Below are 51,665 nucleotides of genomic sequence, written 5' to 3'. Positions count from 1 at the left end.
CTCCTAATTAAACCCTTTGTTCTCCTCTGCTCAACTCTAAATTTCTCCCAGTCCTCATGTTTGCTGCTTTTTCTGGCCAATTTATATGCCCCTTCCTTGGATCTAACACTATCCTTAATTTCCCTTGTTAGCCACGGTTGAGCCACCTTCCCTGTTTTCTTTTTACTCCAGACAAGGATGTACAATTGTTGAAGTTCATCCATATGATCTATAAATGTTTGCCATTGCCTATCCACTGTCAACACTTTAAGTATCGTTTGCCAGTCTAATCTAGCCAATTCACGCCTCATGTGGGATCCAATGCAGGGAGACAGAGGGAAACAAAAAGGAGGCAAAAGCAAAAGACAGAAAGGAGATGAGGAAAAGTGGAGGGCAGAGAAACCCAAGGCAAAGAACAAAAAGGGCCGCTGTACAGCAAAATTCTAAAAGGACAAAGGGTGTTAAAAAAAACAAGCCTGAAGGCTTTGTGTTTTAATGCAAGGAGTATCCGCAATAAGGTGGATGAATTAACTGTGCAAATAGATGTTAACAAATATGATGTGATTGGGATTACGGAGACGTGGCTCCAGGATGATCAGGGCTGGGAACTCAACAACCAGGGGTATTCAACATTCAGGAAAGATAGAATAAAAGGAAAAGGAGGTGGGGTAGCATTGCTGGTTAAGGAGCAAATTAAGGCAATAGTTCGGAAGGACATTAGCTTGGATGATGTGGAATCTATATGGGTAGAGCTGCAGAATACCAAAGGGCAAAAAATGTTAGTGGGAGTTGTGTACAGACCTCCAAACAGTAGCAGTGATGTTGGGGAGGGCATCAAACATGAAATTAGGGGTGCGTGCAATAAAGGTGCAGCAGTTATAATGGGTGACTTTAATATGCACATAGATTGGGTTAACCAAACTGGAAGCAATACGGTGGAGGAGGATTTCCTGGAGTGCATAAGGGATGGTTTTTTAGACCAATATGTCGAGGAACCAACTAGGGGGGAGGCCATCTTAGACTGGGTGTTGTGTAATGAGAGAGGATTAATTAGCAATCTCGTTGTGCGAGGCCCCTTGGGGAAGAGTGACCATAATATGGTGGAATTCTGCATTAGGATGGAGAATGAAACAGTTAATTCAGAGACCATGGTCCAGAACTTAAAGAAGGGTAACTTTGAAGGTATGAGGCGTGAATTGGCTAGGATAGATTGGCGAATGATACTGAATGGGTTGACTGTGGATGGGCAATGGCAGACATTTAGAGACCGCATGGATGAACTACAACAATTGTACATTCCTGTCTGGCGTAAAAATAAAAAAGGGAAGGTGGCTCAACCGTGGCTATCAAGGGAAATCAGGGATATCATTAAAGCCAAGGAAGTGGCATACAAATTGGCCAGAAATAGCAGCGAACCCGGGGACTGGGAGAAATTTAGAACTCAGCAGAGGAGGACAAAGGGTTTGATTAGGGCAGGGAAAATGGAGTACGAGAAGAAGCTTGCAGGGAACATTAAGACAGATTGCAAAAGTTTCTATAGATATGTAAAGAGAAAAAGGTTAGTAAAGACAAACGTAGGTCCCCTGCAGTCAGAATCAGGGGAAGTCATAACGGGGAACAAAGAAATGGCGGACCAATTGAACAAGTACTTTGGTTCGGTATTCACTGAGGAGGACACAAACAACCTTCCGGATATAAAAGGGGTCGGAGGGTCTAGTAAGGAGGAGGAACTGAGGGAAATCCTTATTAGTCGGGAAATTGTGTTGGGGAAATTGATGGGATTGAAGGCCGATAAATCCCCAGGGCCTGATGGACTGCATCCCAGAGTACTTAAGGAGGTGGCCTTGGAAATAGTGGATGCATTGACAGTCATTTTCCAACATTCCATTGACTCTGGATCAGTTCCTATGGAGTGGAGGGTAGCCAATGTAACCCCACTTTTTAAAAAAGGAGGGAGAGAGAAAACAGGGAATTATAGACCGGTCAGCCTGACATCGGTAGTGGGTAAAATGATGGAATCAATTATTAAGGATGTCATAGCAGTGCATTTGGAAAGAGGTAATATGATAGGTCCAAGTCAGCATGGATTTGTGAAAGGGAAATCATGCTTGACAAATCTTCTGGAATTTTTTGAGGATGTTTCCAGTAGAGTGGACAAGGGAGAACCAGTTGATGTGGTATATTTGGACTTTCAGAAGGCTTTCGACAAGGTCCCACACAAGAGATTAATGTGCAAAGTTAAAGCACATGGGATTGGGGGTAGTGTGCTGACATGGATTGAGAACTGGTTGTCAGACAGGAAGCAAAGAGTAGGAGTAAATGGGGACTTTTCAGAATGGCAGGCAGTGACTAGTGGGGTACCGCAAGGTTCTGTGCTGGGGCCCCAGCTGTTTACACTGTACATTAATGATTTAGACGAGGGGATTAAATGTAGTATCTCCAAATTTGCGGATGACACTAAGTTGGGTGGCAGTGTGAGCTGCGAGGAGGATGCTATGAGGCTGCAGAGCGACTTAGATAGGTTAGGTGAGTGGGCAAATGCATGGCAGATGAAGTATAATGTGGATAAATGTGAGGTTATCCACTTTGGTGGTAAAAACAGAGAGACAGACTATTATCTGAATGGTGACAGATTAGGAAAAGGGGAGGTGCAAAGAGACCTGGGTGTCATGGTACATCAGTCATTGAAGGTTGGCATGCAGGTACAGCAGGCGGTTAAGAAAGCAAATGGCATGTTGGCCTTCATAGCGAGGGGATTTGAGTACAGGGACAGGGAGGTGTTGCTACAATTGTACAGGGCCTTGGTGAGGCCACACCTGGAGTATTGTGTACAGTTTTGGTCTCCTAACCTGAGGAAGGACATTCTTGCTATTGAGGGAGTGCAGCGAAGGTTCACCAGACTGATTCCCGGGATGGCGGGACTGACCTATCAAGAAAGACTGGATCAACTGGGCTTGTATTCACTGGAGTTCAGAAGAATGAAAGGGGACCTCATAGAAACGTTTAAAATTCTGACGGGGTTAGACAGGTTAGATGCAGGAAGAATGTTCCCAATGTTGGGGAAGTCCAGAACCAGGGGACACAGTCTAAGGATAAGGGGGAAGCCATTTAGGACCGAGATGAGGAGAAATTTCTTCACCCAGAGAGTGGTGAACCTGTGGAATTCTCTACCACAGAAAGTTGTTGAGGCCAATTCACTAAATATATTCAAAAAGGAGTTAGATGAAGTCCTTACTACGAGGGGAATCAAGGGGTATGGTGAGAAAGCAGGAATGGGGTACTGAAGTTGCAAGTTCAGCCATGAACTCATTGAATGGCGGTGCAGGCTAGAAGGGCCGAATGGCCTACTCCTGCACCTATTTTCGATGTCTATGTTTCTATGTTCAGGACCCTAGTTTCTGAATTAACTGTGTCACTCTCCATCTTAAAAAATAATTCTACCATATTATGCTCACTCTTCCTCAAGGGGTCTTGCACAACAAGATTGCTAATTAGTCCCTTCTCATTACACATCACCCAGTCTAGGATGGCCAGCTGTCTAGTTGGTTCCTCGACATATTGGTCAAGAAAACCATCCCTAATACACTCCAGGAAATCCTCCACCACCGCATTGCTACCAGTTAGGTTAGCCCAATCTATATGTAAATTAAAGTCGCCCATGATAACTGCTGTACCTTTATTGCACACATCCCTTATTTCTTGTTTGATGCTGTCCCCAACCTCACTACTATTATTTGGTGGTCTGTACACAACTCCCACCAGCGTTTTCTGCCCTTTGGTATTCCGTAGCTCCACCCATACTGATTCCACATCATCCAAGCCAATGTCCTTCCTTACTATTGCATTAATTTCCTCTTTAAGCAGCAACGTCCTCCCCCCGCCTCCTTTTCCTTTCTATCTATCCTTCCTAAATGTTGAATACCCCTGGATGTTGAGTTCCCAGCCTTGGTCACCCTGGAGCCAAGTCTCCGTGATGCCAATTACATCATATCCATGAACTGCTATCTGCGCAGTTAATTCATCCACCTTATTCCGAATACTCCTCGCATTGAGGCACAGAGCCTTCAGACTTGTCTTTTTAACACACTATGCCCCTTTAGAATTTTGCTGTAATGTGGCCCTTTTTGTTTTTTGCCTTGGGTTTCTCTGCCCTCCACTTTCTATTCTCCTTTCTATCTTTTGCCTCTGTCTCCCTTTTATTTTCCTCTGCCTCCCTGCATAGGTTCCCATCCCCCTGCCATATTAGTTTAACTCCTTCCCAACAGCACTAGCAAACACTTCCCCTTGGACATTGGTTCCGGTCCTGCCCAGGTGCAGACCGTCCGGTTTGTACTGGTCCCACCTCCCCCAGAACCGGTTCCAATGCCGCAAGAATTTGAATCCCTCCCTTCTGCACCACCTCTCGAGCCACGTATTCATCTGAGCTGTCCTTCGATTCCTACTCTGACCAGCACGTGGTACTGGTAGCAATCCTTTTGAGGTCCTACTTTTTAATTTAGCTCCTAGCTCCCTAAATTCTTCTTGTAGGATCTCATCCCGTTTTTTATCTATATCGTTGGTACCTATATGCACCACGACAACTGGCTGTTCACCCTCCCTTTTCAGAATGTCCTGCACCCGCTCCGAGACATCCTTGACTCTTACACCAGGGAGGCAACATACCATCCTGGAGTCTCTGCTGCGGCCGCAGAAACGCCTATCTATTCCCCTTACAATTGAATCCCCTATCACTATCGCTCTCCCACTCTTTTTCCTGCCCTCCTGTGCAGCAGAGCGGTGCCATGAACTTGGCTGCTGCTGGCTTCCCCTGATGAGTCATCCCCCTCAACAGTACCCGAAGCGGTGTATCTGTTTTACAGGGAACCTCTGCACTGCGTTCTTTGCACTGCTCTTCCTGTTGGTCACCCGTTCTCTATCTGGCTGTGTACCCTTTACCTGCGGTGTGACCAACTTGCTATTCATATCATTCTCAGCAGCGTGGATGCTCCAGAGTTATCCACCCGCAGCTCCAGTGCCGCAATGCGGTCTGTCAGGATCTGTAGGCGGATGCACTTCCCGCACACGTAGTCGTCAGGGACACCTGAAGCGTCCCTGAGTTCCCACATAGTTCAGGAGGAGCATAACACGTGTCCGAGCTCTCCTACGATGACTTAACCCTTGGATTAACTTAATTGGGCAACAACAATGTTAAAAGGTTACTTACTGATAAAGAAAGAAAAAGAAAAACTACTTACCAATCACCAGCCAATCACTTACCCCCTTGGCTGTGACATCACCTTTCGATTTATTTCTACTTCTTTTTTGCCTTCTCCCTGTAGCTGCTCAAGCCATGCCTCTCCACGCACCACCCGAGCCTCTCGCCGACTCACCACAATCTCCCGTGGAAGGCCGAGGCTGGTCACACACAAGATTGTGTTGACAATGAACAATAACACAGACAGTCACTGATGTGCATTAATGAAAAAATAAGGGTATTGAAACCAGACATGATAGATGCAATGAGACGCATATTTAACTCGAGCCAACCAATCTTTAAACTTGTAGCTGAAAGTTGCTGAGTTGTTATTGCATTGAATTACACAGATTATACAATACAGAAACACGCCATTCGGGCCAACCAGTCCCTGCCAGCGTTAATGCTCTACTTGAGCCGATTATGATTAAACACTTTTTCAATTACATTAAATGTTAGAGTTCTACTCTGGTTAAATTTGTGCCTGGCTTGCTATTTTCATGAAGGTCTCAACAGGACGGCATTAACTTCCAATAAAATGGATATTTTCGGAAGGCTAAATCAACTACATGGTACAATGTCTGTAAGCTTGTAATATTTGTAGCTCCACACTATGGATGTGGACATAATGTGTACTGCAATTGCACAGTTAATAATTAAACAGAACCAGGCAGATTTCCGGAGGCTTCCGACAGAGCTGCCTGCCATGTTAGGAGCTGTGTGTTCTTTTCCTCTGTGAATATATCACATTTGGCGACGAGGATGGGATTTTTCGGATGATTTAAAGCTTAAATTTTGTTGGGGAAGGATTCAGCCAGCCGACAGAGAGACTTTGGAAGTTTCTGTCTTTGGAAAAAAGCTACAAAATCCGAGGTAAAATACAGCACACGGTGCGAACAGCTAGAGATTAAAATGACAGGTGTAATCGGACATTTGGGGGAATATAGACACGACCAGGAACATTTTAAAGCATATGTGGATCGGCTAGAAATGTATTTCACTGCAAATAACATAATCGAAGTTCCAGACAATGCAGTCCAGAACCGGGTTGTGTTGGAACGCAAGAAAGCGATCTTCCGATCGGAGGTGGGTCCGGCATTATACGAAACCCTTGTAAATCTGCTTGTGCCTGACGAGCCAAAGGACACAACACTTAAAGAGATTTTAACGAAGCTGGAGCAGCACTATAACCCCAAACCATTACAAATTGCTGAAAGCTATCATTTCGTGATTCGGAATCAAAAGGCTGATGAAAGTATCAGTGATTACATCGTAGCATTAAAAAAGCTATCGAGGCACTGTAATTTTGGAAACTTTCAAAACCGCGCATTACAGGATCGTTTTGTTTGTGGGGTGAAAAATGATGCGATCAGAAGGAAGTTATTGACAACGGATGACTTGACTTTTGAGATTGCTTGTCAGACAGCGAGGTCGATGGGCATGGCCGAACAATATTCCCGAGAATTAAATAATAATTACGGTCGTCAGTCAACCGAGGTAAATCACCTGCAGGTTCAAAGTAAAAGATGGTGAGAGCCCAAAGTCTCAGAAACTGGAAATTCTAACAGAGCGTCGAAGTCGTGCTTTAGGTGCCTGGGACAACACATTGCTCAAAGTTGTCCATACGTGAAGGAAGAGTGTTTCTTCTGCAGAAAGACTGGGCATCTTGCGAAGGCATGCCGACTGAAGGGTAAACCAGCTTTTAAAGCTATGAGTCCAGCATTCAAACTATGAATAGAAATCCCAAGAGACTATATAGCATGGAAGAACAACAACAGGAAGAGGAGATGTTAGAGTTACATGTCATCAGGAGCACGAGGTTAACGGACAGCGATTCGGAAAGCATCAAAATCCACATAGATGTTGCGGGATTCAAAATACCAATGGAAATTGACACGGGTGCCTTCATGAGTGTAGTACCGGAGTTGCTGTACCTCAACAAATTGCTTGAGTTCCAACTGGAGAAATCCAAGATAGAGCTGTGAGGCTACTCAGGAGAGAAAATTCCTGTGGTAGGTCGTATCACCACACTGGTGAAATATAAAGATCAATTTGAGAACTTGTCTCTAACAGTAATGAAAGGAGACAAGTCTGCCTTACTAGGAAGAAATTGGGTGAGCTCACTGAAGCTGGACTGGAGTAGGATTTTCTGCGTGGAAGCGAGATTTTCATCAACGGATGAGGTTATCAAGAAGTATCAGAAGGTGTTCTGCGAAACGGGCAGTCTGATCCAAGGCTTCAAGGCGAGAGTCAGGGTACAGAAGGACGCTTGATCGGTTTACTACAAGCAATGTTCCGTACCATATGCACTCAAGGAGAAAGTTGAGCAAGAACTCAAAAGCCTAGAGACTGAGAACATTATTTGTAAGATAGATCGATGTAATTGGGCTACATCCATTGTTGTTGTACCTAAGTCCGATGATAAGGTAAAATTGCGTGCTGATTATAAAGTAACCGTAAACCAGGTTCTAGAGGGTAATGTCCCCAATACATTGCCGAATATCGAAGATTTGTTCACAACACTGACAGGTGGTCAGATCTTCTCAAAACTGAATCTTACGAATGCCTCCTTACAGCTTGAACTAGATGAGTCGAATTCATATTTGACTATAAATACTCATCTAGGCCTATATCAATTTAATAGGCTACCGTTTGGCGTGTCTTCTGCCTCTGCCATATTCCAAGGGGTGATGAACCAGATTTTGCAAGGTATTGAAGGGATAGCATGTTATTTGGATGACATACTAATTGCAACACCAAATAGGCAAATTCATAATAACATATTGAATGAAGTCCTCAAACGGCTAGAGAAGCACAGTCTGCTCGTACGTGTGAGATATTTAAAAACTTAATAGAATACTTAGGGTACAGAGTAGACAAAGATGGTTTACATCCGACCAAGGAAAAACTGGATGCAATCAGAAATGCACCCACTCCCAGGAATGTCACTGAACTTTGTTCATTCTTGGGTCTTTTGAACTATTATGGGAAGTTCCTACCAAATTTGGCTACAGTATTACATCCACTGAATGAACTTTTGAAAAAACAGGTCCATTGGAAGTAGTCAAAAGAATGCAATACAGCATTCAAGGAGTGCAAAAGAAAATTGGTAGAGAGCACCATCCTAGTTCACTATGACATATCTAAGGAGATTAAACTAGCATGTGATGCCTCTCCGTATGGAGTTGGGGCAGTAATCTCTCATGTATCACGTAGTGGGGAGGACAGACCAATTGCTTTTGCTTCACGCACTCTCAGTGCCAGTGAGAGTAATTATGCACAAATTGAAAGGGAGCTTTGGCATTAATTTTTGGGGTCAAGAAGTTTCACAAATACTTGTATGGTCGTAAGTTTACCATTGTTATGGACCATAAGCCCTGAACAGCAATCCTCCATCCAAAGTCCCCAGTTCCAACATTAGCTGCCACTGCCTGAATGCAGAGATGGGCTTTGATTTTGTCACCATATACATATGATATTGAATACAGACAATCAGCTGATCACAGTAATGCTGATGCAATGTCTAGATTGCCTTCCCCATCACAAGTTATACCCGATAGGGAAGAAGTGTTTTATTTTTCATACATTGATGAACTGCCAGTCACAGCTGAAGAGATTGGTAGAGCAACCAAACATGACCCAGTGATGTCAAAGGTGTATGAGTATATTGCAAATGGATGGCCAAACCAGGTAACAGACAAAGATACACATCCATTCTTCATTCGTAGGAATGAATTATCAGTCGATAAAGATTGTATCATGTGGGGTGCAAGAGTGGTTATACCAAATAAATTCAGGTCCAAATTATTAGGAGACCTCCATGACCAGCACCTGGGAGTGTGCTTGACCAAGAGTTTTTCACGCAGTTATTTATGATGGCCAGGTCTTGATAAAGATATAGAGTCCATCGTGAGTCAGTGTACGACATGTCAATCGTTAAGCAAGCAACCACCACCAGTACCATTACAGCCATGGAAATGGCCTCCCAGGGTGTGGCAAAGGCTACATATTGATTTTGCTGAGTTAGAATGACAACAATTGTTCATTGTGATTGATAGCCATTTGAAGTAGGTTGAGGTGTTTCCAATGTGGAAAATAACAACAAGTAAAACATTGAACCTTTTGCGAAAATTATTTTCTTCATTTGGCCTCCCTGAAGAGATTATTTTAGATAATGGACCACAATTTCATTCAGAAGAATTTGCACAATTCACGAGCAAAAATGGTCTGAAACATACCAAGGTTCCACCATACCATCCTGCTTCGAATGGTGCAGCAGAGCGCACTGTACAAATTGTAAAACGTGCCCTCATAAAACAAATGTTAGATCCAAATCCAAGGAAATGACAGTTGTTATTGGATCACAAATTGGCTAATTTTTTGATTACATATCGAAATACTCCTCATACAACTACTGGTAGAACACCAGCAGAGTTGTTTCTCAAACGACAGCCACGAACCAGATTCTCATTGTTAAAACCAAATTTGGCACAGTCCATAGAAGAGACACAATTAAGACAGAAAGAGAATCATGATCGAGGTAGAGTAAAAGAGAGAAGTGTGAAATTAAACCAGAAGATGAGAGTGAAGAACCATCATATGGTAACCTTAACGTGGTTACCAGGAATAGTGGTGAAGATATGTGGTCCTCGCACATATTTAGTAAAGATGTTTGATAATGGATAGGTTAGGTTTGTTTATGTTGATCATATTTTACCTACAGACATGGAAGGAGTTGAAGGTGGGAATGATTCAATTATTTCTGATTCATCAGATAGTTTTGATACACCAGTAGCAAATTCTAAATCCAATGTACTGGAAACAAATCCAGGAGAGAACCAGAATGAAAGTCTGAGTCCGAGTCAGGAAAACAAAGAGCCTGAAGTTAGAGTGAGTTCAAACGAAAATCAAGGAAATTCCGTAGAGGAAAACATTCCTCAGGATGAGCCTCGAATGAGTTTAGATTCGACACCATGTTTGGAATGTTCTGTTCGAGAGCGAAGGTATCCTCTTCGAAACAGAAAACAAGTGGTAAAGTTAAATTTGTAAATATGGAAAAAAATAAGTTGATATCCTGAGTATGCATAAACATTAAAGTTAATGTATGATGTTTGTTATAATAACTTCTTCATTAAAAAGGGAGAAGTGTAATGTCTGTAAGCTTGTAATGTTTGTAGCTCCACACTGTGGATGTGGACATATTGTGTACTGCAATTGCACAGTTAATAATTAAACAGAACTAGGCAGATTTCCGGAGGCTTCCGACAGAGCTGCCTACCATGTTAGGATCTGTGTATGCTTGTGCTCTGTGAATATATCACACATTGTGTGACACTATTCCCGATGTTCAATTGACTGATCAGAAGGAGGGATACTGCCATTGGCCTCAATGCCTTTTCTGTTAAAACATAAGGAGACATCAACTCATATAAAATAATTCTAACAAAAGTGACCACTTTCCAGAGAAAGAATAGAAAGACTTACATATATATAACATCTTTCATGACCGCTGGATGTCTCAAAATGCTTTACAGCCAATGAAGTACTTTTGAAGTGGGAGACGCAGCAGCCAATTTGCGCAATGCAAGCTCCCACAATCCACAAAGTGATAATGACTAGATAATCTGTTTCTGATTATGTTGATTGAGTGATAAATATTGGTCAGGACACCGGGGATAACAACCCTGCTGTTCTTCGAAATAGTGCCATAGTGTCTTTCACATCCATCTGAGAGAGCCTTAGTTTAACATCTCATCCAAAAGACGGCACCTCTAACAGTGCATCACTCCCTCAGCACTGCACAGTCAGCCTAGATTTTTGTGCTCAAGTCCCTAGAGTGGGACTTGAATCTACACTTTCTGACTCAGAGGCAAGTGTGCTACCCACTGAGCCACAGATGGCTACAACTAATAGAATCCCAAATCATACAAAATAAAGGAAACTTAACAGCCTTGGGACATTTTACTATCAAAGGTGCCAAATAAATACAAGTTGTTGATATTATTTCCACTATCCACTACATGTTCCAGTCCCTGAGGTGCCCACCGGTAGTGGAATGCCTCAAGCAGACCGATGGACACTGTGTGCTCCTTCACCAGGGCCATCCTGGCACGGACAAAGCTGGAGAAAAGAAGCAGGCAGTCCGTGTTACATGTTTGTACAGAGTGAGAGGTTGCAGTCCTGTTCTATTATTTGAAGGGGCTGCTGCTCAATTTCTGGCTGCACTTCTGATCGCTCCTGATCATTGGCCACCCAGTGTAGAGGGGGATGGATAAGTCAGAGGACCTCCTCGCATGTGTGCTCCTGGGCCAGGTCAAGGTGGCCATTCACATGTCCAGGTTAGACACGGCTGATGGGGTTGTTTGCTCTGTCTGCCTGCCTCTCTTCCATGGCTATGTCTGCGCCTGGGTGGCCCTGGCAAAGGAACGCGTGGTGTCAACCGGTATGCATGAGGCATTCCGCAACCAGTGGGTGTTGATACTGGATTCTTTTCCCTTCAATCTGTTTCAGCGAATTCACTGACACACGAACACTTTTAGTCTTAGCAACATAAGACCTTTATATTCTGTAGATTCTCCGGCCGGGACCTGTTAAGATAAAGGGAACACTCTCGGTTCGAGCCTGTCCTCCTCTCTCCTGACAAGTCCCGTAACAGTACAAAAGCTCAACACTTATACATTGTTACAGCAGAACACATTTGAGTGACACTCAGTTTATACAATCATTGGTCGATTTCCCCCATAGCATACCCAATTGCAGGCTAACAACTCTCCAAATAGGGCGGGCTCCAGGGATGTGTTTATTGTTTTGAATTTCATCACATTTCCCTATTTTACAGCTGTTTATAGCAGCCCCTCGTCTGACTCATGTCTGACTTTTGCTTTTTCGCGTAACTCGTGTTTGACCACAACTCTGAGTAATCCTTTGTTTGTGTCGACAGGGCAAATATCGCAGCTGGACAATTTATCTTGGCCATTTTCCCATGATCCCTTACTAACACATTCGCAAACCTTCTATCTACATTCTCATTCCCCCCTTTTATCATTCCATGATAAACCTGGTGATTATTCCAGGAGTATCGCATTCAGCCATTCGAATTCTTGTTTTTCATACTCTTCGAATAAACCTTTAGTTTGTTCAACCAAATTCCGGGAGCTCGTGACTGTAAGAGTTTGCTCCAATTTCGCCATCATTACTTTACAACAGACATTAAAGCAACCAATAATCAGACAACAGGTAACTATTATTACAACGAGAATAACTGCTCCGTGCATCCATCAAGTAGGATCCCCACGATCCTCCTAATAGCCAATCCAACCAACCATTTCCTTTCTCTGGGCCCTGCCTAAACTCATCCAGCTGCTTTCTTATGGCATCAATGGCTTGGGTGATATTGTATGATTCATCCGTGACATGTGTTATACATCAAACGGGTATGCCCATGTTTCTGAGCTGACATGAGTTCCATTACACTGACTGCAGATAACTTGCCTTCCTGCGGTCACGTTCAGGCATCTTTGCTCGTTACAGGTACAGGTAAACTGGCCCTTACGCACTCGACAGTGCTGACGGGCACACTGCGTCTGCACACAGGTGGCGTTCCCGGGAACCAGGGCATATACACAACCCCACCCTTGTCCTGAGAAGCAAAGCGGGTAGCTTGCAATGTCCGAGCATACTGCTCCGTTCTTTCCCTGGGATCTCCTGTACTCAGGATTCATGGAGTCTATTAATTCCACACATCTTCCTGGTATACCCCTTCTATATTCGCGCGTTTGTCCCTCACAGGGTGCGTCCGTGGTATCCACCGTATATAAGTCGCGGGGGGTCCACCCAGGGGTAGCCACGAACAAGGCCTTTACTGATTGGGCTAGTGGGTAACACACAGTTCGATTGCCATGCAATTGGGTATGGGTCTGATAAAGTAAGTTATCCTGTAGCCCTTCTAGTTCTGCTAGGATAGCACAATTATACCTGCTAGCTTACACATGTTTAAATAATTTTAGACGATACTATACATTAGTTAACAATAAGATAAGGATAGCTCAGAAAACAGCTAAGTCTGCTTGTTTCTTTCTCCTGCCGTGTTCTTGCCGTTTTTCTTCCTGCCCCAAGGATGTGGTTTATTCAGCTATGGAGGAGAGGAAGTCTGAAACAGAAACAAGGGTTAGGACGACCAGTGAGAGACTCATTATGAAGTAATAAGTTTACAGTGGTGCAGGTGAACCCAGGCACTTCTCCCTTCAACCTTAGCTGCGGTGGGGGTAGTGAGTAACACCTGAAAGGGCCCCTCCCATCGTGGCTCCAACCCTTTTCGAATCCATTTCTTAATCAGGACATACTTCCCTGGTGCCACGAGGGACGATTCGGGTAAAACTGGGAGGTCGAGGTGAGCCTCTCGAACCTGGTTGTGAGCTAGTCGCAGAGCCTGAGTCAGAGAAAGAACATAGGTGGTCATCAGTCGAGCTGGGATACCATATCTAGGAATAATTTCCCTCATTAACACATTAACAACAGTTTGAGCCTTATTGTCCAGGGTAGGGTAGGCTTCGATCCATTTGCTAAACACATCTACTATTACTAACACATATTTGTAACACTGAACTCTTTGCAACTCAATGTAGTCCAACTGCAAGGTCTCAAAGGGACCTTCTGGTAGGGGCGTCTTACCCCAATTACAGGGGACTCCCTTCCCTGGATTATGCTGTTGGCAAACAAGGCAGCGACTACTGATGTTCTGGGCTAGCATCTGGAGTCTAGGGTGCCACCAAGTGGCCAAAAGCATGTCACTTGTTGTCCTTGCTCCACAATGAGTAGCAAAATGCATACATTCAATAACCCATCGAGCCAACTCGTCAGACATGCAAGTCTGTTCCGCGGGAGTGGTCCAGAGTTTAGAAACATTGTCATAAGTACATCCATAATCTTTCCACAACAGTTTATCTTTTTCAGGAGCGTCCTCCTGTGCTTTAATGACATCTTGGATGGTTGGCATTGGTTTTTCCGAGGCTAACTTATCCTTGGCAGGACTTTTAGTTTGACTCATCATTCTAGGCACCACCATTTGTTGTCCGCAAGAGGCCTGTTTAGCCTCTCTGTCAGCACGGCGGTTTCCTATATCGACCGGAGAGTTTCCGGTCGTGTGGGCAGTGCACTGAACAATAGCAATGCGTTTAGGGAGCATGAGGGCTTGCAACAAATCAGATACTAGTTGCTTATGGGATATCTCATTCCCCTGTGAGGTTAGGAATCCCCTGTTTTTCCATAATTGTCCGAAATCATGGGCTACCCTAAAGGCATACCTAGAGTCGGTATAGATATTGACTTTGAGGTCTTTGGCCAAGATACAGGCTCGGGTGAGGGCAAATAGTTCAGCTTGTTGGGCAGAATAGGCGGTTTCAAAGGCGGCAGATTCCAAGAGCTGATTCTCCTGGTTTACTATGGCTTATCCTGAGATTCGTGTACCTTCTGGATTAATAGAAGAACTTCCGTCAACATACATAATACAGTCTGGGTCTTCCATTGGTACGTCAACTAAATCTTCCCTGACCGATTAGGCCTCCTGAATTAAAGATAAACAATCATGACTGGGTTCTTCCTCATCTTGGGGTGGCTCAGTAAGAAAACAGGCCGGATTAATGGCCGTACAGTGCCTAAAGGTCAGCTTAGGACTATTCAGTAGTAGATCTCATATCTGCTTTGCCTGACCATGGTAAGGTGTTGAGTCTGCAGTTGGCCCAGGAGGGCAGCTACGGAGTGAGAGGTGTTAAGATAACGGTAGCACAGTCTTTCAGGATTGTACAATACAGTTGAAAGGGCCGGTCATAGAGGGGCCGGCCCAAAGCCGGAGCTTGCAGCAGGGCTGTCTTTAGTTCCTTAAAGGCTTGGACGTCTGCAGTTTTTATTTCAAAGCTGCCTTCCTTATTTGTATACGGGGTAAGGTGCTTAGTCATCAGGGCAACATTAGGGATCCAGGATCTGCAGTAATTGATCATCCCCAACCACTGCCGCATCTGTTTAGCCGTGCTAGGGACTGGAAACTGGCAAATTGGTTCGTCAGCCGGGGAGGTTCTCTGTACAATCAAGCTACGTAATCGGGGGACGGTTGGCCAAAGGGGTTGTTCTGGGAGAAGTTAGTGTAAGATCCCCGTCCTCTCCCCCCTTGCCCCCCTCCTCTTCCTCTTTCGTGCCGACGGGAGGGACACTCTCTACTCCAATGTCCTTCTTGCCCACAATTAAAGCATCCATCTCGTCTTTCCCAGCTCCGACCTCTTCCCATACCAGGCCGGGGACAGTAGGGCGGTCCGTAATTAGCATGGCCCGTGCCATTTGGTATAACCGTATCCTTGTTTATCCACCCAACCCTGCACGCAACACTGCGGTTCCATCTGGTATCCCCTTGGGTCGGGTTTTGGTCCTTCCACCCGAGGCGGCTCTTCCTTTCTTGTCACGTATTCAGTCTTGACCCGGGTTGGGGGCACACCTCCCCCTTCTCCTTTCTTTTCCTGTCAATAATATTTAACCGCCCTTTCCATCTGGGCTTTACTGTTATCTGCCCAATTCATATTATTTGTCCGGATAGCATGAGCAATCGAATAGGGCAGGCACTGAAGCAGAATTGAGGTGAATTATCCCCTGCCCTGAAGGTTTTATCTCCTGATTGACCTCCGTATATTTCAATAAATCTTTCCATGAATTCGTCGGCAGTTTCTTCTCGTTTGGGTTTAGTTTCTAATACTGCTGCCATATTGATGGGCTTCTGAAGGTTCTTACTGAAAGCATTAAAGATAGCGTTTAGGCGATCCTGGGCGTTATTAGGGTGAGCAGTCACTAATGCATCATGGGTGGCTTGCCTCAAATTTTCTAAGAACCGGATGTGTTCAGTCGGGCTCAGGGTCTGCTGCACTAAGGACCACAAGTCTCTTGATTCTGCATTATAAACTGAAATAGTAGTTCAAAAATGATCTATAAACTGGAGTCCGTTTGGGCTTGTCGCTTCGTTGGTGTAGGGTTACATTTATCTTTAACTCCTCTCGCCGGAGTGTAAGGTGGAGGGGGATGGGAAAGAGGCTGTGACAAAGGGTCAGAGGCTGCAGGAGGCGCCGTTGGGCGCGGCTGTGTCCATTCATCAATTTCATCATCAGCCTCGGTCAACGCAAAGCCAACCATTCGACTACGTAGTCTATCTGTACCCTTCTCAGAGGTCCCAAGGGAATTCTTAGTACATTTCTCGTGCGCGCACTCTTTCTTTAAGACGTCTACAGTTTTAACATGTCCTCCTGTCAAGGAAAGTCCTAGTTTAGTGGCGTTCTCCTGCCAGCTTGACAGAAGGGACTCATCTTTCAGCTTTTGACAGTACTGTCTCCATTTGGCTATTAAATCCTTATCCCTTTTTTAACCACTGGGACCATATATTTTGTTTTTACTCAACAAACCTATCCTTTGTGCATTTCCTGGCTCCGTAACTTATCATCCGAATATACGTAATTCAATAAGGTTCACACTCTTAAACTTCCCACATACAGGACAACACTATGAAGGGTTAAAAAACTTTCACTGTTTGAAAAGGTGGGTGGAGCTAAAGCAAACCACAACTCCCCGGTTTCCCCACACAAGCTTCCTTCTCCACAGTAAAAAGCATACAAGCATTTAAAACAGACATTCACAAGAGTCTTTTTTTTCGGGGATCCATGACCTTTCAGGGAATTCGTAGTTTTATCTAAATTACCCATCCTTGTGTCGCCGCACGTTGGATCGGGGTCCTAATTAATCCGAATCGTCCCCCACGCTGCCCCGTGGTGATCTCAGTTTAGCTTACCCAGAGCCTAGGTGGACCAAGTGATATACAAGATCGACACCGCACCTGGCGTAAGTACAATTTAAAATTTACACAGTTCCGCGTAGTCTCGCAGCTTAATTTTACGTAATTCCCTAACCTCCGCGTTTCCCTACGCGGTTCGCGCGATTTTTCTCTTCGTGTCGCCGCACAGTTTCCTACACGATTTCTCTCTTCGTGTCGCTACACGGCTACGCGATTTTTCTCTTCGTGTCGCTACATGGTTTTTCCTAAGTTTAGAAAGTGTTCGCCAGATTGACCTGGATCTCGTTCAGACACCACCTGAGAACCAGCGAGTGGCTAAACTTTCCTCAGACTTTTGAAACTGGAGGAAACTGGAGCAGTATTGAAATTATACTTACTCCAGTGGCCATTTTCCTCTCGTCTCGTCCAAGGCTAGTCTAGCTCTTAATTCGCAAGTTTTCGGCAGTCGTCCGTTGAGATCCCACTTCTGACACCAAATGTTGATACTGGATTCTTTTCCCTTCAATCTGTTTCAGCGAATTCACTGACACATGAACACTTTTAGTCTTCGCAACATAAGACCTTTATTCTGTAGATTCTCCGGCCGGGACCTGTTAAGATAAAGGGAACACTCTCGGTTCGAGCCTGTCCTCCTCTCTCCTGACAAGTCCCGTAACAGTACAAAAGCTCAACACTTATACATTGTTACAGCAGAACACATTTGAGTGACACTCAGTTTATACAATCATTGGTCGATTTCCCCCATAGCATACCCAATTGCAGGCTAACAACTCTCCAAATAGGGCGGGCTCCAGGGATGTGTTTATTGTTTCGAATTTCATCACATTTCCCTATTTTACGGCTGTTTATAGCAGCCCCTCGTCTGACTCATGTCTGACTTTTGCTTTTTCGCGTAACTCGTGTTTGACCACAACTCTGAGTAATCCTTTGTTTGTGTCGACAGGGCAAATATCGCAGCTGGACAATTTCTCTTGGCCATTTTCCCATGATCCCTTACTAACACATTCGCAAACCTTCTATCTACATTCTCATGGGCACTGGAGAGGCTGAATAACATTGTTGACATGGGTGGCAATATTTTGATTTAATTTATTAAGTATTCTTTGTTTTCTTTTTAATTTGGGTGTTTATTGTTTGTGCCCTTTTAAAAAGTGGGCACTTTTGTTCGATCTTTTTTGATTTGATTGATGACACTGGGGCAATCCAGTGTCATCTGAATTGGCCAATAAGAGTAAAATAAAACAGAATCTTGCATTTATATAGTGCCTTTCACAACCACCGGACATCCCAAAGCGCTTTACAGCCAATGAAGCACTTTTGATGTATTGTCACTGTAGTAATATAGGAAATGTGGCAACCAATTTGTGCACAGCAAGTTCCCACAAACAGCAATGTGATAATGACTAGATAATCTGTTTTTGTTTTCATTGACTTTCGAAGAGTAGGAAATTAAATGTCTCCAAATTTCAGTATATCTCTCATCATGTTAATCCCTTTTGTACGCCCAAATCTTTGTCCATCTGCCCTAATATCTCCTTATATGGCTCAGTGTTAAATTAAGCTTTATAACGCTCTCTATGAAGCACCTTGGGACGTTTTACCATGTTAAATACAAGTTGTTGTTGTGGTCTCATACAACATTCCTTAATTAAAACTTTGAGTGCTTATACATAGTTTTAAGAATTTTAGTATAGATGCATTCTACATGAACAAGATACGATATAAGCATTTTTGCTCATTTAGATGAATCAATCTATACAAAAATAAGTTTAAAACAATTTAAAAAGAAATAATGACCCACTCCTATTAACTTTATATCTGATTTAATTCTGTAACTATTTTTTGCCATTATAACTAAAATTCCAGATCACTTGCCACAATGCATAATGCAGCTGGAAATGGAGGATGATCTGAGATACAATATTTTGTGGTAAATAGACAGAAACTGGACATTCAATAACAACTTGCATTTATACAGCACCTTTAACATCATAAAAAGTCCCAAGATGCTTCACAGAAGCGTGAGACAAATATTGACACTGAGCCAAAGAAGGAGATATTCTTCAGTTTATCTGACTTGTTGCCTGAACATAAGCAGATGCTATAGACCCAACTAGTATGTTGTATATATCCAAAACACCATGCAATGCTGGAGAAAATTCAACATTGCACTCATGAACAGTAAAAGGATTTCAAAATTAAAATCCCATCATTCACAAAAGTAATTTAAAGCAGTTTCTTTGGCCTTCTGCTGTGCTCGTTAAAAAGGTTTTGCCCCATTGACTTTTTATATTCACGTTACTGTTTTCCAGTTGTAAGATGTAGTTGGCAAAGAGCTTCCCCAGCTATTAAAATTAATTTGTACATATTACCTAAAGTAGAGATGATCCTGCATAATTAATACATTATTAGCATTAATACAATATTAGTCATTGGTCTAAATTTTTATCAGTGTTATAAACAGAATATGTTATATTTGGAAAATTCAATGTTTGCTTTAGTTCACATAAATTAAATGCATTACACTCTAATTCTTCTATAATGGAAGCTACATTATCTGTAATAATGGAGGTCCTTCCTTGGATATCAATTGAAATTGGTAGATAATAGTGTCCCCAGTTTTGTAGACATAGGGTGCAGCAATACCATTGGCATAATCATTAAGAGAAGTAGATTAGAAATAACATAAAATTAACAATATTTTGAGGGCTTTGGAATTGATTTACATCAGATAAGAGGAGAGTGGTGCACTGAGATGAATTCTCACAATAGGTTTTGTTTAAAAAATTCTAGCGGATGAACCTGGAAGGTGGGTAATTGGAACACAGATAATGGAGATTCCACTGTATGTTAATGTACATCTTTTTTAAGTTCTAAAAAAATAAAAGCAGTCCTCACCCTGTAATGTATGCAGCATTTTCTGATCACACTGAATGCAGGCATTTCAAACAAGCTCCATCATTCCACTGAGACTGGAGAACAAACTTGTTATTGAAATATTTTTGCTTATGAACCAATAGGGTAAAAAAAGACTACAGAATACAACATAACTTTATTAGTTAAAACTAACTAAAATGACTATATGCTTAAAATAGGGATAAAGCTAAGGTTTGAAGCTACTGAAGTCAATGTCAGACCGTAAGACTGCAGAGACATAAGAAACAATATGAAATATGATTCCTTAAATTTGTATGGAGCCTGGTTGTAACAGTGTGGGAGGCCAAAGAGAGAGTAATGATATGCTCATTCAGAATCTCGATTCCTAAACTAGATTTCTGAATGTAAATTAACAATAATATGACAATATTTCAGTGCTTTATTATATGCAAAACAAAACCGGAGAGATTAAGACAGGGTTACTCCCTGGAGAAATAAGGAAAGACTTGCATTTATATAGCGCCTTTCACGACCCAATACGCTTTACAGCCAGTGAAGTACTTTATGAAGTGTAGTCACTGTTATAATGTAGGAAACACGGCAACCAATTGGCGCACAGCAAGCTCCCACAAACAGCAATGTGATAATGATCAGATAATCTGTTTTAGTGATGTTAATTGAGGGATAAATATTAGTTTGGACACCGGGGATAACTTCTATGCTCTTCTTCGAAATAGTGTCATGGGGCCTCAGTTTAACATCTCATTCAAAGGACGGCACCTCCGACAGATCAGCACTCCCTCAGCACTGCACTGGAATGTCAGCCTAGAGTTTTGTTCTCAAGTTCCTGGAGTGGGACTTGAATCCACAAACATTCTGACTCAGGCGGGGGTGCTACCAACTGAGCCACGATTAACCAGTATGCTTGAGGTCTTCCGCGACTTCCGTGGGAACTGGAATGCATAGTGGATGGTGTAAATATATAATGTATAATTTAAATTGATATGATTTCTTTGGGTTTTTTTTGTACAATTTAAGTGTTTGTTGCTAGCTAAGAATGGGACACGTCTATTAAATTATTTTGTTTGATGACACTGGGAGCAAACCAGTGTCTCCTCATTGGTCCAATTAGAAGAGTGGGACATGGTAGCTCATGGCTGTCTCGCCCTTGTTGGGGAACAACGTGCCCATTACAATGTTGCAACTCTGAGGCTGGCTTTCACCACTCCTGATTTTAACTTTCTGATTTAGTTTGTTAGTTTAGTTTTAAAGTTCAATGTCGGCGGACCAAACACGTTTCCGGGGATACCAATGGTGTCACTCCTTTAAGGGCAAGCAACTGACACCGTGTCTCGATGTGACCAGCAAAATCTGACACTGGAACTGGATTTATAATCACTGGGAATGTAACCTTTGGGGCAGGCGGAGGGGTCACGTGGGGGCAGGGGCGGGGCTTTGGGCAGACGGAGGGAGTCACGTGGGGGCAGGGGCGGGGCTTTGGGTAGACGGAGGGAGTCACGTGGGGGCGGGGCTTTGGGCAGACGGAGGGAGTCACGTGGGGGCGGGGCTTTGAGCAGGCGGAGAGAATCACGTGGGCGGCAGGGGCGGGGCTTTGGGCAAGCGGAAGGGGTCGCGTGGAGGGCGGGGCTTTGGCGCCGCCGCTGAATAAAGGTGACGTAAGGGGGGAAGCTGGAGGAGTTTCCGGTTTGCCGCAGCTAGCTTCCGGTGGTGTTCAGTGGCAGGAACCAGCTGAAGATGGCGGAAGATTTTGGCTTCTTTTCCTCCGACAACGGCACCACGGGCAGCGCCGAGGAGGACCCGGCCGCCGCCTTCCTCGCACAGCAGGAGAGCGAGATCGCGGGGATCGAGAACGATGAAGGGTTCAGCATTCTGGACGGTGGGGAGGTGCCGCCCGCCTTACAGCCACACTCGGACGACATTGGAGGTGAGCGGCGGGGGGCGGCGGCGGGGGGGGGCGCGGGCAACGCCTGCCGGGCGGGCTTGTGAGGGGTCGGGCTTGTTGAGGTCCCCGGGCCTGCCCGGTGTCCTGCCGGAGGGAGCCGGTGGTTGGAAGCTGGTGCCCGGACAGCTTTCTATTGGTTCTTCTGACCTTCCCACTGATTTCAGTGTTTGCCAGGTCCAGATTCGCTATCACCCGGGCAGTGTCACTGGAGCGGTTGCAGTTGGGGCCCTGCCCCGAGTCGGGAGAGTGGCCTGTGCCCGCCGCACAGCCCTCTGCCCGTTGAGCTGGGGAGTGTTGAATATCGCAGCGTCATCGGTTCAGATGACATCGCCTGCTGATAGGCGTTTGCGGTTATGTTCCTGTTCACTCTTCCTGACTTTCTGCTTTGGCGCTGCTTAAGAGATTTTTTTAATTGTGTATCTGTCAACGAGTTGATAAGTTATTCTGAATATCAGTACTTCCACTTTTGTCATATTACCCGCGTAACTTAACATTTGTAGGCGTCCCAGAGCAAATTTGCTTGTGTTAATATAAAACTGTAGACTAAGCACTTCCGCTGTGCTTTTGAATCCTATTCGAATTTTGCACAGGATGCTCACTTTACGCTTCGTTTAGTTTTAAACGTATTTAATCCACTAACATTCCCTTCAGCATTTTCTCCATTGGTGACAGCAGCTTCATGACCTTTAGCGCACGCTGTGTTTGCACCTTGTTGGGTGCAGTGACTTGTGCAAGCAAACCATTTTCCCTGTTGAGAAAGCGAGGTCGAGCCTTTCGCATAAATTTGTTTCAATTTTCAGCCATCAGTTGTCGCAGTGAGTGGTCCTGCGGAATTATCACAAACATGCTGTTGTGATTAGAGGCTACCTAAAATTGTTATAAATCGATTGGGTTTAAATTTGCTGAATGTACTAAAATAGGAGAGGCAATAAATAATTGAGCCAAAGGAAACTTCAGTAGGTATTGATAAGATGGTGGAATAGGCAAAACGTGGCTGAATTCAATGGCAGTATATGTGAAGTAGTACATTTTGGTTTTTAAAATAATTACATTTTCGAGAAAGCAAAGATTTAGAAGTTGAGGTTCACAACAATAAAAACAGCACATGAAGTGGATAAGACCATAACTCCAATGAAGAAATGGTTAATGAAGTTTATTCATAACTTGTCAACTGGATGAAATGGTAAACAATGCTAAACCTGAATAAAATATACTGTAGGGTTTCTGCTCTTGTATCTTGACCCTTATTGCTAGATTCACAAAATATCCCAAACTTTTGAAGTGATGTGGGAATAGCACTGTTCACATAAATGTAAATATTTTTTCATCTGTAGTATTTGAAAACTGTTTATCCAGTGCTAGATCACTTATCTGTAATTGACTTTGTTGTCTATGATCTTTACCAATTTAAATGTCTAGCCTTCCATGTGTAGTGTTTGAATTATTAATTGTATTTAAATGTTTAACAAAAGCTGTTAGTTTAACTGGAGTTGCCAGTTGGAACAATACTTAATTTAAAAGTATGAACCTTTAATATCTATCTAGTATAGTTGACCAAATTACATGTTGCAATGTTTCAATTCAAATTTTTATAAAGCTTTGATCTAGGGTGAAGTTCTGTGGTGGTGATGGCAGCTGACCTCTACCTTGCTCAATCACACATGAAGTTAAATTATCTGATTGGCTTGATCTGTGATCCCTCCAGTCTTCTCTCCCATATTTGGCTGGATAGCTTTTTTTCAACCAGAGCAGACACGATGGACCGAATGCCTGTAAATTTCTATGATTTCTAGGTTTACAGCAGAGCAACTGACTAGCAATCACATGTATAAATCCTGTTTTTATTTCTTAATCATATTCCCACTGATTGATTCAATCAATCAGTATCACTAGAACCCACAACCATCATTTTGTTTGTATATTACAGACTGAGGGATATGGGGATAGAGCAGGAAAGTAGAGTTGGAGTTCAGCCATCATCATAGGCAGTCCCTTGAAATCGAGGAAGACTTGCTTCCACACACAAAATGAGTTCTTGGGTCATATTGAATGGCGGAGCAGGCTCGAGGGGCTGTATGGCCTACTCCAACTCCTGCTCCTATTTCTTGAGTTGTGATCTTATGGCTCACTGGTTTGTGCATTTACTCAACCATTTGGAACTCCCAATATTCTTACCATTGGTCTGCAATGGATATGAAATGCTGGAATAGCAAGTTTATTAAAGGAAGACTTCCTATAATACTTCTAATTCATGAATTGCAAATTGTACCAGACCTTTTTCATGAGTAGACGAAACTAAGTATCCTGTCTCTTTTTTTTTTTGCATAGCAAAATCCATACCAAGAGCTTATAATTAACTCTAGAATATTCAAAAATATCTCTCCCTCTTTTCCCCTCTGGTCTTTGGGACTGAACTGCTGATAACTTTCAATTAAACAAAAAAAATTGGTCAAGTAAATCCAGCAGGAAATTTTAAATAATTGAATTCTGGCTTTGTTTATATGGATTTAATTTTCTTTCAATGGCAAGCTACCTTTTTGTATTGGTATGTGTGCAGAAGTCAATGTTATAGAAGCAAAACATTTATTTAAAAAAAAATGTTGTGCTGTTCAGTTTGCCTGACAAGATTCCAATTTTCAGTTCACTGACCAAGCATTTAAACTCTAATCTGAATCTCTGTTTGTTTAATATTTAGACTTTGTGCCCTTTAAAGGGGTACAGTTAACAGCAGACTATAATTTGCATTGAATGGTATATTCTATCTGATGGGCAAGCAACACTGAGGGAGATCCACTGGTACTTTATATTTAATACATTGAAAATCTTGCATCTGTTCACCCTTCCTGTCAACTTTTTTCCATTATAAATTTGTATGTCCATATTTAATATGGAAATTGCCTAATGTAAACTTTTGTGTTGTGAAGGGGCTGCATTATGTCTATGCCCTTCAATTGTCCTCCCACCCTTTCACAGTGCTTCATCTGAAGACAGTACTTGAACTTGACTCCCTATGTGTGACACCATGGGTGACTTGTTTTGACTTTATAAGATTGGGATTAGCATGTTAAGATGCAGCAGCAGAAAGTGATGGTTGGGATTGGCATTTTGACAGTAAAGCTGAGTGCTTTCATTTATGCTGGAATTGTTGCAATAGTTTTAAAAATGTATACAATAAGCAAGAAATGAACCCAGATTGCTAATCTGTACTGTCGCTGCTTTTTTTGCCTGCTCCATATCTGTACTTTATCAGTTCAGTATTGCATTACTATTCTTTCGAACCCTCAAGGCCATGAGGACAAATAATTTTGTCATTGACAGCATTTCTGTAGGTAGACAAAATGATCGCTAATGAAAGCAGCTTTCGCTGCTTGGTTTTCCGCACTCGCTTCAATAGAAATTTCATTGAGCTTTTTTCCATTTCTGCCCTTTCCCTAGTTTGTTCCTATTGATGTACAAGCATACCAAAAAGATACAAGTACCAGTAGCTATTTGACAAATAAAACATAATTAATGCTGCAATGCTCCACCTCACACGCAACACCCGATCGAGTGGAACTAAACTATAGAACCAGTGGGAACCTGTTCAACCTTTGTCGCCTCCAGGCCAGATCCAAGACCGGCCCAACCTCTTTGAGCTACAGTACTACAGTACGCGGACGACGCTTGCGTCTGCACACATTCAGAGGCTGAACGGCAAGTCATAGTTAGCATCTTCACCAAGGTGTATGAAAGCATGGGCCTTACACTAAACATCCATAAGACAGTCATCCACCAACCTGACCTTGCCACACAGCACTTCACCCCCCCCCCCCCTGGTCATCAAGATCCACGGCATGGACCACTTTCCATATCTCGGGAGCCTATTATCAGCAAGGGCAGACATCGGTGACGCAGTTAAGTGCTGTCTTCAGCCGCCTGAGGAACAGTGTTTGAAAATCAGGCCCTCGGATCTGGCACCAAGCTTCTGGTCTACAGGGCGGTAGCAATACCTGCCCTCCTGTGGCTCAGACCCCTCCAATTGCTGGAGAAATACCACCAGCGTTGTCTCTGCAAATCCCCTGGGAGGACAGACTCACCGTTTGTGTCCTTGTTCAGGCCAACATCACCAGCATCGAAGCACTGACCACACTCGACCAGCTCTGTTGGGCAGGTCACATTGTTCCTGCGGGCCTGACACATGACTCCCAAAGCAAGCCCTTTACTCTGAACTCCTACATGACAAGCAATCCCCAGTGGACAGAGGAAACGTTTCAAGGACACCCTCAGTCTCATTGACACTGCAACATCCCCACTGACACCTAGGAATCCCTAGCCAAAGACCACCCTAAGTGGAGGTTGAGCATCCGGGAGGGCGCTGAGCACCTCGAGTCTCGTCGCCCAGAGCATGCAGAAAACGGGCGCAGGCAGCGGAAGGCGTGTGCGGCAAACCAGACTCAACCCACGCTTTCCTTCAACGACTGTCTGTCCCACCTGTGACAGAGACTGTAATTCCTGTCACCTGAGAACTCTCTTTTTTGAGTGGAAGCAAGTCTTTGATTTTTGTGGGTCTGCCTATGATGGATCCTCATTTGACATATTTCCTATCAAGGACTCTGAACAGCAATCTGGAGTGAATTTTCTTCCCTCCCCAAACCAGTGATACATAATCAGCTATATCCTGCTGATCAGCTAACCTACCACTGACTAAAACCTGGATTGTATAGTCATTATACCTTATCACACTATTTGTCCATTGAGCTATTGTGAGCATGTACTCGTTTTTTAAATTTTTTTTTCTTGCTTTTGGAAACTAGTGTGTTTTTCCATCTATTTAGTATACTGGAATTTTAGTTTAGTTGTTGGATTTTTGTGGTGAAATAGTGGGTGTTGCCTGTAATTTTGACTTGCCCCACATCTGTTCAGCTACCTGCACAAGTTAAGCCTGTTTCATACTAAAGGGTGGTGTTTTCCAATACTTGGTGAATTGTTTGGATAATCCCTGACTCTCAAACTCTCCCTGTTGTGGAAGAGAAAGCATACCACGAAACCTATCTAGTAATGCTCAATAATATATTGGAGCTGGTGTGCTTTATGGTCTTGGAGAAAAAGCTGTGCTTTAGAAGTACAGTATTTGGTCTGTAATAGTCATATCATTAAATCTGTTCACATGGATTGTAATGCAATAGTCTTTTAGTATTTTTCAGCTCAAACCTGAAACAGATTTTAACAAAGGAAACCACTAATGAAAGTAAAGTACTGACATCCTCCCCTAATGTGTCTCCTCCATTTGAGCTGGACAATGGGGTTGCCTGCACTTGGTTTCACTCTTAACAATCCAATTCCAGTTAGTGCATCTGTCAATGCTGGGCAGGAGAAGCCAATGTTACCTCTGGTTGAAGAGCTGATGCTTGGTGCCCTCCCCTCCCTTATCTACACACTGCCCCTTGGCTACTTCATCTGAAGACATATGGGTGGGATGGGGGTCTGCTTCTAACTCAAGACACTGAGATATATCTTTTGACCAAACCCCCCCAGCTCAACTGCCTCTCAGACTGTTTGTCTGACACTCTGGCTTGGTTGAGCCACACTTTTGGGATGACCAAAGCCAATGTCTGTAGCTCCTGCCAAAACTCTAGCCTTGCCACTGATTCAATTCCATCATTATGGCCATCTTTTTGAGTTGAAGCAGAACATTCACAACCTCTGCATCTTGTAGAATAGCAGCAGGATTAGGCCATTCAATAAGATCATGGCTGATCTGATCTTGCGCATCTTTTTTCTCTCTCTCTCTCTTTCTCTCTCTCTCTCTCTCTCTCTCTCTCTCCTTTCTCTCTCTCTCTCCTTTCTCTCTCTCTCTCCTTTCTCTCTCTCTCTTTCTCTCCTTTCTCTCTCTCTCTCCTTTCTCTTTCTCTCCTTTCTCTCTCTCTCTCTTTCTCTCCTTTCTCTCTCTCTCTCCTTTCTCTCTCTCTCTCCTTTCTCTCTCTCTCTCCTTTCTCTCTCTCTCTCCTTTCTCTCTCTCTCCTTTCTCTCTCTCTCCTTTCTCTCTCTCTCCTTTCTCTCTCTCTCCTTTCTCTCTCTCTCCTTTCTCTCTCTCTCCTTTCTCTCTCTCTCCTTTCTCTCTCTCTCCTTTCTCTCTCTCTCCTTTCTCTCTCTCTCCTTTCTCTCTCTCTCCTTTCTCTCTCTCTCCTTTCTCTCTCTCTCCTTTCTCTCTCTCTCCTTTCTCTCTCTCTCCTTTCTCTCTCTCTCCTTTCTCTCTCTCTCCTTTCTCTCTCTCTCCTTTCTCTCTCTCTCCTTTCTCTCCTTTCTCTTTCTCTTTCTCTCCTTTCTCTTTCTCTCTCTCTCCTTTCTCTCTCTCTCTCTCCTTTCTCTCTCTCTCCTTTCTCTCTCTCTCCTTTCTCTCTCTCTCCTTTCTCTCTCTCTCCTTTCTCTCTCTCTCCTTTCTCTCTCTCTCCTTTCTCTCTCTCTCCTTTCTCTCTCTCTCCTTTCTCTCTCTCTCCTTTCTCTCTCTCTCCTTTCTCTCTCTCTCCTTTCTCTCTCTCTCCTTTCTCTCTCTCTCCTTTCTCTCTCTCTCCTTTCTCTCTCTCTCCTTTCTCTCTCTCTCCTTTCTCTCTCTCTCCTTTCTCTCTCTCTCCTTTCTCTCTCTCTCCTTTCTCTCTCTCTCCTTTCTCTCTCTCTCCTTTCTCTCTCTCTCCTTTCTCTCTCTCTCCTTTCTCTCTCTCTCCTTTCTCTCTCTCTCCTTTCTCTCTCTCTCCTTTCTCTCTCTCTCCTTTCTCTCTCTCTCCTTTCTCTCTCTCTCCTTTCTCTCTCTCTCCTTTCTCTCTCTCTCCTTTCTCTCTCTCTCCTTTCTCTCTCTCTCCTTTCTCTCTCTCTCCTTTCTCTCTCTCTCCTTTCTCTCTCTCTCCTTTCTCTCTCTCTCCTTTCTCTCTCTCTCCTTTCTCTCTCTCTCCTTTCTCTCTCTCTCCTTTCTCTCTCTCTCCTTTCTCTCTCTCTCCTTTCTCTCTCTCTCCTTTCTCTCTCTCTCCTTTCTCTCTCTCTCCTTTCTCTCTCTCTCCTTTCTCTCTCTCTCCTTTCTCTCTCTCTCCTTTCTCTCTCTCTCCTTTCTCTCTCTCTCCTTTCTCTCTCTCTCCTTTCTCTCTCTCTCCTTTCTCTCTCTCTCCTTTCTCTCTCTCTCCTTTCTCTCTCTCTCCTTTCTCTCTCTCTCCTTTCTCTCTCTCTCCTTTCTCTCTCTCTCCTTTCTCTCTCTCTCCTTTCTCTCTCTCTCCTTTCTCTCTCTCTCCTTTCTCTCTCTCTCCTTTCTCTCTCTCTCCTTTCTCTCTCTCTCCTTTCTCTCTCTCTCCTTTCTCTCTCTCTCCTTTCTCTCTCTCTCCTTTCTCTCTCTCTCCTTTCTCTCTCTCTCCTTTCTCTCTCTCTCCTTTCTCTCTCTCTCCTTTCTCTCTCTCTCCTTTCTCTCTCTCTCCTTTCTCTCTCTCTCCTTTCTCTCTCTCTCCTTTCTCTCTCTCTCCTTTCTCTCTCTCTCCTTTCTCTCTCTCTCCTTTCTCTCTCTCTCCTTTCTCTCTCTCTCCTTTCTCTCTCTCTCCTTTCTCTCTCTCTCCTTTCTCTCTCTCTCCTTTCTCTCTCTCTCCTTTCTCTCTCTCTCCTTTCTCTCTCTCTCCTTTCTCTCTCTCTCCTTTCTCTCTCTCTCCTTTCTCTCTCTCTCCTTTCTCTCTCTCTCCTTTCTCTCTCTCTCCTTTCTCTCTCTCTCCTTTCTCTCTCTCTCCTTTCTCTCTCTCTCCTTTCTCTCTCTCTCCTTTCTCTCTCTCTCCTTTCTCTCTCTCTCCTTTCTCTCTCTCTCCTTTCTCTCTCTCTCCTTTCTCTCTCTCTCCTTTCTCTCTCTCTCCTTTCTCTCTCTCTCCTTTCTCTCTCTCTCCTTTCTCTCTCTCTCCTTTCTCTCTCTCTCCTTTCTCTCTCTCTCCTTTCTCTCTCTCTCCTTTTTCTCTCTCTCCTTTTTCTCTCTCTCTTCTCTCTCTCTCTCTCTCTCTCTCTCTCCTTTCTCTCTCAAATGTTTGCCCACTTACTTAGCCTGTCTATATCCCTTTGCAGATTTTGTCCTTGCAATTTGCTTTCCCACCCATCTTTATCATCAGCAAACTTGGCTACATTACTCAGTCTCTTCATCCAAGTCATTAATATAGATTGTAAATAGTTGTGGCCCCACCACTGATCCCTGTGGCACCCCAACCTGAAAATGACCCATTTATCCCAACTCTGCTTTCTCTTAGCGAGCCAGTCCTCTCCATGCTAATATTGCCCCCAACACCATGAGCTCTTATCTTGTGTAGTAACTTTTTATGTGGCACCTTATCGAACGCCTTTATGGAAATCTATATATACTACATCCACCGGTTCCTTTACCCACCCTGCTCATTACATCCTCAAAGAATTCATAAATTTGTCAAATGCAACTTCCCTTTCATAAAACCATGTTGAATCTGCTTGATTGCATTGATTTTCTAAAATGTCCTGCTACTACTTCCTTAATGGATTCCAGCATTTTTCTAATGACAGATGTTGGCCCAACAGGCCTAACGTTTCCTGCTTTATCTCCCTCCATTCTTGAATAGGGGTGTTACATTTGCTGGGACCTTTCCAGAATCTAGAATTTTGGAAGATTGTAACCAATGCATCCACTTCTTTCAACCCTTACAGCTTCTGACCCCTGTCAACTCTCAACATTGCCTACATTTGCTTCTGCCCATTTATTGCTGAAGTACTTGTGCATGTCTTTGTCACTGCCAGACTCTACTATTATAGTGCTCATAGTCCATGCTATGTACACATCAAATTTTTCCTGTATGTCATGCTCACCCATTACTCCTGTCCTTGCTGACTTGCATTGGCTCTGATTTCTCCCACAACACCTCCAGTTTACAATTCTCACCCTTGTTTAAATCCTTTTCATGTTCCTGCCTGCCCCACCCCCTCCCCCATATCTCTGTAAACTCTTCTAGCCCTACCTGTCATAACTCTCCATTGCTTCTGACTCTGACCTTTTGTGCATGCATTCCCCCACTTCCCCCCCCTTTTTTTGGTTCCATCATTGGCATTAGTGCCTTCAGCCACCTAAGCCCTAATCTCTACCTCCTTTCCCCAAGACTTCCTAAAACCCACTTTTTGGCACCCCTCTGAATATCTCCTTTAGATCAACTCATTAGTTATATCCCACTCAGCTCATTCAACATAACTTCTCTTTACACACAAGTGCACACAACTTGCAATGTTTTCTATGTTTTCATGTCGCATCAGAATCTGTTGCGTTAAGATTCAGTTGCATTTTCTTAAATGTGATGTGCTCCATGTGGATAAAGGATGGTTTGACTTCAAATATTAATGTTCATGTCAAGAAGAAAGATGGCATATGTTCCACACTTTCCTCAAACCCAATTATTTATGCTGGCCTAGCTTGTTTTATGCTGATTATGTTCTGGCATATGCTAATTATATTCTCAGGAAATTTTGGTATACGTTGCCATTGGCAGGTTTGGTGTGGAAGCTGGCATAAATGAGGAGAAAGGAAATTCCATCCCAAACTTGCCAAAGTACTTGAAATGGAACTAACATTTCATTTTGAAATGATGTCAGACACTTGAGTTTTTTGGGTTGTTTTGACCTCCCAGAATGAAATGTAGCCATCTTAATTTAATGAGTATCTTGTTGGCACTAGCTACATATTCAAATACCTCCCAATAGGCATATTGGATTGTGATCTGAACACATGATCTCTAGATCCAGTTATTAGTATTTGGTTGTATTTTAGTCACAGTTGAGAGCAATAATCATTGTCTTGAAATTTCAGTTTATTCAAGCTCTTCAGTTGCATGCCATTTGCTGATATTTTTACTTGCTTCTGCCCTCTTCAGGGAAACGATGATTCATTCAGCATCCTAAAAATCTAATTTTTTTTTTTTCAAAGGTTTAGATATTCTAGTGCAAATGGGCAGTCTCCTCGCTAGGTCAATACTGCTAGGCAGCTATTTAAAAAAAAAACATAGAAACATAGAAAATAGGTGCAGGAGTAGGCCATTTGGCCCTTTGAGCCTGCACCACCATTCAATGAGTTCATGGCTGAACATGCAACTTCAGTTCCCCATTCCTGCTTTCTTGCCATACCCCTTGATCCCCCTAGTAGTAAGGACTACATCGAACTCCTTTTTGAATATATTTAGTGAATTGGCCTCAACAACTTTCTGTGGTAGAGAATTCCACAGGTTCACCACTCTGGGTGAAGAAGTTTCGCCTCATCTCAGTCCTAAATGGCTTACCCCTTATCCTTAGACTGTGACCCCTGGTTCTGGACTTGCCCAACATTGGGAACATTCTTCCTGCATCTAACCTGTCTAAACCTGTCAGAATTTTAAACATTTCTGAGATCCCCTCTTATTCCTCTGAACTTGTGAATACAAGCCCAGTTGAGCCAGTCTTTCTTGATGTCAGTCCTGCCATCCTGGGAATCAGTCTGGTGAACCTTTGCTGCACTCCCTCAATAGCAAGAATGTCCTTCCTCAAGTTAGGAGACCAAAACTGTACACAGTACTCCAGTTGTGGCCTCACCAAGGCCCTGTACAACTGTCGTAACATCTCCCTGCCCCTGTACTCAAATCCCCTCGCTATGAAGGCCAACATGCCATTTGCTTTCTTAACCGCCTGCTGTACCTGCATGCCAACCTTCAATGACTGATGTACCATGACACCCAGGTCTCTTTGCACCTCCCCTTTTCCTAATCTGTCACCATTCAGATAATAGTCTGTCTCTCTGTTTTTACCACCAAAGTGGATAACCTCACATTTATCCACATTATACTTCATCTGCCATGCATTTGCCCACTCACCTAACCTATCCAAGTCGCTCTGCAGCCTCATAGCATCCTCCTCGCAGCTCACACTGCCACCCAACTTAGTGTCATCCGCAAATTTGGAGATACTACATTTAATCCCCTCGTCTAAATCATTAATGTACAGTGTAAACAGCTGGGGCCCCAGCACAGAACCTTGCGGTACCCCACTAGTCACTGCCTGCCATTCTGAAAAGTCCCCATTTACTCCTACTCTTTGCTTCCTGTCTGACAACCAGTTCTCAATCCATGTCAGCACACTACCCCCAATCCCATGTGCTTTAACTTTGCACATTAATCTCTTGTGTGGGACCTTGTCGAAAGTCCAAATACACATCAACTGGTTCTCCCTTGTCCTCCACTGGAAACATCCTCAAAAAATTCCAGAAGGTTTGTCAAGCATGATTTCCCTTTCACAAATCCATGCTGACTTGGACCTATCATGTCACCTCTTTCCAAATGTGCTGTTATGACATCCTTAATTGATTCCATCATTTTACCCACTACTGATGTCAGGCTGACCAGTCTATAATTCTGTTTTTTCTCCCTCTTTTTTTAAAAAAAAAAAAAAAAGTGGGGTTACATTGGCTACTCTCCACTCCATAGGAACTGATCCAGAGTCTATGGAATGTTGGAAAATGACTGTCAATGCATCTGCTATTTCCAAGGCCACCTCTTACTTTGGGATGCAGACCATCAGGCCCTGGGGATTTATCGGCCTTCAATCCCATCAATTTCCCCAACACGATTTCCCTCAGTTCTTCCTTTGCACTAGACCCTCTGACCCCTTTTTTATATCCGGTAGGTTGTTTGTGTCCTCCTTAGTGAATACCGAACCAAAGTACTTGTTCAATTGGTCTGCCATTTCTTTGTTCCCAGCTATGACTTCCCCTGATTCTGACTGCAGGGTACCTATGTTTGTCTTTACTAACCTTTTTCTCTACATATCTATAGAAGCTTTTGCAGTCCATTTTAATGTTCCCTGCACGCTTCCTCTTGTACTCTATTTTCTCTGCCCTAATCAAACCCTTTGTCCTCCTTTGCTGAGTTCTAAATTTCTCCCAGTCGCTGGGTTCGCTGCTATTTCTGGCCAATTTGTATGCCACTTCCTTGGCTTTAATACTATCCCTGATTTCCCTTGACAGCCATGGTTGAGCCACCTTTCCTTTCTGATTTTTACACCAGACAGGGATGTACAATTTTTGTAGTTCATCCATGCGGTCTCTAAATGTCTGCCATTGCCCATCCACTGTCAACCCCTTAAGTATCATTTGCTAATCTATCCTAGCCAATTCACGCCTCATACCTTCAAAGTTACCCTTCTTTAAGTTCTGGACCATGGTCTCTGAATTAACTGTTTTCTTCTTCCTAATGTAGCAGAATTCCACTATATTATGGTCACTTTTCCCCAAGGGGCCTCGCACAACGAGATTGCTAATTAATCCTCATTACACAACACCCAGTCTAAGATGGCCTCCCCCTAGTTGGTTCCTTGACATATTGGTCTAGAAAACCAACCCTTATGCACTCCAGGAAATCCTCCTCCACCTTATTGTTTCCAGTTTGGTTAGCCCAATCTATATGCATATTAAAGTCAGCGCTCAACATTTTCAGGGAAATCGGACAGCAACTTCCAGCGACCGCACGTGCGCAGTTAAATGTGGAAATCAAAGTTGCTGTCTGATGCCCTACTCCTCCAAAAGCTGATATGCCATCTTGCCATTCAATGTATTTGAATGGGGCACATGAAGTTACTGTACTTAACTAATTTACAAACCAAACACTGCAGAGAAAGTTGAGGCTTGTCCATTCCAGTGCAAATATTTTTTTTATGACGTGGCAAATCTTAATTACAGGTTGGACCATTCTGGTCCGGCGCCCTTGGGACCTGACCAGCCAGACCAGAGACTTTTCCGAACCATGGGAGGTCAGCTGGTGACAACGACCCAGATGCATTCTGTGCATGCACTGCTCAGAAGCCTACTGCACAGCAATTGTCATCCAGAATCACTTTTTTTTAATTAAAATTTAAAAAAATCATCAGGCCTAGCTTTGGCGCCTCAAGTCAGCTGCTTGCCCTGCCTGCTTACCTCAATGAACACCAGCACCTCAAATTCACATGCATACGTGCACAAAACAAACTAGAGATCGGAGATGGTCAAGGAGAGACGCCGGCTCTCTTCCCACCCACGAACCTACTCCCGGCACCAGTCAGTGTGTAAACCGCGAGCAGAGCCTGACCTGATGGAAGCGGCAGCCTCCTTGTACTGATGCACGCGTGTGTGATGGATCCTGAGACGGAGAATCAGAGCCTCCCTCACGGACTCGCCCCTGAAGAGACAGTGAGCTGCAGGCAGCGCCATTGTGCAACATGTACGCGCTCTGTGTGGCTCCTGCTTGCAGCCTGTGGGCATGGTCCCCCACCACTACCAGAGCCCGCACTGACTGACTTGCTCCAGCCAGTCGCTGCGCATACATACACCGCTGCAACACTGCTTAAAGAGGCAGTACATGCCGGGACTGATGACTTCCAAACAAGCTCTCTGGCACTGAGAATTAACTTTTAAAAAAAAAAAAATAAGTGTGGAATCTCATTCTTCCAGATTTTCATTATTTTGGAGATTTAGAAACTTTTTTTGTTTTCTGTCTCTCAATCCAATCTTTATTTCACTTATACCTGATTTGCATTGAATTCTCTATTGTAACAGATACTTCCTAGTTCATACTCTGCTGCTCATTAACAATTCTTCAGTCTGGTTGGTTAAGGAGATAGTTGCTTGCCCTGTTCACAGGTCACATGCTTTGTCGAGGGTGCTGCACTTTTTGAATCTCATTTGCTGTACATTCCAGTGCAGAACCCCATTTATGGCCAAAGTAACGGTTCATTGTTGACTGCGCAAATTCAGCCCGTGTTCACATTAAGTACAAGCTATGCCATGTGTTCCACTTAAGTCTGCTTGTTACAACTTGCTGATCTTTCCTCCAGACTGAGACTTCAAGAAAAAAAATACATGTTTAACCTTTTTGGGATAGAGTTGAACTATGGCAATTGTCATGTGAGTGATTAACTTTTTTAAAATTTCTCATTTTTAGTGGTGCTCTTTTAAAGCTGGTTGCAATTGTATTGACAGTTATCCCACAATATTAATTGAAGTGTATCATTAAACATTCCATTGCATCCTGTTATAGTTTTTTTGAAACTCTTTACTTCCAGATGGTTTTGAAGAGGACCTGGCTGCAGTTAATGGAGAAGTATACCAGGTTAGTGTGGAAATACTTTCAAGAAATGCAGTAATGTTCATTCCAAAGAGTAAAAAACACTTGACAATTTTTTTGTATACTTGAGTAATTACACAAATCAATTTTGTGCATTTATATAACAAAATATAGCATACATTTTAGTTTCTTGCTGTGTGTTGGTAATCTACTGGAGATGGTAGCATGTGATTTGTTTTGGTTAGCAAGTTTAAGTAAAATTGCGATACAACTAACTGATTTTTACTCTTCAAATTCCAGAAGATGCAAGAAAATATTAAGTGTCTGACTTACTTAAATTCTCATTGGTTACAAAAAACTGGCATTAAACCATTTTTTTTGTGCAGTGGTATGACTGCACATTTTAACTTGGATTCCAATTTTTGGGCCTTTAAGTTGGCCGGGAATCAGAATGATATGCTGAAATTTCAGAACTTCAGGTTTTTTGAATTTGTAATAATTCCTGCATCTAGAAGTAGTCCACTAAGCTTTAGCTCAATGCACAAAACAGAATTTTGGTTGAACTGTCTATCCATGTAAATCATTAAACCTGTTGGGTTGTTAAACATCTTGTTTCCATTTTTTTGTGTGAGCAAAATAAGAGATTAATTACTCACATGGATTGCAAATGTGGGGAGATTGTCTACAATGTGCCAGGCTGTGGGAATTACTTGGTCTTCAGAGAAAGACATAGAAGCTGACACATCCTCATCAGGTGCATCTTCTAACAGCTGGTTAGTTCAAAAAAATTCAAGTAACCAGGGGGTGGGAGGGAAGGAATGGGCTTTATGATGGACAAGGGGATGTGATGACCTATATTTATAAAATGGCACTAGAAATGCCATTGATGTCACAAATCACAAGCATTGATGTCACAAATCACTGTTAAACATATAGTGATGACCAGCTTTAGTGAAGTTATGCAAGAAGTTGTGTTGACGTCCAAGCTTGATGGTGGTGCAGCATATGGTGGACTAAAGTTTAAGGGAGGAAATCGTTTTCAACATCAAAATGGAGAGAATGAAAAGTCTGATTGGACCTATCAAAATGTTCTGGGTACTAATAATATGCTTATTTTAACATAACCTGAAGATGAAACACTTAACAGAATTGTCTGTATTCTTGTACATTTAAGCAGGAATTGATGATAATTGCAGACCCATCAATAGAATTTGAGTCGTACTTGTGTAATGATCTGTTAATACAGGAGTCAAATGGCCCAAATGACAGTTATGCAGCAATAGCTCGAGCGGACCGCTTGAGCCAGGAACCTGAGAGCATTCGAAAGTGGAGAGAAGAGCAGATAACCCGTCTAGAAGATCTTGGTAAGAACTTGTGTACAAAGTTGCACAATTACTTAAACTATCTTGTCTTTGTAACCAATAGCATGGAAAGAAAATTTGGTCTCCACCTGTAATTTCTGTTTTAAGGTGGAGAAATTTGAAATGCAAACATTACTTGTTTTGAATTCAAATATACCCCATGGAAAAGAGGTAAATTGTTGTAAATTTGCTGTGAAAACCATTGAAAATGTTAAGCCTTGTTGAATGAGGTGTAACTGAGTTTTTAATAGCATACTAAGTCATAATTACTGCTCAACAACCTCTGGCCTAGAAAAACTAATTTTTGTGTATGTGGTCATTCCCTCACTAATATTTCAAATTTGGATGATTTTTAAAATAACGAAGTTTGTTGTTGCTATCTTAATTCCATGTGTATGTCTGATCTTTATTTCGCTTTCTATTAAATGATTTTAAAAAGCGAATTGTAATCTCTGCTTTTTACTTCCTGGTTTGATGTCTGAGAATTCTTCAATTTGATTGGTCTGGTTGATGGCGCCCCTGCTTCTGGACGCCACAGATCACCTGGTAGATGGAGCCTGATTGAAAAGTCACATCAGAATAGGGGAAATCAATGCTTTAGAGCCCACTAAATATTTATGGGCAGCTTTTTTCAAGGTGAGGGGTGAGCACCATCCCTTCGCCGCTGATCACAAAATCTGCACCATTGTGAATTAGTTGTATTTGGCCACCTCCATTTCCTAAAATCAATGTCCAATTTAATTTACCTACTAGAACATCCTGCAAAAATAAGCTCCTTTAAAGAATTGTAGGACAATGTGTCAGGCTGTGGGAATTACTTGGTCTTCAGAGAAAGACATAGAAGCTGACACATCCTCATTTGGTGCACCTTCTAACAGCTGGCTAGTGCAAAAAATTAAAGTAACCAGGGGGTGGGAGGGAAGGAAAAGGCTTTATGATGGACAATTGGCTTATTAAAACTAAGAAATAGGAGCAGGAGTAGGCTACCTGGCCCCTCAAGCCTGCTCCACCATTTAATAAGATCATGGCTGATCTGATCATAGACTCTGCTCCACTTGCCTGCCCGCTCCCATAACCCTTTATTCCCTTATCGCTCAAATCTGTTTCTCTGCCTTAAATATATTCAATGACCATCCTCCACAGCTCTCTGGGGCAGAGAATTCCATAGATTTACAACCCTCAGAAGAAATTCCTTCTTATCTTCCATTTTAAATGGGCTGCCCCTTAATTCTATGTCCCCTAGTTTTAGTTTCCCCTGAGTGAGAATATCCTCTGCATCCACCTTGTCGAGCCCCCTCATGTATGTTTTGATAAGATCACACCTCATTCTTCATTCCCAACCAATCCTCGAGTCAACCTACTCAACCCAGTGAACTGATGCAAGTGTATATCCTTAAATACAAAGACCAAAACTGTATGCAGTACTCTAGGTGTGGCCTCACCAATACCCTGTACAGCTGTAGCAGGATTTTTCTGCTTTTATACTCTTTTCCCCCCCCCCCCCCCCCCCCCCCCCCTCCCCTCCCCTCTTACAATAAAGGCTAACATTCCATTTGCCTTCCAGAATTCTTGCTGTACCTGCATACTAACTTTGTGTTTCATGCACAAGGATCCCCAGGTCCCTCTACTGCAGCACTTTGCAATTTTTCTCCTCGAAATTATTTGTGCTTTTTCTGCCAAAGTGGATAACCTCACATTTTCCCACATTATACTCCATCTGCCAAACTTTTGCCCACTCTCGTAACCTGTCTCTATCCCTTTGCAGATTTTGTCCCCTCCACAATTTGCTTTCCCACCCATCTTTGTATCATCAGCAAACTTGGCTAAATTACACTCGATCCCTTCATCCAAGTCATTAATATAGATTGTAAATAGTTGAGGACCCAGCACCAATCTGTGTGGCATCCCACTATTCACTGTTTACCAACTGGGAAAATTACCCATTTATCCTGACTCTGTTTTCTGTTAGCCAATCCTCGATCCATGTGAATATATTATCCCCAACCCTGTGAACTTTTATCTTGTGCAGTAACCTACTATGTGGCACCTTATTGAATGCCTTCTGGAAATCCAAATACACCACATTCACTAGTTTTCCCTTTATCCACCTTGCTCGGTACATCCTCCAAGAACTCCAGCAAATTTGTTCAACATGATTTCCTTTTCATAAAATCTTGCTGACTCTGCTTGCTTGATGTTTTTCCAAATGTCCTGTTACTGCTTCCTTAATAATGGACTCCAGCATTTTCCTAATGACCAATGTTGGGCTAACTGGTCTATAGTTGCCTGGTTTTTATCTGCCTCCTTTTTTAAATTAGGGGTGTTACATTTGTGATTTTCCAATATGCTGGGACTGCCCCAGAATCCAGGGAATTTTGGTAGATTACATAAATAGGAGCAGGAATAGGCCATACGGTCCCTCGAGCCTGCTCTGCCATTTAATACGATCATGGCTAATCCAATCATGGACTCGGGTCCACTTCCCTGTCCACTCCCCATAATCTCTCTCTCTCTTTTTCTCTCTCTCTCTCTCTCTCTCTCTCTCTCTCTCTCTCTCTCTCTCTCTCTCTCTCTCTCTCTCTCTCCTCTTTTATTCAATGACCCAGCTGCCACAGATTTACAACCCTCGGAAGAAATTCCTCTTCTACTGTTTTAAATGGGAGGCCCATTATTTGAAGATCATGCACTCTGGTTCTAGTCTTCCCCCACCAGTGGAGATATCCTCTCTGCATCCATCTTGTCAAGCCCCCTCATTATTTTATGTTTTGATAAGATCACCTCATTCATCTGAATTCCAATGAGTAGAGGCCCAACTGACACTACCTTTCCTCCATAAGTCAATCACCTCATCTCTGGAATCAACCTAGTGAACCTTCTCTGAACTGCCCCCAAAGCAAGTATATCCTTTTGTAAATATGGAAACCAATGCATCCAGTATCTCTGCTTTAGATCCTACAGTCTTCATAAAAGTGGCTGCAATCAGGTCATGGGGGACTTGTCTGACTAGAATATAATTAGTTTATGCCATGGTTCTGAAGCTTCTGCCAGAATCTGAATGTGATTAAAAATGATTTGGTCTTTGAGTAGTCTCATTTATAAAAAAAAAGTTTGTTTTAAATTCATATTTTACTGGTGTTTCATACAGAAGCTTGTAGATGTGTAACTTGTATTGCAGACGCAAGTAGGTTATTAGTAGCTTATTTACGTAAACTATTGTCCCATTATGCACTTGTGCCATCTTTATGGAAGTGGGCCTAGTTTGTTTTGCATTCCATGGCACTTGGTCTATATCTTGTGCAGGTCATTGTTCATATCAAGTAGACTCTTGAAGACAACTGAGAATAAAGCATATGAATTTATCAACTTTGGACCAAGAAATGGGAAGAAACTGGGAATCGAGTGTTAAGAAGTGGGTCAGTGCTGGGACCCCTACTATTTACAATCTATTACTGACTTGGAAGAAGGGACTAAGTGTAACGTAGCCAAGTTTGCTGACGATCCAAAGATGGGATGAAAAGCAATGTATGAGGAGGACATAAAATCTGCAAAAGGACATAGACAGGCTAAGTGAGTGGGCAAAAATTTGGCAGATGGAGTATAATGTTGGAAAGTGTGAGGTCATGCACTTTGGCAGAAAAAAAATCAAAGAGCAAGTCATTATTTAAACGGAGAAAGATTGCAAGGTGCTGCAGTACAGCAGGACCTGGGAGTACTTGTACCTGCATAGTATTATCTGAATGGTGACAGATTAGGAAAAGGGGAGGTGCAAAGAGACCTGGGTGTCATGGTACATCAGTCATTGAAGGTTGGCATGCAGGTGCAGCAGGCGGTTAAGAAAGCAAATGGCATGTTGGCCTTCATAGCAAGGGGATTTGAGTACAGGGGCAGGGAGGTGTTGCTACAGTTGTACAGGGCATTGGTGAGGCCACACCTGGAGTATTGTGTACAGTTTTGGTCTCCTAACCTGAGGAAGGACATTCTTGCTATTGAGGGAGTGCAGCGAAGGTTCACCAGACTGATTCCCGGGATGGCGGGACTGACCTATCAAGAAAGACTGGATCAACTGGGCTTGTATTCACTGGAGTTCAGAAGAATGAGAGGGGACCTCATAGAAACATATAAAATTCTGACGGGGTTAGACAGGTTAGATGCAGGAAGAATGTTCCCAATGTTGGGGAAGTCCAGAACCAGGGGTCACAGTCTAAGGATAAGGGGTAAGCCATTTAGGACCGAGATGCGGAGGAACTTCTTCACCCAGAGAGTGGTGAACCTGTGGAATTCTCTACCACAGAAAGTTGTTGAGGCCAATTCACTAAATATATTCAAAAAGGAGTTAGATGAGGTCCTTACTGCTAGGGGGATCAAGGGGTATGGCGAGAAAGCAGGAATGGGGTACTGAAGTTGAATGTTCAGCCATGAACTCATTGAATGGCGGTGCAGGCTAGAAGGGCCGAATGGCCTACTCCTGCACCTATTTTCTATGTTTCTATGTATCCTTGTTTCATGCACAACAGGTGATCAAGAAGGCCAATGGTATCTTGGCCTTTATTGCAAAGGGGATGGAGTATAAAAGCAGGGAAGTCTTGCTACAGCTGTGTAAGGTATTGGTGAGGCCACACCTGGAATACCGAGTGCAGTTTTGCTTTCCATATTTATGAAAGGATATACTTGCTTTTGGAGGCAGTTCAGAGAAAGTTCACTAGGTTGATTCTGGGGATGAGGGGATTGATTTGAGGAAAAGTTGAGTAGGTTGGGCCTCTACTCATTGGAATTCAGAAGAATGAGAGGTGACCTTATCAAAACGTATAAGATTGAGGGGGCTTGACCAGATGGATGCCGAGAGGATGTTTCTGCTCATAGGGGAGACTAGAATGAGGGGGCATGATCTTAGAATAAGGGCCACCCATTTAAAACAGATGAGAAATTTCTTGAGGGTTGTGAATCTGTGGAATTTGCTGTCTGAGCTATGGAAGCTGGGACATTGTCTATTTCTATCTTAAATTTATTCAATTTCTTAAACGATAAGGGGTTATGGGGAGCGGACGGGGAAGTGGAGCTGAGTCCATGATCAGATCAGCCATGATCTTGAATGGCAGAGCAGGCGCAAGGGGCTGCATGGCCTACTCCTGTTCCTATTTCTTATGTTTGAAATACAGCCAGCTGTTGGTTGTCGAACTTGTAAATCAACATTAGACAAGTAAAAGTTGAGTACTTTCTTGCTGTCCTACAGCTATAGAATTGTTTTTCCTCTCCTTAGATGCTGCTTCTCGAAAAGCCGAAATGGAATGGAAAGAGAAGGCAAAAAAGGAACTGGAAGAGTGGTATGTTCGACAGAATGAGCAGTTGGAGAAAATCAAGAAGAATAACAGGTATGGCTAAAAATATTTGCTTTATTTAAATTTAAAAATCCATATGGCTGTAGAAAATACCTAATCCTAAACCTGGTGCTGCAATTATAAAAGGCTGCAGAATACGCTGACTTCAAAATTAGAAAGTTGTTGCCTTCAATTAAAAGTAGCCTGTAAAACATTAGAAACTTAAATTGCCTTGCCCATCGAGTATACATTTGGGTCTCAAACTATTCTGTATCGTTTCACTAAACTTGTGAATAACTGCAGAATCAAATTTTCATTCTTGCTAAGCCAGTTATAGCTACAATGTGTTTTAAACTTAATTGAGTGGATTTGTTTTCAAGTTTGTGATTTATTATAGCAATAATTTGAACTAACCAAAAATAATGTTGGATATCTGATTAATACTTCAAGTAATTCCAAATCTAGAGTATTACAGGCTGTATTAAAGTGGAAGTTTATAACTTAAAAAAATTGCTTTCCTGTTCACAGTCCCTCATGAGCATACAAATGTAAGTGTATTTCATGAAACTATTAGACTTGTAGCTTTGCATTCATTTTATGAAGCCATTGTATAAGGGTACATTGGCATATTGAGGACATTGTATAGATGTGGGTGTATAATTTTTGTGAAGGTGTTCATTTGCATACATGACAGGTGTATGTTCAAGAGGAATATGTTGACATGATGAGGCTTGGCACAACTGTACTTGGAGTGATTGAGCTTGGGGGTGGGGGGGTAAAGCAGCTTGTTTGATCTTGGGTTCTGATGGTTAGTGTGGTGGTTCTCTATGTTGAGGGATGTTGTTGCAAAAATTACTGTTAAGAAAAATACTAATGCTGCTTGGCTCATTCTTCCTTCCTCTTCCCTCTATCTTGCCTGCCCCAGAGCATCTAGCTATCCTTGAGAGTCTGGAAGAGAAGCACTTTTTTTTATTTTTAAAAACACTAATGAGTAACTTTTCCAGTTTCAATGTTTTGTTTTTAGTCACTTTTTTTAAATTTTAGCAATTTTCATGAATTAAGTTTTTAAACCCTTCAACATATTTCTCCTGTTTGCCATGTGATGGTCAAGCATCTCTTCTAGTGGGAAGAGAATTCAATCCTAAAAATGCAGACAGGAGTTACTGAGGGGAACGGCTACACCAATTCCATGTAGGTTTTAAAATCTTGCTTTGTGCTGGTGATACGACTGTACCTTCGCCAGTCTGTAGGCTGAATGTTCCTAATTGAATTCTTCCAGTCAAAGATTAAATTACTGCAACAGTAGAATAAAACGATTAAAAAAATTGGTGCATTGCAGGTACTTCAACATTAGCTACACAGGATCAAACCAATACTATGACATTCAGCAATTGGATCTTTTCACAACACAGTGGACCTTTGTAGATGTGTTCTGAGCTCAGCAAACCAGTTTTATACCCTTATATACTAACTGAACATTTGGAGAACTTTTTTTTTCCATTTATGGATATTTGCAGAACAAGATGCACATCTTTGAAGGTGGCAGGACACATACACATCATCTTTGAAGGTGGCAGACTGTTAAAGCATGGGGTCCTTGGCTTCATAAATCGTGGTATAGCATACAAAAGTAAAGAAGTTATGTTGAATCTTTATAAATCACTGGTTGGGCCTCAGCTGGTGTGTTCTCCAATACAGGGCACCACACTTTAGGAAGGATGGAGAGGATTCAAAGGAGATTTACTTATAGTACCTGGGCTAATGGACTTCAGTTTTGTGGAGACTAGGGATGCTAGGATTGTTCTTCCTTGGAAGCAGTGAAGGTTAAAGGGAGATTTCAGGTGTTTTTAAAAAAAAATGTTTGAGGGTTGGTAAACCGAGGATGCAGATTTGAGATGATTGGCAAAGAACCAGAGGGGAGATTACAAGTTTTAATGCAGCAAGTTGTGATCTGGAATGCACTGAAGGTGGTGGAAGCTGATTCGATAGTAGCTTTCAAAAGGGAACAGGATATGTATTTAAAGAGAGAATTGCAGGGCCTTGGAGGAAGAGCAGGGGGGTAGGATTAATTGGATACATCTGTCAAAGTGCTGACACTAGAGGCCAAATGGCCTCCTGTGCTGTGTGGTTCTATAATTTGCAGAAAGGCTTGTGGTTTTGAAATGGAGTTTTACTTGAAATATTTGTGCATACTCGTAATATTTTGGCAAAAATTGTAATATTCAGACAACATGCTTTTTAATTTGTGATTTGACCATTTTGTAAAAATTATTAATGTAAGCATGCTTAAACTAATTTTCTGATGTGAATGTTTTCTAAGTACTTGTATGCAGCTGATCATTTCTAGAACTGCATGCAATGACAGTGGATTCATTGAAAATGGAGTCCATAAATGCTTTAGTGACTGTTGTAAAATGGTTTTGTTTAGGGCTAGTGAAGTATCGATGTTGCTGTAACAATACTCTTATTTTCAACTGCAGATTTCCAATAAAAGTTTATTTCAACATCTAACTACTTTCTTAGTTTTATTCCAGGCAAAGGTGAAATACTTTCTACTGCAGATACTCAACTTTTTTTACTAAAAATATTAACACTGTCCTTCCTCTTTTTTTTCTTTATCCTTTCTCTACCCACCTGTTGCAACTTCTGTGCTCCTTTCCTGTTGGTCCGCTGGTTCACTCTTTCTGGACTAACATGCATGCGCACTAGGATCGCTGACGAAGCTTTCTACAAACAGTCCTTCGCTGATGTGATAGGCTACGTGTATGTTGGCTACTTATTTCTCTTTTTTATAATTATACATTAGTGCTATGACATTTTAGAACTTCATTTTGCTGTTTGAAATCTGAGTTAATGGTATTGCTTTGAAACTTAGTGTTTTATGTAGTCTGCACTTTAGATTTGCACACTGTTGAGCTGATCAATAATAGTTGCACAGCCAGCTTTTTAATGTAATTAATTTAGTAACTGTTAGATTCTTTCAATGCAGCCAAATGTTGGTTCCTTCCCTCAAAGGGGAACTCATTTAAGACCTGGTTCCATGTCTTTTCTGACTATACTGCCTCCTCCCTTCTCCCCCCCCCACCACCCCTGTGCACAAGTGGGCTGCTGTTCAGATGAGACTAGATGTGTTGGAGCTAATTTACTGTCAAACTTAATCTGTTCTACAAAGTACATGTCCATTTAAGAAGTCATTGAATCATCAATAGCACAGTCCCTTGCTAACCTCCTCTTCTAAGCTCTGTGTTGAGGTCAGTTGCAACATCTCCTGCTAGTCTGGTTAAAATCAGCTAGCTTAGTATGGACTAGGGATTGAATGTGGACTTTTTATATACCTTTTCTAATTCTAATGTACAAACTTCATAAATGATTCATCACATTTGTTTGTAATCAAAAGTTCAATGATGTACAATCTTGTCCAAGTGCACATGTCCATTTAATAAAAATATTGTGCATGGATTAAACGCCAAATGTTATGGTAAGTCCTGGAAAATAATACTTTCCAAGATGGGGAATTTTTCATAACACAATTTTTAGTAACATTGCTCATCGAGTTTATTTACATTTTCCAGTTTAACTTTCACTGGAAACTGCACTCCTAGAGGTGTTGTACAAGCTGAAAGGTGTAACTAGTCTTCAAATAGTTCTGCAGATATTCCTAGATTGGGGAAATGCTTGTGCCCAAAGGCTGGCAGAATACTTGTGTAGTTCTTCTTCCCATGCAGAGGACATGTGATAAATGAGTTTCTGTTGAGTTAATATCATACTTTTAGCTGTCTGTGCTTTTAGTATCATATTCACAAAATTACATCCTTGACTCAGTTTTAACAAACCATGCTTTTCCACAGTATTTCAATTAAAGAAAGATAACTATCTTCAGTTTGCCATATCTTTGATCTGGTTTCCTCAACAAACTTTGTTCTTTTACCTATGCCTAAATCATTTTGTATATAGGTCTTGGCACAGAACCCTGGGGCCTAACCAATCTGGAAACATTCCTTTTACTTCTCTCTATCCATGCTGCTATAATTCCTTTCATACCACGTGTCTTGGTTCTCACAGCAAGTCTCCATATAAAGCCTCTAAGACCACTGTTTGAATACTGCAGTTTTGGGGTCCCTGCTATAGGAAGTATGTTGAAGCAATGGAAAAGTTTACAGTACAGATTCACTGGTGTGTGACCTGTTATAAGGTAATAAAGAAATGAAGAAAGGCATGAAATTTGGGGTATTTTCATTGCAACAGAGATTAAAGGGGTTTAAAATTATGAAGCAATGCGACGGTATAGATAGAAACAATTTCCAGTGATTGAGGGATATAGACTAAGGAGACATGGATGTAACACACAATCCATATGATTATACATTTGGGACAGGGTATGAGACTTTTTTGTTATACTAGGTTGTGAGACTGTAAAATATACTACTGTTGGTGACTAGAAACCATACCAACTTTTAATAGGTTAAAGATGGTTAAGGGAATCTGGAATTAAAGGTATGAGAAGTGGCCACATGGGGTTAGGACTACTGCTCGTGTAGGATAAACACCCACTGGCTGGCTGAATAATTTGTATTCTAATTTTCTATTGTATCTCCTTTCCAGCAGTATTGCCCATGGTTTAACATTTTTAAAGGCTTCATGTAAAGCGATAGTGTCCTTAGCTTGAATTTTATAGTATTTTTGCCCATCTGAGGTGAAGTAGAAGTCCGCAAGACGAGTTGTGCACACTGAAGTGGATAGTGTTGGTGTTTAAGCACTCTACTCTTAACATCCAGACTGAAGGATAGAATGTGCTGTTGGCAACAATATAAAGCTGAAATAATTATTAAAAGCCTACTGCAAAAGAGCTTGTTGAAAAGACTACACAGAACTGAGCATTTACTTGGTGTTCCCAAAATATTACGGGCTAGAAATTTGGCTATTTTGTGACCAGGTTTTTGGTGCTATTTCACCCTTTTTGGCAAAAACCTGGTCAGCGGGAAATTCAGTGACCGTTGTGCAACGGTGCTTTCAACATACCACTGGGAGAGAAGTGCTGTTGTGCAACAGTCGAAATAACACTTTCACCAGAAATTTGATGTGCTCTGCACCCATATTCTGCGCTCAGGATACCGACTGGGAAAAACCTGTCGTAGCAGCCCTACCAGCAGCGGTAAGTATGAAGACTTGCAAAAAGGTAAGTTAAAGTTTTATTTTTAATTCTCTTGTAGTGATTTGATCAGTATGTAAATGAATTTATTTTTTATTTTTCCACCCTCCCAAGGTGCCTCAGCGGTATTGGCCTTGGACCAAAGTTGCTGAGGATTGCGGTTTGCACCGCACATTCTTGTGCAACGTGGATTTTTACAGCTGCACAAATAAATTAAAGGTTGATAGCAAAGCCAAAAACTAATTTTGGCAAAAAAATTACTGTGTTCGCAACTGAATTTCTAGCCCCAAGAGTCCCAATTTGAAGTAATAACTCTGGATGGTATTGCTTGGCAGCACCCCTTTGTATGCAGGAGTTTTCAAGCAGAGCTAAATTATGTGATGAACCAAGAACATCCAGTGAGCTTCATGAAATTGAATGTCCAAATACGTACTGTTTGGCTTCAAGCTGCCAGTAACTACCAGGCCAAATTCTGAAGCCCTGGCTCTGTTACTGTTCTAACTAATAGTTTTAAATGCTTTTGTGGTGAAGGTACCATAATTTCTATTTTTTTAGATCTCGACGACTCCAGTATCTGCATTTCATCTCTTAATTTCTTCATGATCCATATTGTAACTGGTCTTGTGACTACAGTGTAAGTCAAGATGTACTTGACCTGTTTATCTGAAGATATTTCGATCAAACTCCACCCAATCATTTTGGTTCTGTCATGCTGTAACCCCAAAATGTTTAACCTTTCAACAATCTGCTTTCAGACACATCTGTCCAAGTTGATCTTCACCCTCCTGGTAATGATGCAAAGGATATTTAGCTGTTTTGATTTCTGTGGAGTAACACAACTCAAATTAATTCCATACAGAATTTGTGGGTTTATAGTCTTGGTTGTCTGCAAACCAGAGCTATGAAAGTTGCTATATTTTGTTTGTTTTATAGCTTTTATTTTTGAATCCTGATTAAATATTTTGGCCAGTCCTTCAGTAGACTGGGTACCCCATCTGGGGAAACTGAAATTGTACCTTGCAAAGTCCTTGCCCCCTTGGGTAAAGGAAAATTGAGGGAGTAAAGTGGAATTTCTGACTGCAGAAAACGCATTTTTGTATATTCCTGAGTTGAAAGAATGGGTACAGAGCTTAGTGGATGATACTGGACTATAAACTCTGAATCAGGGACTTCCAATCTCTCCATGATGAGCTGTGAAATTGAACTCAATAAATACTGCATGAAGTGTTGCGAAGTTTGCAATGGCTTCAGCTGTGCTATGAAAATGACCCAACTACATGTAACTAATCACTATGGGAATAAACATGATTTTAATAATGTGCCATTTGCTTCTCATTCTTTATGTTGGCAGGCTATGAAAAATGACCTTGTCATTTCAGTTTTCCATCAAATTACATGATTGGCATGTTGGTCTGCATTTCTCAACAATCCATCCTTTCATTCACTTTTTTAGTAACAAATTTACATATTCTGTTCAGGGAAAGTGGTAGTTTTGTCATTCTTGAATGGAAAACTTGATATTAGTGACAAAGGACTTGTAGTTCACACATGCAAAAAAGTAAATCCTAAAGTTGAACTGTTTAGGCTGAGAGTTCTATCTGTATTAAAATGTTAACTTTCCTAATTAGAACAGCGAACTTTATGAATCAAGTTAATTGGAAAATTAATGAAGCCTTGAACACTGATGCACATTTTGATCATTTTGGTAGTTTGAGGAAGAGCAAGCTGATTTTTCTGTCTTCAAAGTCGATTATGCTGAATGGATGTGGCTAAATGTTATACATCGTTTGGTACGAAGCCATACAAACATGAAGGTTCCAGATTCAATCCCTGGTCTTTACTAATGTAACTAGTCTTGCTGGAGTAGTAAAAGGGGTACTATAAATGGCCTCCATTCCTTGAGATGGAATCCAGAGTTTCTGCTCCTGATTTCGATGGCGAAGCCTTGCTGGAACATCCAATTAAGCAAGCATGGTTTGGGGGGGGGGGGGTGGGGTGGTGGTGGTGTGTGGTGGGGGTGGGTAGGAGAAGGTACTGCAGAGCATTGCTGCTGCCTGTGCACCTCTACCTAAGGAGGATTCATTGTCTTCAGAAGGTGGGGGAAAGTGTTTGTGATCTTCGGCTGAAGTTGCCAACAGTAGGAAGTAAACCTATCCACATCACCAGCATGTAGCAAAGTCCTGTTTGAAAATGTTGTTGGACATTCATTCAGTGAACTTATCAATGTGATGCTTATTGACCATCTTGCCTCATCTGTGACTTATCATTTCAGAGCTGCTGAAGAGGCCTTTGTCCAGGATTGTAATGAAGATGCACCTGGCACAGAATGGGAGCGAGTAGCACGCCTTTGTGATTTCAATCCCAAAACCAGCAAGCAGTCGAAGGATGTATCACGTATGCGTTCTGTACTGATATCACTTAAGCAGGCACCATTAGTCCGCTAGACATGCTACATAACACTTAAATGTGGGCATTCATACTAGCTCTAGTTGCATCCCACAAAATTGACGGCCATTAGAATAGAAGGATGAGTGTTGGTCATTCCTGTTTGGACCAAACCAGTGTAAATTACAAGATCTGATGTGTTAAGTGATTTTTTTTTCCCTTTTTTTTTCCAACTGTTCGTGTGGTTTGTTGCCAATTCCTTGGGTTATTGGGCAGGCCAGTAAAATGGTTGCCCTCGTACACTCCTGAATCTGATTAATGTTTAACTTTCTCAATTATTGATATCCCCACACTGTCCTTGTGCTGCATCACATGACTATTTATGCATGAATTATGAGTGCAATCTATTGGCCCTTGTTTAAAAATCATGTTGACTACACTGTTCATTAAAAATTAAATATTAAAACTTGGTTTTGTTTGTTCAATGTCTGTTTAAAACATGCAGTTGATAAGTCTTTTGGATGTTCTCAGGTTTGTTTATGATCACCCCACCTTAGGATGGTGAAACATTATGTACCTCTCCCCAGTTATTAATGCCAATTGTGGCCAATTTTTGGCAGGTTGGGGATTTCTTGAAGATATTTTCCAACTCTTGGCCTAAGATAATCTCCAGGAGACTTTGGCTATCCATTACAGTACCAATATACTTCTCTAACACTTTCTCTCCACCCTTCCATATGTTTGAATGTTCTGTACAGTTCTAGATTACTAAAGACAGTACAGGATTAAAAGACCACTTTCATCTGAGGTCAGTCTCCAAGTCAAAATTCTAAACTTTTTCATGCCTATCTGCTGGATTTAAAAAAAAAAAATCCATTGCCCTCTTAGTGCAAACAGACAATGCTCTAAATTATCATTCTAGCTATATTCATCACTATCTGCATAACATTGTATCTTGGATGTGCTTATATTTTTCTTCACTAATCTCTTGTTCTAGACCGTCTGTTAACTTGATCCCAGAGTTCAAGGTTTAAAACTGTTAAAATAAAATAAAAAATATCTCCAGCTGCCTCCCCACTGCAAGTGTAGAAGTCCCTAGTACCTACAATTCCACTGCCCACCCCCCCCAAACACAAGTGACCAATCATTTATCAATCTAGTTGCACTCACTTGTGCTCATTCGGAGGCCAGGATGTCCTTTTTTTTTCATTGCCCCCCCCCCCCCCCCCCATAGATGTCCAAACTATACAGAAAACTTCAAGATGAACTATACTTCGTACAAACTCTGGGTCCTGAATGTACTTCCTGGGAATTTACATCCCAGAACCCAGATTGCCTTTTCAACAGTGTTGCATGTTATGCTGACAGCTTACAGGCAAATCTCCAGTCTTCCTGCTGTTTCCTATAGATTGTTTCTACTAACTAACTTCCTGTAATTTCCCTTCCTCCACTTCATGACTTTGAATGTTAAATGACATCTCCCAGCTTGTCCAGATCCCTCTTCAACTGGCTAAATGGC

The 51,665-nt window shown here is 42.2% G+C and overlaps 1 protein-coding gene across 2 annotated transcripts; it reads left to right on the top strand.

Annotated features, from left to right (window-relative positions):
* Nucleotides 1-21,606: 21,606 nt before the first annotated feature.
* Nucleotides 21,607-50,612, top strand: cltb (clathrin, light chain B). Of its 2 annotated transcripts, XM_070878472.1 has the most exons (6): nt 21,607-21,855; nt 35,935-35,981; nt 37,183-37,300; nt 42,555-42,666; nt 45,322-45,375; nt 50,034-50,612. In XM_070878472.1, the coding sequence occupies exons 1-6, from the start codon at nt 21,666-21,668 to the stop codon at nt 50,203-50,205; spliced, it is 693 nt and encodes a 230-aa protein (XP_070734573.1). In that variant the 5' UTR covers nt 21,607-21,665; the 3' UTR covers nt 50,206-50,612. The 2 variants fall into 2 exon arrangements, with proteins under 2 accessions (XP_070734573.1, XP_070734574.1); XM_070878473.1 differs by lacking the exon at nt 45,322-45,375 and having other exon boundaries at nt 21,611-21,855.
* The last annotated feature ends 1,053 nt before the right edge of the window (nt 50,613-51,665 follow it).

Source organism: Pristiophorus japonicus, chromosome 4 (assembly GCF_044704955.1).
Source record: "Pristiophorus japonicus isolate sPriJap1 chromosome 4, sPriJap1.hap1, whole genome shotgun sequence".
Lineage (NCBI taxonomy): Eukaryota > Metazoa > Chordata > Chondrichthyes > Pristiophoridae > Pristiophorus > Pristiophorus japonicus.
The sequence above is the reverse complement of the archived record's forward strand: the minus strand, read 5'-3'. Positions and strand labels throughout refer to the sequence as shown.

What these genes read in the sequence shown, in the direction of transcription:
- cltb (XM_070878472.1), top strand. Translation starts at nt 21,666, where the DNA reads ATGGCGGAAGATTTTGGCTTCTTTTCCTCCGACAACGGCACCACGGGC. An exon ending in AACCCGTCTAGAAGATCTTG is followed by an intron (nt 37,301 to 42,554) that starts GTAAGAACTTGT and finishes TCCTCTCCTTAG; the next exon opens with ATGCTGCTTCTCGAAAAGCC. An exon ending in AAAATCAAGAAGAATAACAG is followed by an intron (nt 42,667 to 45,321) that starts GTATGGCTAAAA and finishes CATGCGCACTAG; the next exon opens with GATCGCTGACGAAGCTTTCT.